The 51,711-nt window shown below is 42.9% G+C and overlaps 1 protein-coding gene and 1 long non-coding RNA gene across 6 annotated transcripts; one reads left to right on the forward strand and one right to left on the reverse strand.

Moving 5' to 3' along the window:
• Nucleotides 1-718: 718 nt before the first annotated feature.
• Nucleotides 719-8,674, reverse strand: LOC132711802 (uncharacterized). Its single transcript, XR_009622549.1, has 3 exons — nt 8,623-8,674; nt 2,659-2,838; nt 719-838 (listed from the first exon to the last, which is right to left on the reverse strand). It is a non-coding gene; the product is annotated as an uncharacterized LOC132711802 (long non-coding RNA).
• A 15,285-nt stretch (nt 8,675-23,959) lies between these two features.
• On the forward strand, nt 23,960-49,519 carry SMIM19 (small integral membrane protein 19). 5 transcript variants are annotated; one of them, XM_034416263.2, is made up of 4 exons: nt 23,960-24,071; nt 30,868-31,333; nt 33,104-33,228; nt 47,564-49,519. In XM_034416263.2, the coding sequence occupies exons 2-4, from the start codon at nt 31,188-31,190 to the stop codon at nt 47,629-47,631; spliced, it is 339 nt and encodes a 112-aa protein (XP_034272154.1). In that variant the 5' UTR covers nt 23,960-24,071; nt 30,868-31,187; the 3' UTR covers nt 47,632-49,519. The 5 variants fall into 5 exon arrangements, with proteins under 5 accessions (XP_034272154.1, XP_087748436.1, XP_034272153.1 ...); XM_087892310.1 differs by lacking the exon at nt 47,564-49,519 and adding an exon at nt 34,153-34,913 and having other exon boundaries at nt 23,972-24,071; XM_034416262.3 differs by having other exon boundaries at nt 23,984-24,274.
• Nucleotides 49,520-51,711: the final 2,192 nt, after the last annotated feature.

Consider the following 51,711-nt stretch of genomic DNA (forward strand, 5'->3'; position numbering starts at 1 on the left):
CCCACCCAATCACAAGACCACCAAGCCATGCCCATCAAGTAGTAAAAAAATTTGAATCCCACCACTGCCTATAACCCTGTGTCAGGCGAATTCCCTCCCTGGCCAAGTTGTTTATTCAGCAGAATGCTTTCAGGTGACTGCCTACTGTGGTACTATCTATGAGGCAGAAAACTCCCTATTCTGGTTCCTTTATCTATGGGGCCTGATATTCCTGAATAACAATTTCTTTTATATTTTCAAGGATGTGCCTAGCAAAGAACAGAAGCGAAACATAGAAGCAAGATAACAAGCTTTTCACTAATGCCAACCAGTATCAAGTATACAATTTACTAAGCTAGAATTAATTCCTAACAAGTGATTTCTGACAGTATTCTGACAATAATATAAGCAGTAGCCAATAACAAAGCTCAATTCCTAATCAATGATTTCTAGCAGTATAGCATATCATAACAGAAGCAAATAGCAAATATCAGTTTAATTACTATGCTGCTTCATTTGTCTTTAAAACAACAACATGGCATAGCTCCTGAGCATCTTCTCCCTTTCCTCAGGAAAGAAAAGGACTACAGGGCCCAGACCAGATAGAAGCAATGACTGAAGAGGGAGAAAAAAACGCACGCTTAGGCCAAATTCAATCAAAACTTACAAGGTTGAAGGCCAAATATGGCTCTTTCAGGCTCGTGATTCAGTGTGCATGTTTTTCAATGAGACAAACCGAGAAAGAAAGATCATTTTATTGCAATTTATCAGAATATTCAGACAAAAGGGCTTCTTCTCATTCAGAGGAACACCGATCTTTAGCTTACATCCTCTTTTATAGTTAACATAACAAAGAAATCTGAAAGAGAAAAGTTGATTGGACAGGATAATAGCATACATGTTTATTAAAATAAGGCCTGAAGGAGCATAAATTGTAAGGAGAAAGGTTGTTTAGAGTTCACAAAAGAGATAAGCCAGATCCCAATTTGTACTAACAAACTTTTCTTATCTGGAGCTAGTCTCCAGCTTGTTTATCAGTTTAGGAATGTTAAAAGCTAATAAACCTGAACATCATTTTAAAAGAGAGAAAATAAATCAAATTAAAATACGAAATAAATACTGTATTTTTCGGAGTATAAGACAAACCTTTCCCCCCACTAAAAGAGACTGAAAATTTGTGTGCGTCCTATACTCCAAATGTAGCTTTTTCGAAGCTTTTTTCATTCCTAATGAGGCACTAATGAGGCATTAGCGAGCGATCTTCCCAGCTTTGCCTGCCCCCTCGACTTTCCCCTGGGCTTTAATGAGGCGCGATCTCCATGCTTTGCTCCAACTCTCAGCTGTTCTTTAGAAGCTTTTTTTCAGCCCTAACTAGGCGCTAGCTGAGTGAAGCGATCTCCCCCCCTCCCGACCCCCGTACTTTGCCTGCTTTTCTCATTGCTGCTTCCTCTCAGCTGTGCCTTAGAAGCTGTTTTTTATCCTCAAGCAGGGGATAAAAAACCAGCAAACTAATGTGATGAACCTGACCAGACTAAGGACACTAGCTAGATGAGTACCCTGTAGGCAGATTTCTCTCCCCCCCCACATTTTCCTCCCCAAAAACTAAGCTATGTCTTATACTCCGGTGCGTCTTATATTCCGAAAAATACAGTATGTTAGTTAACAAATTACAAAACCCATGTCATTTGCCCCTCAGGGAGCATAATCCCTTTGGGGTCCCTGAGATTGGCTCGTGTTACATCACTGTTCTGTGAGCTGCATTGGCTGCTGACTTGCTTCCAGTCGCAATTCAAGGTGTTGGTAATTACCTTTAAAGCAGGGGTAAAATGTAAAATTTGTTACTATCGGTTCTGTGGGCGTGGCTTGGGGGGGTAATTTGACTGGGTGGGCGTGGCCAACTTAAAAAAAAAAACTTTTCAAAGCATTTTTTCTGCAAATGCAAAAAAATGCTTTGAAAAGGCTCTGCCAATCAGGCAACACCTGGGATCGTCAGAGGCTTTTCAAAGCATTTTTTTAACCACCTCTTCCGCTGAAGAGGTTGCAGAAAAAAAAAGTCTCTGTGATGATCCCAGCTGAGTTGCCTGATCGGCAGAGCCTTTCAAAGCATTTTTTAACCACCTCTTCCCCGGAAGAGGTTGCAGAAAAAAATGCTTTGAAAAGCCTCTGACGATCCCAGCTGAGCCGCGCGATCATCAGAGGCTTTTTTTTTACTTTTAAAAGCATTTTTTCGGCAGAAGAAGTTGTAGAAAAAATGCTTTTAAAAATAAAATTTAAAAAAAGCCTCTGATGATCGTGCGGCTCAGCTGGGCATGGTAGGCGGGGGGGGGGGGCAGGAATTTTTGCTACTGCTTCTCCAAACCCCACCACCACCATCGCTACCGGATCAGGTGATCCGGTCCGAACCGGAAGCATTTCACCCCTGCTTTAAAGACCTTAATAGCATGGCTCCAGGTTGCTTGAGGAGTGTCCATCATAATGGGATTGGTGTGCCCCACTCGTGCCTGCAGAGGAGGCATGCTGTGGACCCTGTCGGCCAGGGTATTCCTGCTGTAAGTGTCTAGGAAAAGAGTTCAATGATTGTTCATTGTGTAAAAGAGTTCATTGTGCAAAATACCAATAAGCAATCATTGTTTAAAATGAGGTGTAAACTCCACTTCCTTATATTATGCAGTGAGATACCTTCAGAGCAGTTTTCTGAAATGGTGCCCTCCCATTGCAAGGCTGTTGTGTCCTGCTGGCATGTCAGGCAGAGTAAAGCTTAACGAAGGCAAGATAGGCAGGCCCAACTACTGGAGCATTTCTGTGGAGTCTTTCAGAATGGAGCAGTCCAAAGGCAGAGAAGGTAAGATACAGAGCGTGCTGGAGGGAAGAAAGGCAAACACACAAAACAATCTATTAGAAAAGGTAATCTTTGTGGAAAAGCCAAAGGGTCTCAGATCGTGGGTTGTGAACAAATAAGAGTCACAATTTTCCTGGAAGTTGATTATGCTTGGACAGGAGGCAAACTGAAGATTGCTCATTCTTGCTTTGCTGGGCAAATCTATAGTAGTGATTCAGTTTCATGCTGGCTGATGAGTTCCAGTGTGCTTACATTTGGAGTGCAAGTAATCCTTGACTTAAGAATACAATTGAGTACAACATTTTTGTTCCAAAGAGAGACATTTGTTAAGCGAGTTTGCCCCATTTTACAACATTTCTTACCACAGCTGTTAAGTGAATCACTGCAGTTGTTAATAACACAGTTGTTAATAAATCTGGCTTGCCCACTAACTTTGCTTGTCAGGTCACAAAAGATGATCACATGATCCTGGGACACTGCAACCGCCATAAATGTGAGCTACTTGCCAGGCGTCTGAATTCTGATCACATAACCATTGGAATGCTGCTGAAGTGGTTCGGGAATAACGAGAGGCACAACCAAGCAAGTGACAACAGCTCTTTAATTTACAGTGAGACTTCAGCAAAAACTCAGAGGCTGCAGCCCTCCTTATATACAATCCTGGAGGGACTGTCAGCCAATCAGAAACGTAGGCAGGTTTGAAACTCCCGCTCAAAAGTATCAATACATAACACCCCTCCCTTCCCAGAAGGCACTGGGCACAAAAGGCACAAAATTTACATAAGTACACACAAAATCTCGCAGGTGCCCAGGGCGAGTTCTCGTCCTAGTTGACCTGCGCAGTTCAGTGTTTGGTGGGGCGTCGAGCTGGTCGGAGGGACTTTCTGTCTCTCCCGGCTCCGCCAATGGAACCTCCTGGATTTTGTCCGGGGCGTGGTTATCCCCGGTTGGGAGTGGCGACTCGCTGGGGCAGCGCTGGAACCAGGGCTTGTCAGCTAAGTATTCTCGCGAACCCGGGCTTGAGTTAGCTGTTTTGGGAAAGTTGTTATAGTTAGGCTCGGATATGTCTAAATTTATGTTTGCTTCGCCGACTACCCTTTTTCTCAGCTGGTCTATGTGGCGCTTCCAGAGTCTGTCTACCCCAACGTCTACCATATAAGATTTCGGGCCCGTTATGCCCACTATGGTTCCTGCAACCCATAGAGGTCCGCTGGCATAGTTGCGAGCGAACACCGGGGACCCAACCTGAAACTGTCTTAGTCCGGAGGTCTCTCCCTTGAAATTTTCGTGCGAATAGTTGGGGTGAAGCCTATCTAACACGCACCGGAGCTTCCTGCCCATGAGGAGCTCTGCTGGGCTTCTCCCTGTGGCTGTGCATGGTGTGGCATGCTGGACAGCTAAGAATTGATCTATCCTGGCCTGCCAGTCCCCGTTATCTAGTCTGGATAGGGCCTCTTTGGCCGTTCTTACAAAACGTTCGGACAATCCGTTAGAAGCCAGGTGGAACGGGGCCGATAGGGCATGGCGGATGCCCAGTCCGGCCAAGTATCCCTCGAACAGGGTTGCTGTGAACTGAGGGCCGTTGTCAGATACTAGGGTATCCGGTAGGCCATGTGTGGCAAACAGCTTGTGAAGGGCTTTAATAACAGCCTCGGCTGTGGTAGAGGGCATTAGAATGATTTCAAGCCATTTCGAAAAGGCATCTACTACAATTAAAAACGTTTGCCCATGGAAGGGGCCAGCAAAATCAATATGGATCCTCCCCCATGGCCCTTTTGGTTTCTCCCACTCTCGGATGGGCGCTACCGGGGGATCGGGGCGAGACTCCTGGCAGGGTCTGCACTTCCCCACCCACTCAGAGATAACTTGGTCCATGTTGGGCCACCATACGTAACTGCGGGCTAAACTTTTCATTCTGACAATGCCCGGATGCCCTTCGTGCAACAATTCTAAGACCCTCGTTCGTAGTTTTGTTGGCACTACCACCCGATCACCCCACAACAAACAACCACCTTGCGTAAACAGTCCGTTTCGTTTGTTTACAAAACCTTGATAGTCCCCCCCGTCCACTTTGACCGTCCACCCTTTTAGCACCCACCCCATCACAGTACGAATGATCGGGTCCCTGGCTGAGGCTTTAGCCACTTCGGCAGAGGAAATAGGTCCCAAAGTTAATGTGTCCAGTAGAAGGACGGAGGCCTCAGGTGTTGGATTGGTCAGTAAGTCAGGTAGGGGACAGCGGCTGAGGGCATCTGTGTGACCCAGGGTCCGTCCAGGTCGATGTACAAGCTGGTATGAATAGGCCGAAAGAAAAATAGCCCATCTAGTCAAGCGTGGGGACAGAGCAGCGGGGGTGGGCCTGTCGCCTGCCAAAAGTCCTAGCAAGGGCCGGTGATCAGTCACAAGTTCGAATTGCCGGCCAAAGAGATATTCGTGGAACTTTTTAACCCCCGCAATTGCAGCCAGAGCCTCTCTGTCCAATTGGCTATAGTTTCGCTCTGCGCTTGACAGGGTGCGAGAGTAAAACGCAATGGGCGCCTCTAGGCCGTTCGGAAGTCTATGGCCCAGGACGGCACCAACTCCTACGGGGGAGGCGTCACAAACCAATACAAGCGGTAGCGCTGCGTTGTATTGGATTAGGAAACTGTCTTCTGATAGAAGTCTCTTAATTGCCTCAAAAGCGGCTGCTTGTGGTTTCCCCCAGATCCATGGTACATTCTTCCCCAATAGTTTGTGTAGGGGATCTGCAACGGTAGCTTTGTCCTTCAGGAACATTGAGTAAAAATTGAGCAGTCCAAGGAAGGCTTGGAGCTCAGCTTTGGTCTTGGGGGCAGGTGCGCTCTTAATTGCTCTCACCTTGCTTTCGGTAGGGTGGATGCCTGTGCCGTCCACCCTGTACCCCAAAAATTCAACGGAGGGGACAGCGATCATACATTTATTTTTCTTTAACCTTAGTCCCGCTTCCCTAAATCTAGAAAGGACGTTCCTTACTCTGTCCCCTAACTGACGTTCGTCCTGAGCACTGACTAGAACGTCATCAAAATAGGGCACCACTCCGGGAAGCCCTTGCAGAAGGCGCTCCATGGTGCTTTGAAACAGGCCGGGTGCGACGCTCACCCCAAACTGGAGCCTGGTGCATTTGAATGCACCCCTGTGAGTAACAATCGTTTGTGCCTCTGCCGTGGCATCATCAACTGGTAATTGTTGATAGGCCTGAGCCAGGTCTAATTTGGCAAAAAATTTTCCGGGCCCCAGGGAGTGTAGTAGATGATGCACGATCGGCACCGGATAGGCGCTCGGCTGCAAAGCCTTGTTGATCGTGCACTTGTAGTCGGCGCAGATTCTAATTGAGCCGTCAGACTTTACTGGGGTCACTATAGGGGTTTCCCACTTTGCATGGTCAACGGGAACCAACACCCCTTGTTTAATCAGTTTGTCCAGTTCCGCATCGATCTTTGGTTTCAATGCGAAAGGCACCCGTCTGGCCTTGAGTCTTATTTGGGCTACGTTGGGGTCTAAATTAAGGGAGATAGGGGTTCCCACATACTTGCCCAACGTGTCCCCGAAAACGTCCTGGAACTCGGTCAGGAGACTGTCTTTTAACGATGACTTGAGCATCTGGTGGACGCCGGTAAAGCCCATGCCGAGGGCTCGGAACCACCCCATGCCGAGAAGGCTGGGAAGCTGCTTCGTGATGATGGTCAGTGGCAGGTCTCTTTCGTAGTCTCCGTAGGTGACTCGGAACGTGCCCACGCCTTCGAGGGGGACTCGGTTCCCCTGGTAGTCTAGGATGCGCAGTCTCTGTTTGGAGAGCTGGTCCTTCCGGAACGACGGCAGGAGGGTCTTTAGGGTCACCCAAGACATTATGGAGAGAGCCGATCCGGTGTCGATCTCCATTGAGCATGGCTTGCCGTTGATTTCGACCACCGTGCTGACTTTGTCCTCGATTTCCGCGCTGGCCTGGTCTATGTGAATGCTGCGGCCATCTCGAGGTTCAAATTCGCGCCGTTTTTTCGCGCCGCCTTCTCTCGTTGGTTGTTTCTGGCGCGTTGATTCTGGTTGGCTGCGGCGCTCACGTGGTTGGAGTTTTCTGGGCAGAATGGCTCTACAGACTCGCGCCAAGTGCCCTTTTTTCTCGCAACGCCTGCAAATAGCCTCCCTATATTTGCAGGACAGTCTGTCATGGTGCCCTCCACAGCTGGGACAGCTTCGCCGAGGGCTGCCAGTGTCCTTTCTCTGGTGCTCCGTTCGGAAGACGTCTTCATCCGACTCGGACTCCGAGCTGGATCCGGCGTCTTCTCTGTGCACCGGGGCAGACTTGGGGTTGTCTTTGCTGGTCAGCGGACGCTGCAGCGTTTCTGTGGCTTTTGTGGAGGCTTCATGAGCCCTGGCCTCGTCTAGGGCTCCAGCAAGCGTTAAATCAGGCTTGGCGAGCAGGCGCCGTTGCAGCCTAATGTCCCGGACACCACAGATGAGTTGCTCAAGCAACGCATCGTCCAAGTCTCTATAGTCGCAATGGGTTGCGGCTTTTCTCAGGCTGGCCATGTATGCGCTGACCGGTTCTCCCTCTCGCTGTACGCGCTGTCTGAGTTGGTATCGTTGCACGAACTTGGAGGGCACGGGAGCGTAGTGAGCCCGGAGTGTGGCCATCAGGATGTCCCAGGAAACGGTCTGGACCGGCATTGGCTCGCACAGTGACTCTGCCATCTCGAACACGTCCGGTCCGCAGTGGCTTAGGAAGAGGGCCCTCTTCCGATTAGCGGAGAGCCCTTGCATGTCGCTGGCTTCGAGCGAGCATTCGAACCTCGTCAGGTACGAGACCCATTTTTCGCGGGTCGGATCAAAAGGCTTGGGCAGAACGTAGGCAGACATGTTCGGTATGCCTCCTGTAGTTTGCCTCGTCGCCTAGCTGAAGCTCGTGGTCTCACTGGTTCGCTTTGTTGTGACCTCAATCCCACCTTCGTCGCCAATGAAGTGGTTCGGGAATAACGAGAGGCACAACCAAGCAAGTGACAACAGCTCTTTAATTTACAGTGAGACTTCAGCAAAAACTCAGAGGCTGCAGCCCTCCTTATATACAATCCTGGAGGGATTGTCAGCCAATCAGAAACGTAGGCAGATTTGAAATTCCCGCTCAAAAGTATCAATACATAACAGCTGCAGCAGTCTTAAGTGTGAAAATCAGTCATAAATCACTTTTTCTGGGGAATATTTTGCAGCGCGAGGGACATGTAACTTCAAACATCACTAAACAAATGGTTAGAAGGCAAATCATCAACTATGGATCACTAAGCCATCTGTTGGCTGAATCAAGTCATTGCGGTTATAAGTCAAAGATCTTTTACTCAAGCCAATTTCAATTTCTTCAGCAACACAATTTAGGGTGACTCGTGAACATAAATAAAAGATTAGAGGATTTTTATGTTACTTCTGAGTTTACACAGTATGCTGAACTATGGTTAGCTGCTTATGGAATAAGCCATGATTGACTGGGTTCATCTGTCCTATGGATTACAAATGACATGACTGTGTTCACACAACATACAGTCTTAAACTACTTACTTGTAATTTGTTCAAGAAATGAAATGTAAATTTGACAGAGTAGGTTCTCAAACTAAAGTGATTTTTCATATATAAATACCAAATTGCTTCATTGATGCAATTACATCTTAGGGACTTTTGTTTTAAATGTTTTAATTAAAAATTTAATTTTAAATATTTTAATTTAGTTTTGTTTTAAATGCTTTAATTTTGTCGAGTTGGTTTGGTCTAATGGTTCAGGCACCAGATTAGATTAGGCCTACCTGAGCCCCTCTTCACAGGAGCCCCAAGGATGCCCCTGGCCTCCTTCGGGCAGATCCGGCTCTGGGCACTAGATTAGTCCCTTGCGAAGCCCATTGTCTGCCAAGGAGCCCAGCCAAGGCCTCACTCGCCGCCCACTGAGGTGCCTGGACTCCTGGTGATGGATGGGGTCCTTCAGGCACTTAGCTTGGCTGTCTGTTTAGTAACTCCAGCCCTGCCCCATGAGTGCCTTGTCAGAGCTGCCTTGGGGTTTTGTTTTGTTTGCGCGGACGTCGCGGGGGGGGTGGGGGGCTGGTTAGAAGAGAACCGAGATGCCAAAATGGCCTCAGGAGAGGCCGGACAAGGCAAGGAGGGATGGAGGGGAGGGACAAGGGGCGGGACCAGCCAGTGGTGGGATCAGCTGGATCGCTGAACTGCACACAAAGTTAACAACCAGTTTGACCGAACCAGGCCGAAGTGGCTGAATCCCACCTCTGGTCTTCACCCAGACATTTGCTACACTCCTTTTTCTGCATTCCCATCCAGATTTTTTTCCCTGCCAAATTTTATCTTCTGTTTTTTCACCACATTTTACTCAATCCATGATATCTTCTGGCTCATATGCGGGCTAGGGAAGAACATCTGAAGGCATGTGTAATGTTCTAATGTACAGAAGTTATAATTAAATGTGTGGCAAAAGTGTTTTTCCAAATGCAGTAAGTTAGGTTGAATGTGTATAGTTTTAGAAGAGCTGTGTGTGTGTGTTTATACATACACATACAGTATATATAGAAGATAATGTATCTTTTTGTGTGCCTCTACACACTCTATATTATGTAATATGTATGTACACATATGGCATATATATATATAGGATGAAAGAGTATATTTTGGATGTTCAGTAGTAGTAAATAAATAGACAGGGAAATTGTATCTTGTTGAGGCTTTTGAGATGAGGAGAGGACAGGCACTCTAAACCTAACCCTAATCCTTGACGTGAATGATGTCAAGTTGACCATGCCCACCCAGTCACATGATCACCAGACCACATCACCCAGTCACATGACCACCAAGCCATGCCCACCAAGCAAGCCACACCCACAGAACCGGTAGTAAAAAAATTTGAATCTCAGCACTGAAACACACGGTCAGACAAAAAGGAATCAAGTGTCTATACACCAACACACAGAATGAGGAATAAACAGAGTAATTAGAAATTCAAGTAAACGAGGGCAGATATGATATTGTTGCTATTACAGAAGCTTGGTGGGATGAAACCCACAAATGTAACATACAGCTAGAGGGATTTAAATTATTTAAAAGAAACAAACCAAATAAAAGAGGAGGTGGAGTGACCCTTGGGGGGTGGGGTTGATCATGCAATATTGGAATTCAACATTATGCAAGCACAAGCAATAGAACAAAGTCAAACTAGAGTCTTGGAGTTTAAGAGAACTAATTTCAATAAACTTAGAGAGAGTTTGGGAAGGATTCCATGGATGAGAATCCTCAAGGGTAAAACAACCAAAGAAACCTGGGAAACTTTGAAAAGTGACATTATAAAAGCCCAATGTAGCATAATATCAATGAAGAAGAAGATTAACAATAGCATGGCTGCATAGAGAACTCTCTGATAAATCAAAAGACAAAAATGACAAGTATAAAAAGTGGAAAGAGGGGCACATAACTAATGCAGAATATCAGCAAACATCTCGAGCCTGCAAAGATGAAGTGAGAAAAGCTGAGGCTCATAATGAATAAAGGCTTGTGACAAAAGTCAAAAATAACAAAAAAAGCTTTTTCAATATGTAAAAAACAAGAAAAAATTCAGGGAAATGATTGGTCTATTAATGGGAAAAAGTGGCAAGAAGGTGACAAGAAACAGGGATAAAGCAGAACTATTTAACTCTTTCTTTTTGTATCTATCTTTACACAAAAGGACAAAACACTTGAACTTATCAAAAATAGCACTGTAAAAACAGATTAGGAACACAAGTTAAAATAGGCAAGAAAATGATAAGTGAGCACTTGTCCACCCTAGACCAGTTCAAATCACCAGGACCAGATGGATTGCATTCCCAAGGTTCTGAAAAAACTGGCAGACAAGATCTCAGAACCAATGAACTATATCTTTCAGAGATCCTGGAGCACCGGGGAGCTACCAGAGGACTGGAAAAGAGCTGATTAGTTCCCATCTTCAAAAAAGAAAAAAAAATGGATCCAGGAAACTACTGATCACCACCAGATGGATTTGTAACTGGCTGACCAACCGCACTCAACGTGTAGTCCTCAATGGAACTGCATCTACATAGAGGGAAGTATGCAGTGGAGTACCTCAAGGCTCTCTTTTAGGCCCAGTACCCTTCAACATTTTCATCAATGACTTGGACGAGGGGATAGATAGGGAACTCATCAAATTTGCAGATGACACCAAGTTGGCAGAAATAGCCAACACTCCAGAAGATAGGCTTAAGATATAGAAGAATCTTGACAGACTTGAACATTGAAATACTGCATTCAGTTTTAGTCGCCACTATGTAAAAAAGATGTTGAGACTCTAGAAAGAGTGCAGAGAAAAGCAACAGAGATGATTAGAGGACTGGAGGCTAAAACATATGAAGAATGGTGGCAGGAACTGGGTATGTCTAGTTTAATGAAAAGAAGGACTAGGGGGAGACATGATAGCAGTGTTCCAATATTGCAGGGGCTACCACAAAGAAGAGGGAGTCAAGCTATTCTCCAAAGCACCTGAGGGTAGGACAAGAAGCAATGGGTGAAACTAATCAAGGAGAGAAACAACTTAGAACTAAGGAGAAATTTCCTGACAGTTAGAACAATTAATCAGTAGAACAACTTGCCTCCAGAGGTTGTGAATGCTCCAACACTGGACGTTTTTAAGATGTTGGACAACCATTTGTCTGAAATGGTGTAGGATGTCCTGCCTAAGCAAGGGGTTGGAGTAGATGACCTCCAAGGTTCCTTCCAACTCTTGTTATTCTATTCTATTTATTGGAATTGTTTGAAATAAATATAATAGTCTTGGTAAAATATTCATTTTTATAGTAGCTATTCTTCCTGTCAGCGACAGTTGCCAAGTTTTTCCATTTCTCCAAATCTGATTTGATTTGTTGCATCAGCTTAATATAGTGGTCCTCTTTAATCGTTGCACATTTTGCTGTTAGAGAACCATAATAAAATATTTTTTAAAATGAAAAAACTGATTCTCAGAATGGTTAGGAGATATAATCATGTTGTAGCACTGTGCACAATTAAGACATGTCCAACTATCAGGATTTACTTTCCCAATTTCTCAGACACCAATCTAAAACCAAGTCACAATTGGTTTCATTTTATAAATTCCAAATGCAGAGAGCAACTAGTGCTCATGCTCTTTTCATCTGTTTAAAAAGTTGCCCTGTCAGTGCCAAGCTCCTCAGTTACCATGATTCCTGAAATTTAAATTTCCAGATACATCTTTATTATTTTCATAGTACATAAATCTGTAACAGAGATTTTGCGATTACTACATTTTTCCATTTGGATATACCACAAGTCATTTATCTGATTTCATTTACTGTTTTTATTTCCATATAGTTTATACAGTTATAGATAGTTCCCTTTGGGGAATTATCATTGCCTATTACCACATTACAATTGTTTATATGTCCATTTGTCTTATGCTTTTATTCTGTATCTATATTTTTATGCTGTAACCTGCTAGTATTTTTGTTGAATCCAACAGTAGTGATCATGGTAGTAGTAGAAGAGGAGGAGGGGAAAAATGAGGAATAATTTGTCTATAGGATGGTTTAATTATGAATTTTTCATGTGTAAGATAGTTACTAATATATCTGGAGACATACATTTGATATCTGCATAATTTTGTTATATATTACGACTGCTGCATCTGCCTTGCTTCTTCCTGTCTCATCAACATCAGCACAACTTTCTAATTTTATTTTTTAGTTATAGTGCTCAATTATGCCTGCTAGACTAAAGAAGTTTCAAGCAAGACAGGGGGTCTAGGATAGTATACCACAAACTGCTTAACTCATTTCAGTGTTTCCCATGAGAAGATCCATTTTCTCATTGCAAAATTTTTCATGGAATATGAAGGCTCATTGTACTGTAATTTTCTTAAAGTTGAAGTTTTAAATTAAACTTGAAAGTTTCAATTCACTGTTTTGAATAATGTGTTTAAAAGAAAACTTTGTATTCAGTGGTTCTCATAACAGCTTGGGTTTCTTTGTGTTCTTTAATTATTATGTCTAACTGTTATTTATCATTTCTCAATGTTATTTAACTTTTTCTCCATTGAAAGGAAAATGAAGGGCCTTTGTTCTTCCTTTTATTTGTGTTTTAGCCTTTGTTCTGAAGACAGAAAAAGCTCTTTAGCGTCTTAGTCACATCATATTCGTTTGACTTCTGAAAACATGGCCAGTATTTCTAATATTTAAATGTATTTGATTTTATACTGTAATTTATCTTCAGATATAGAGGTTTTCCTAAAAAAAATTAAGGAAAAAAAAATCAACATCCCTACCCCATCTTTGCTAACAATTTTCTCTCCTCAAATATCTACAATAGTGCCTATTTATCCACAACTAATGCTGATTTAATGAGGGATGGATTGGGAAATGGAACTGGTCTGAGAGGAGATTTAGCCCTCCGCATATCCTGGGGGGCATGAAAGTGGGGTATAATATAGTACTATTAAAAGTATCTTAAATCCCACTACCTTGCTTCATCTATTTTCTCTGACGAGGAGAATCTAGTATCTGCAGCTGTTTATCCTAAATTAAAACTGTGGGCCATAAGCGACAGCTGGATGGCTTACTTTGGGTGCCTGGATTTTTTGTCAAATCCTCAGCAATTGCTAAACAACTTACTGGTTGCTAAGGATGGCAATCAGGGCCGGGTTTTCCTATAGGCTAACTAGGCTTCAGCCTAGGGCCTCAAGATCAAGAGGGGCCTACATTCAAATTGTTAGCAAAATTAAAATTACACTTTCACTATAGGTGAAAGGGCCTCATAAGTGGAATAGCCTAGGGCCTCTTTTCATCTAAATCCGGCCCTGATGGCAATATTATTATTATTTACTTTATTCATTAAGCATGAAATTCAGTCAACCAAACATTCAAAAATGCATCACAAATACCATTGACTGGTGCTAATGGTTGATACGGGTTGCTGCCAGCGTCTAGATATCAACAAAGTACCTTCTTAAGATGTACGATGTTCCAAGTAGTGCAGTTTTTTGCAGTTCCACTGGTGTTATTGCAGGAAGCTGCAATTTGCTGATGTATCTTATAAAATTCTTGAACATGGTACCAAGTACCCAGATGACAATGGGTATCACTGTTACATGTTTCATCGATAGCCATGTAGTTTCGATGGCCAGGTTGCAATATTTCATGATTTTTTCCAGTTCTTTTTCTTCGACTCTGGCATCTCCTGGTACCACAATGTCAATATTTATTTATTTGTCAGATTTATATGCCGCCCTTCTCCCGTAGGACTCAGGGCGGCTCACAACAATAAAACAACCCAACAATAGATAAAGATTAAATAATATTAAAAACCAATTTAAAATCCCCAAATCCCCAAGTTAAAATCCATGGCAGATCAGGGAAGTTGCTGAAAGAGCCATGTCTTTAGGGCAGCATGGAAGGTGGGGAGGTCGGGGGCCGTCCGGTGGGCAACCCATTCCAGTGTCAGTGCGACCACAGAGAACGCCCTAATCCTGGGGACTGCCAGCCAACACTGTCTGGCCGAGGGGATCCGGGAGAGGGCAGCCCTATGTGAGTACACTGGGCGGTGGGAGACCGGTAGGAGGTGATCCTGCAAATACCCCGGGCCCATGCCATGAAGGGCTTTATAGGTGAGTACCAGCACCTTGAAGCGGATCCGGAGGACCACTGGCAACCAGTGCAGCTTGCACAATAGTGGTGTTATATGGGAGTAGCAGGCCGCACCCGTAACTACTCGTGCGGCCACATTCTGGACCAGTTGGAGCCTCCGGGTGCACCCCAAGGGCAGCCCCATGTAGAGGGCATTGCAGTAATCCAACCAAGAGATAATGAGAGCATGAGTGACCGTACGGAGGGCATCCTGTCTAGAAAAGGACGTAACTGGCGCACCAAGCGAACCTGTGCAAATGCCCCCCTTCTCACGGCCGTTAGATAGTCCACTAAAGACAGCCGTGAATCAAGGAGGATGCCAAGATTACGAACCCTTTCCGAGGGAGCAAGACACTCCCCTCCCATCAACAGTGATGAGGGAGCTAGATCATGGGACGCCGGCATCCACAGCCACTCTGTCTTGGAGCGGTTGAGCCTGAGCCTGTTCCTACCCATCCAGACCCGTACCACCTCCAGGCACTTAGACATCATGGAAAGGGCATCCCTGGGTTGGTCCAGGGTGGAGATATAAAGTTGGGTATCATCAGCGTACTGATGATACCGCAACCCGAAACCACAAATGTTCTCACCCAGCTGCTTCATATAGATGTTAAAGAGCAGGGGGGAGAGAACCGACCCCTGCGGCACCCCACAAGTGAGGGGCCTCGGGGAGGATCTCTGACCCCCTGCCCAAACAAACTGCGTACAGCCCAAGAGGTAGGAGGAGAACCACTGTAAAACAGTGCCCCCACCCCCCCAAGACGTCACAGTAAATTGTACGTTTTGGTTTTCGATAACTGATATCTGGCATGTTGTGTTCCAAGTGACGATCTGTCTGTATTCAAAAATCCCACAAGATCTTCACCTTCTCATTTTCTATAACTTTTTCCACTTTATGTTCCCATGACTTTTTGGATACAGGTAAGTCGTATTTTTTACATAATGACCAGTGGATTAATTTAGCAACTCTGTCGTGTCCAGCTTTGTAATCAGTTTGTGCGATTTGTTGATTTATCAAAAAGATCAAGTAAAATTGACAATGGAAATATAAAATATTCAGATGCTTAAATATTTGCAGCATATTTTATTTGGGCATGTCTGAAAATTTGACGGTTTTAATTGATTGTATTTTAATTTACATCTTAAACATGGACAATATTATTTTTCCAATAATAGACAATAATTTTAGCTATTAAATGGTCAATTCTAATACATTTGTTATAAGTTTATACATTTCTCTTCTATATATATATATATATATCCTAATGCTTTCGTAAGTTTAACTTCTGAATATGGCAAGAGTTGCTGAATTTTGCAAGTACTAATTCTAATTCTGAGATTCTTTGGGCGCAGCACCAAACATCTAAACAGCGGTGGATCAATTGGACTGCAAAAAGGTTAGAGCAATATACTCTTTCATCGGTACCATGTAATTATTTTTGTGAGGATTCCTTTCTGGAATCCTTTTGTAATACAGATAACTTAAATCTGAATATAAGCTTCATACTTATACTAGTGTAATCATAAAAGGTGCCTGTCACATTATTAAGTGATGCTCACATTTGAAGTTGCTAGAATTATCCCCCTCTTGCATTGGTTGCTGTAAGGTATTAATTTTATGAGCCATCTAAACAACATAGTAGAAGTAGAAGACAAGTGACATAAATACATTTCTGTTGGCTGACTGATCTGTATACCTTGCTAAATTATGGTGTTTGTTTTTTTAATCGTCTTTGAGGCATGTCAAAATACAGCCTGTATTTTACTAAGTACAGCCTTTTATTTTCTGTATGTGATATATTTGAAAGTAGCACTACTTTCCTTGTACTGTTAAATCTATTAAATATCACAATTAATGTTAGCTATAAATGTGCTCTTGTAAACGTCTTCATGGCCTCTGTGTATAAAATATTTATTTTTTACAAAAGTAAAAAGTACTTAAAATTTGATGTGTGTGAAATGTATTTTTTCAGTAGATAATATGGGAATTACTATGCATAATTTTATTTCATTACAATTTTTGGTTGAAAATCCTAAGCTGATATATTAATAATTATTAGCCAGACTTCTCTTTTAGTGAAATCTTTGCAAGTGTTCCGTACCCTAGTTTTTCCTTTACTGGACTTTCAAAGTCTTTGTATATACACTGTACATCTGAAAAATTCAAGACACATAACAAATGTACCATGCTTCCCCCAAAATAAGACCCTTTCTTATTTTTTGAACCCTGAAATAAGTGCTTGGCCTTATTGCCATGTGCTCAAAAACCTGATTGGGCTTATTATTAGGGGATGTCTTATTTTGGAGGAAACAGGGTATATGCTATCCCATAGAACAAATTGGAACAAATCGGAAAAACATTAGGGGACAATAGTTCATTTCCTCAGGTTTATTTATTTATTTATTTATTTTATTGAATTTCTATACTGCCCTGCTCCCGAAGGACTCAGGGCGGTGCACAGCCATGAGATAAAACACATAAATATACAAAATTTAAGATCAAGTAAAATGAATTAAATAAATTTGGCTGAAATTAATACTGATTAAAAACCCATAATTTTAAAATACATTTAAAAATTTAAAATTTACAGTTTAAAGGGAGAAGAATTAGGCGAGGCCGGCTTGATGAAATAAAAGCGTCTTCAACTCGCGGCGGAAGGTGCGCAGATCCGGAATCCTCCGTATCTCTGGGGGGAGCTCATTCCAGATCGTCGGGGCCCCCACAGAGAAGGCTCTCCCCCTGGGGGCCGACAGCCGACATTGTTTGGCCGACGGCACCTGGAGGAGCCCCTCTCTGTGGGAGCGTACTGGTCGGTGGGAGGCTGTTGATGGTAGTAGGCGGTCCCGTAAGTAACCAGGTCCTAAGCCATGGAGCGCTTTAAAGGTGGTAACCAACACCTTGAAGCGCACCCGGAAGACCACCGGGAGCCAGTGCAGCTCGCGCAGGAGAGGTGTTACATGGGAGCTCCATGTTGCTCCCATAACCACCCGCGCGGCCGCACTCTGCGCCAGTTGGAGCCTCCGGGTGCACCTCAAGGGGAGCCCCATGTAGAGAGCGTTACAATAGTCCAGACGAGAGGTGACGAGGGCATGAGTGACTGTGCGTAACGAGTCCCGATCTAGAAAGGGACGCAACTGGCGAATCAGGCGAACCTGATGAAAAATCCTCCCGGTCACGGCCGTCAGGTGTTCTTCTAAAGACAGCCGTGAATCCAGGAGGACGCCCAAGTTGCGAGCCCTTTCCGTGGGGGCCAGTGATTCGCCCCCAATAGCCAGCGATGGCGTCAGCTGACTATATCGGGACGTCGGAAACCACAGCCACTCGGTCTTGGATGGGTTGAGTCTGAGCCCGTTTCTCCCCATCCAGATCCGTACGGCCTCCAGGCACTGGGACATCACTTCAAGGGCATCGTTGGGGTGGTTCGGGGTGGAGGTGTACAGCTGGGTGTCGTCAGCGTACAGATGGTACTTCACCCCGAAACCACGGATGATCTCGCCCAGCGGCTTTACATAAATGTTGAACAGAAGGGGCGAGAGAACCGATCCCTGCGGGACCCCGCATATAAGGGGCCTCGGGGTCGATCTCTGCCCCCCTGTCAACACAGACTGCGACCGGTCAGAGAGAAAGGAGGAGAACCACCGTAAAACGGTGCCTCCCACCCCCAACCCCTCCAACCGGTGCAGCATGATAGCATGGTCGATGGTATCAAAAGCCGCTGAGAGGTCTAACAGGACCAGGACAGAGGAACAACCCCTGTCCCGAGCCCTCCAGAGATCATCAACCAACGCGACCAATGCCGTTTCCGTGCTGTACCCAGGCCTGAAGCCCGACTGGAACGGATCTAGATACGCCGCTTCATCCAGGTACTGGGGTAGCTGTCGCGCAACCACACTCTCAACAACCTTCGCAACAAAGCAAAGGTTGGAGACTGGACGATAATTAGCCAATATTGCCGGGTCCAGGGATGGCTTCTTGAGGAGAGGCCTTACCACCGCCTCTTTCAGGGCGGCGGGAAAGACACCCTCACCCAACGAAGCATTTATAATCCCCTGGAGCCAGCCTCGCGTCACCTCCCGGGAAGCCAGCACTAACCAGGAGGGACACGGGTCCAACAAACATGTGGTCGCGTTCAATCTACCCAGAATCCTGTCCACGTCATCTGGGGTCACAGGATCAAACTCATCCCAGATAACAGTCTCAAGACCTGTCTCCGTCACCCTCGCTGGATCTATCCCGTCAGAGTCCAGACTTGCCCGAATCTGAGTGATTTTGTCATACAGATACTGAACAAAATCCTCGGCTCTTCCCTCCAAGGGGTCCTCCCGCGCTTCCTGTTGGAGCAGGGAGCGGGTCACCCTAAACAGGGTGGCCGGGCGATTATCTGATGACGCAATAAGAGCAGCAAAATGGGTACATTTTGCTGCTTTTATCGCCACTAGGTAATTCCTAATATGGGATCTTACCAGTGTTCTGTCAGATTCAGAAAGACTGGCCTTCCAACAGCTCTCTAGGCGTCTTTTCCGGCGCTTCATCTCCCTCAGCTCCTCGGTGAACCAAGGAGCCAGGCGAGATCGGCGCCGGGTCAGAGGCCGCAAAGGCACGACTCGGTCCAGGGCTCCAGCAGCCGCCCTATCCCAGGCGGCCACTAGGTCCCCAGACGAGGCGTGAGCCAGAACCTCCGGGATTGGCCCAAGCTCCCTCTGGAACCTATCAGGTTCCATCAGGCGCCTGGGGCGGTACCATCTTACCGGTTCCGCCTCCCTGCAGCGGGGTGCCGCGGTTCGAAGGTCAAGGCGAAGGAGCGAGTGATCTGACCATGACAAGGGCTCGATGACTATATCCCCTATCTCAAGATCACTCAACCACTGTCCAGAGACAAAAACCAAGTCCAGTGTGTTTCCCCCAATGTGCGTAGGGCCATGAATTAGTTGGGTCAGGTCCATGGCCGTCATGGAAGCCATGAACTCTCGAGCCACCTCAGACGCCTCACCCACGGATGGCAGGTTGAAATCCCCCATGACCATAAGTCTGGGGGTATCAACCGCCACCGCGGCAATAACGTTGAGTAGCTCGGGCAGGGCTGCCGCCACGTGGCAGGGAGCCAGGTACGTGATCAGCAAACCCCTCTGAACCCCATGGCCCCACTTCACAAAGAGGGACTCACAACCAGCTGTCTGAGGTACAGTGGTCTCCCTCGGCCTAAGGCCTTCTCTAATAATAACCGCTACTCCCCCGCCCCTCCCCTGTGGCCTTGGCTGATGGAATGCGTGGAAACCTGGTGGGCACATTTCTACCAGAGGGACCCCTCCCTCTGGGCCCAACCAGGTCTCCGTAATACCCGCCAGGTCCGCTCCCCCCTCGTAAACAAGATCACAGATGAGGGGGGCTTTATTTACTACAGACCTGGCGTTGCACAACATCAGGCGAAGGCCCGGGCCCTGAAGGTCTGTACTACCTGGAGCACGGGTGGAGCTTTGGGGGCCGGAGCACTCTACCGCTTGAAGACAGCGGGCGCGTGCTCCCTTAACATGATATGGCCCCCTGCTCCCGCCATATCTACCTCTCCCACACACAGTACCGATGGTAGAAACACAATCTGGACCAGCTCGACCCCCTCCGGATTCCCCGCCACCCCCGCCGGACGTCCTGGCCAAGCCCGACTCTCCCCCTAGTGGGTTATCCCCCAAACCCACAACCCTAATTTCAATCCCACCCCCCTCCCCCCTCCCCAAACCCCTTAAAAGTTTAGACAAGGACAATTTTAAAAAACCCCGCAGCCCCCTCTTTGCGGCATGCCACCTCTCGGGACTCCAGAGCCCGTCATCGAGGTAGGCCCTCGATAGAATGGAGGGCCAAGCCTGCGAGAGGGGGGAGTCTCGCAGACCAAGAAGCTCCGCTGCTGAGTTGCATCATTCTTTCATGAAATAAATTTATATGACGAGTAAGAGGAGAAATCTGGACTATTGAAGGAGCTGATGCTGACATCTCAGTAAAATTACTGTCTTTTTATAGTTAAAGCAGGCTGCATTCCTATGAAATAAATGGCAGTAATTTTGGGCATGCCAAATAGCAACACCATGGACTTGATTCTTTGTTTTTAGTCTTTTTCTAAAAACTATTTTTACCAATTCTAGAAGACATTGTTAAACTTAATGGAACAGAACTGGAGAGCAGAAACTCAAACCCAATATTTTTCTCTAGGATTTGTTACAATATTAGCTTCTAAAAATGTCAAAAGAAAAATCCAATGGGATTCAGGTTTAGTAAACAATTAATATAACTTTTTTCAACAATTTGTATGCAGGTTTCGCTATTAACAGCTTTGCCTTTCCCAAATAACCTTGCTGAATTATTATAGAGCTTTTGTTAGTTCAATTTAGTGCCCATTTCCTCAGTGCTAGTGACAAATGATATCAGAAGATAAGTTTTGAACGAACCATTTGTGGAACTGGTGTGGTCGAGACGGTGAACCAATCTCCTTATATGATCCATTTTATAAAAATGTTGATTACATTTTAATGTATTTTCCAGGCAGGGAGTCTGATTTTCTTATCTCCTAACAGACCAAAAGTTGTCTATTTGCAATAGCACAGGAAACTTTTGTATTACTGGTTGCCTCACAAATCACTTGTTGATAAGTGCAGTTTAAGGTACAAAACTTTTGTTAAATATATATTTCCCATTATTAATTTTATTTTAAATGACAAATTACTGTATACGTAAATTGTTTTATTATATGTACTTGTCCTTTTTTCTGTTAATAATATATCAGAAAAAAGGGGAAGTACTACATAGTAGTTCAACACATTCCAGAATAACTCTTTAACTACTTTATACCAGTGGATAAAAGCTACTGATATTTATCTGAAATATTTAAAATGCTTAAAAACAGTACTTAAATTGGGATTATTGTTAGTTTCTAACAATAAAACATTCCTTCGAGATGGAAGGAATGTTTTTGAGCCTTGGATTTTGCTGTTTTCTTTGGGCAGATTCTGGTCTTACCTTGCAGATAAAAAAAGTATAGTCTATCTCAAGGGTCCTCAAACTACGGCCCACAGGCCACATATGGCCCACCAAAGCCATTAATCCAGCCCACGCAGGACCACGAGGCTGCCCTGCCCACATCAGCCCCCATCCTTCAGCTGAACGTAGGACTTACCTTTGCGAGCCCTGCGGGCTGGAACTGGAAGGTAAGGCCAACAATTTTGGCCTGCAGAATGTTCTGGAGGCGGGGAAGGTGAAAACAGGGCATGCAGTTGTCCCGGGAGGCAAAAAAATGGGCCATTTTAGCCTGTTTTTGGCCTGCAGAATGCTTCTGGAGGCGGTGAATTTCCCCCACCTCCAGAAGATAGAAAGAGAGAGAGAGACACACACAGAAAGAGTTAGAGGGAGGGACAGAGAGAGAGAGAGAGAGAGAGAGAGAGAGAGAGAGAGAGAGAGACTTGTTGATTGTAAGCTCCTTGGGGCGGAGAAGAATTGCTGCAAAACTGAGTTTCCTGAAGTGGACCACTAGACTCTTAAAACAACTGAAAAAATGATCTAGTAAAAAGAAAAGTCAACCAAAAAAGCAACATGCAAACAAAAGCAAATAAAACACCCCCAGGAGCAAAACAAATTAAAGTTTAATTTGTGTGCATTGTTTAATGGACTGTTAAATGGCCACATCCACCTAGTCATGACCTAGCCACGCCCACCCAGCTAGTCCACCCCATCCCCCGCAGTCTGAGGGATCGTGAATTGGCTCCATTTAAAAAGTTTGAGGACCCCTGGTCTATTTTAACAGTCTGGCCCATGTTTTTAAAACAAAAAAGATTGTGTATCTGCTCTCACACCTGCCTTTTTTAAAGCATATCTGTTCCTATTAGAAAGCAAGAGAAGGAATAGTATTTGGTGATGTTATCAAAACATTGAATTCAAAATGAGAATGAAAATTGAGTAATAACATCTGAGAAAAATGTTCACTGAAAAGATGTGTGCTACGGAAATTACCTGAAGATATATAGGAAAATTGGTGGATCACGACTATAATTAGCATACTTGGATTTCACCAGATAAATAGGCAAGAAATAAAATATTGACAATAAAATGGATATCAAACATTCCAGATGAATTTAATTTTCAGATTCTGGTAATATAAAAGAATTCTGATAGTTGCATTTTTTTACTTCAATATAATTTTCATGGTTTTTTTTTTAATATCACAGGATCTCAATGACTATAGAGTTTTAAAGCATTTCTACAGGAGCATTATAATTGGGGTTAAATGAATAATGACTAAATTCTTGGTTGATTTGGCTTTGACAGTCAAATTTGATTTGTGAAGCCAGTCACTGCAGCATGTGAACTCTGGTTTATTATTTAGTGTTAAGTAATCTTAGCAGTTTGGGGCTTTGCCAGCAGATTCATGATTAATTAAATGGTAATTAACTGAAAGGATCGGCATACTTCGGAATCAACTGTAAGCTTTTCTTTCTGGTTATTCACTCTAATAGTGAATTGGGCTGCTTACTCTTGGAGCAAAGTAGAAAGATGATCATTTTTTTTCCAGGCAGAAGTAGGAATTTGAAAATACCTTGGGGTTTTTCCATCCCAAATTATTTATCTGCTAAATGGGAAAGAAAACTGTATTATCTGTGCAGAAAAAATAGCTGCGTCTGCAACGTCCTATGGCGACAACTTAGCAGGTGCATTCATGCATGGAAGACATCTATTGCCATTCTCCCAGGTTCTCTAAGCAGGGGTGGGGGTGGAGATAAAAACGACTATTTCCTCAAATCCTCAGCGTTTTGAAAAGGCGACTCAAGAGACTGGATTAAAAAAAGAAAAGAAAAGAAAACGTGCGTCAATTCAACTTCACGTTTGCATTTCTTGACCCTTTGCACCAAGCCTCCAGCGTGAGATAGTCCCGCTTCTCCAGGTAGAAGATAGAGGGCACTGATGTCCAGGCTCGGGATTTCTTAGGCGCTCGATTAATGCGCTTTCCGGGACGTATAGAAATGCACATATGGCAACCCTTGGAATACTGCACTATGGTCAGTTAAAAGTTATGCTATTAGGAGATTTAGATTCTCTTCTCCCTCCCACTTCCGTCTCCCCAAACTCTTATTTAAAGCAAGTTAAAGGTATTGCAAGTCTCAACCGCCTCAGTGGCCCCTTTAACTCCCTCACTCATTCCGTCATTCAACTGCAGCCTTGCAGGTGTCGAAGTCGCATTTTATACGACTGGGGTGTGTCTGCGTGTGTGGAATCTAGGACGCCTGAGAACAGCGTCCAAAGTTTGCTTCGTGGGCATGTGCTGTGACGCGCCCATAAAACCCTCGATTTCTTAACCGACTTCTGGGGTCAGGCCTTCTTCCGCTTTGCGGTAGGAAAAGCCAAAAGCGGAAGTCCGGATTGTGCTCCTTCTCGATCCCCGTGTGTTCTCGCCTCCTTCCTTCAACTTCCGCTGGGCATTTTATTTATTTATTTCTTCGGTTTGATGTGCATCCGGGTCCCGCCGGCGTGCTTAGCGGCAGTTGTGGAGAGCGGGTAGGCGAGGCGCCGGGTGCAGCGAGCGCGTGGCTGGAGGGTGAGTAAATAGAACTGGCCGGCCAGGCGCGCGCCCGCCCGCCCGCCCGCCCGCCCGAACGAACGAACGAACGAACGAGCGGCTTTCCCATTTTGCACCTTTGGCGAACTGCGTCCGTAAGAAGCGGCGAATGGTTTGCGCTGGGAATTAGCGTCTCTCTTCGTCCTGGTTGCGATGACCTGAAGTCCCGTCGATAGTGACCGGTCTGTTGTCTACAGGCATTGCCCACATTCCTTTTTCTTTACGGGACACGCTTTCTTCTGTCCTCCTGCCGGACGCGGCTTCTTGTGCGAATGCTAGGTAGAAAGAGATGAAAACAAGCCCAGATTTCTCTTGAGGGAAAGTGATTTGCTTGTTGCATTTCGAAACCCTGACAAGCGTTTGGTAGTCGTGTATTTAGAGTGTCAGACAGTAGCCAGTTTTACTAGGTAATTGTTGGGTAGGGTGAGGATTATGCCAATAGAGAAAAGCGGGTGCTAAATCAACGTTTGACTTCTCTCACCCAGGTGACGACCAAAAAAAAAAAAAGTGGGGAAGTAGCATTTATTCCTGTGTTGAAGTAAATGCATTTTCCAGCCAGTTCTTGACCTTTCCGGGAGAGGGGAGGGGATCGAAACTTTCTGTTAACTGCTCTTTTGTTTGACTATGCATACCTAGTGCTTTTGTTATCTTCTTGGTTCACTTGATGCGCAGTTCATAGATCTCCCAATTTTATGGCTTTAGTGTAATCCGGGCCCTAAGCAATTAGCCCGCAAGATCTAATGTTGAGGAATCACATGATCAGTCTGTACTGCTGCTTTAAGTGAATCGCGGTGAAGAAAAAAGAACATTAGTAGTTAAAGAGACAAAAGATGTGTGCCCTTACAGCCGAAAATTAAAATTAATGTTGTAAAGTGGATGTAAATTGGGGGTCCAAGCCGACATTTCTCACATTATCAACTTGGTACTTATACAATTTATACAAGACATTCCCTCTTCAAGAATGGCACTTGAATTAGACTTCCTTTGGAATAAGCACACTTTAAATAATGGGATTTAAATTTCTGACGGTGAGCAAAACTGCTTTTTATTTTTCATTTCTCCACAAAGCAGGTCTGTTTGGCTGTTTTATAAATGGACATATAATTATTCCATTTTACATAATGAGAAAGAAAACATGCCTCAACTATTATCAGCTAAAGGAGAAATTTTGTATTACAGACCTTATAGTCACAAAATGCTACTTCTGTTGGTTGGACATGGGCATGTTAATCTCATGCACGAGGGTTTACTACATGACTTTAACAAAGCAAAAATAGCATTGGGAACTGAATCAAATGGAGGCTTTGGTATGAGGAGAGATAGGTTTTGTCTTGTTATAGCCTGTTCAGAAACGTTAAGATGATACTTTAAATCAAGCCTAAAGGAAAACATATAAGAAAATAGGTCTGAAAGCATTCAAAGGACTGCTATTCAGGAGCATGAACAAATCATCTCTCTTCAAATTGTTAGAGAATGCACATCTCTTGCAAGGTTTTTTTTTGAAGATGGCTTCTTAAGAACGTCTTTGGGCCATCTCCTTATCCATGGTTGATTTTTCATGCATTAGGAGATAATTGGGAACAAAGTTTTAAAGCAGATACAAAAGGCTTACAAAAAAAGCTATTTTAAAATTAATGGTAATTTCAAAAAAAGCGTTTTGTCCTTATATTTGAACATTTCCCAGCATCTCTTTGAAATGTTTTGCACAATGTTAATGCAGGTAACAGAGGAAGTCATCTACATCTGTTGTCAGTAATTAAATTACAACAACTGAATGCATAATTGAAACATGAAAATAACTGTACAGAGAATCATAGCTTTTACAGAGTTTTAGGAATTGTCTTTTCTAAAATAACTTCCTATCCCCTTGCCTGAAATGACAAGTATACTTGAGAAAATATATCAAATAATAAATATATAATTAGAAGTCTGCATTGCAATAGAAAATTCAGCAGAATAGAGAACACCGCTAAAGAGATGCGACTATTTCTTCAATTATGATTAGATTTCAGCTTTATAAGAAAGAGGAACAGAGAACAATAGAAAAATAAGATCTTTCCTAAGAATTTTGAATTGTAGACCAGGAAATTTACTGACAGGATCATGGGACCATAAGAAAACTGCATAGGTTTGATTGTGTGAGGAGAGCTTTCATTCCAAACCTGCACTTATTATAGGCAGCAACAGGGCTGGAAGTTAGCAGCAGAGAAACATTAATGGGAGGCACATAAAGTATTTTATTGCAATTTATTATTAAGCTTTCTTTCATCAATCATGTCATACTGGATCTTTGTGGCCTTTACTCAATTCCCTTCTGCCTTTGTTAATCCTGAACATTACTTCTTTCTTATCAGCAATGAAAGGATTGGAGCAGAGGGGCTTTGTTTACCGGTAGTAGTAGTTCCTTTGGATTTAACAGAATTATATAAAGTGGGAACTGAACCTGGTCACTGACAAGTTTGCAAGATCAGGGGAAAATGTCCTGGAATAAGCTCCTATCTCATTTTAGCTATAACATGCATTGATTAGAATACAGCATAGTCCCTAAATGCTGATGGAAATCTGGCTTAATAAGTATTCAGAGTCCGTATAAATGTTACAAATATATAAATAGCTGGATTTAAAAAATAACCCAAGATTCAAGACTTAATTAAGTTCCTAAACAAAAGTTATTACAGCTTAGTACAATCATTTTAAGGATAAAATAATATGAAAGAAGCTGAGAACAGGAGTTCAAAGTAGATAGGCTGATTTTAATAAAGATGCCCACAACCATATGCTAAAACGTAGATGGTAATATAAACATTGAACTATTAATAAGAAATCTATTTTTATGTTATCCTTGAACAATGAAATTCGATTTCATTTCACAAGGAAGACAGATCTAAGCACCTGATGGGCTGGATCCGGCCTCTGGGCCTTGAGTTTGACACCCCTAATATTGATGTAGTCCCATTGAGGACCATGTGCCATCTGTGTTGTACCGTCTATCCCACACTGTTCTACCTTATCAAGAAATAGGCTGTTGTTTACTGTATCAAATGCTTTATAGAAGTCTAAGTATACTATATAGCGGTGATGGCGAACCTATGGCCCTCTCTGTGGGCATACGCACTGCCAGCTGCTCTTATGGGTTCCATTGCGCATATACGCCCCGGCCAGCTAGTCCGGTGCAGCAAGCTGCTCTCTTCTGGGTTCCAGCGCAGGCCAGCACATGCTGGAAGAGAGAGAGAGAGAGAGAGTAGCTGGCCAGTACGCATGTGCGCCGGAACCCGGAAGAGCAGCTGGCCGCTGCATGCAGGCGCACCGGCCAACTGCTCTTTTCCAGGTTCCGGTGCTCCTGCACACTCACGTTTCAGCACTCGCTGAAAAGGTTAACCATCACTGCTATACAGTATGCAGTATAAATATATACTGTATTTCCGATCCACTAATTTATCAGAGAAGACAATACTTTTTGTCTGACATATCCTTTTTTAACATGCCCATGCTGGTTTCTGGTAATCACTAGATACTGAAAATTCTGTCAGTATCTAGTGATTAATCTGATAATTAACAAACCTATGCTGGCTTCTGGTAATTCTAGATACTGATAAATCTGCTGCTTGATTATCTATTCCAGGATTTTCTTGGGTATTGGTCTGTAGTTTCCTGGATTCAATTTTTTATAGATTAGAACTAAAACACGGTCTTCATGGGAGAAGGTGGCAGTGACAGATGCTAGCACTGAGGGAAGAGTGCCACACAGAAACAGCAGCACACAGGAATGCCACCCCCTCCTCTCTCTCTATTCCTGCTGTTGGGTGATCCTGTGTGAAGAAGGGGGCTAGCAGAGAGGGGAAAGTGTGAGGTTGCTGCTTCTGGGCTTTGGGCATTCGGGAAACATCTGGGTCTGGATCACTCAGCTTCTCTTCCTCTCACAGCCAGCTTTCCCAGTCTAGCTTGACGCAGGTTTCCTCCCCAGGCCCCCGTCTGTTTCCCACCCTAACAGCCGGACAAAGTTAGGCAAAAAGCCAGCCCTCACCAGCGGGCTTGCAAAGGGCAGTGTGAGCTGCATTGCCACCTGCGTCAAACTAGATTGGGGAGGGAGAACGTGAGTGAGCACTGAGGAGACTGTGGAGGAGGAAGCCAGGCAAAGGGGCGAGTGAAGGGTGTCTGCAGCCTGGCAGACTTTCTAAGCCTGCCTAAAGCAGGGAGAGAGGGAGGGAGGGAGAGAGAGAGAGAGATCCGATCTAACTTCTGTCTGTGTGTGTGTGTGTGTGTGTGTGTGTGAGAGAGAGAGAGAGAGAGAGAGAGAGAGAGAGAGAGAGAGGGAGGGATATCCAATCCAATTTTGGAAAGTTATATCAGGGCTGGCAGCGGTGTGCTCTCTCTCTCACACACACACGTACACACACACACACACAAACAGGTTGGATTTTTCTTTCCTCTCACCCAACCCACCAGAGACCCCTGGATTCCCTTCCCAACCCTGCCTATCTCATACAGGCACCACCCACATGAGTGACGTAGAATTGGCCATGCCCATTCAGTCACATGACCACCCCCAGCCATGCTGATCAGGTCATTAGGAAGAACCTGTTGTTAAATTATTTGAATCCCACCACTGTAAAACCTTATTATTCAGGTTAAATTGCTGTCTTGGCACTTTGCAATAAATAAGTGGGTTTTGGGTTGCAGTTTGGGCACTCGGTCCCTAAAAGGTTTGCCATCACTGATCTAGGCCCTCATTTTACTGACCTCAGAAGGATGAAAGGTGGAGTCAACTCTGAGCATCTCAGAATTGAACTCCAGGAGTGAGTAGTGAGTTAGCTTGCAATACTGCATAGGGACGCAGTGGCTCAGACGCTAAACTTGTCGATCGAAAGGTCGGCAGTTCAGTGGTTCAAATCCCTAATGCAGCGTAACAGGGTGAACTCCCGTTACTTGTCCCAGCTTCTGCCAACCTAGCAGTTTGAAAGCAGGTAAAAAATGCAAGTAGAAAACATAGGGACCACCTTTGGTGGGAAGGTAACAGTGTTCCGTGCACTTTTGGCATTTAATCATGCTGGCCACATGACCATGGAGACGTCTTCAGATAGTGCTGGCTCTTTGGCTTTAAAATAGAGATAAGCACCACCCCGTAGAGTCAGGAACGACTAGCACATGTGTGCGAGGGGAACCTTTACCTTACTGCATTTAACCACAGGAGCACAACAGCTCTTAAAACAAAAGTATTATCCATTTGATAATAATTCAAGGCAAATACATTTAAAATATCATTTGTAAAATTAATTATGAATAATCATATAACTGTCAATATAAATAAAAAGCTTGAATTTTTCAAATGGATTTCACATTTTTACACTCAGCAATAGGATAAAAGTAACAAACAGAACTATCTATAATAGATGCCCAATGTTTAGATTCCTTGTTCAGCAGTTCTTGAAATTTGTAAAAGGATATAAAATGGAAAATCCACAGACCCAGAGGATTTATGAATTGGCAAACAATTTCAAATCAGATGTGTTTTTATCAGTTTCTATACAAAAGTTGAATATGTGAGAAAAATTTTCTCACATATTCTGGAAGAAACTATCACCTTTCTGGAAGAAACTATCCAAAGAAGTATTTTAAACAAAGTAGAATATATCTCAGAATGCTATTATTATATATCTTCAAAGGAGAAAATATTAAATTACATAATAAAGATTTAATAACTAAAATAATTAGTTAACAATGGATATTGGTAGACAGTTTAGGAACCGAGAAATGGTGCAGGAAATATATGGTCAAATGTCCTTGCAAAAGTTATTGATAAAATTCAAATATCAAATTCACAGTACTTCTATTTTTATCAAGTCTGAGTGATTACATATACTATATTAATTTAAAAAATAGCTGTAGGTTTGGCAAATCTAGAGATTTATAGCATTTTGATTTATGTTGAAAATGGATTTATTTTTTAAACTAATTTATATGACCATCTAACTGACTGTGATCCTGATTCTGAGCTAATACAAATATTAGCTAAAATACTGGCTGAAACACATTTTTAAAAGAGAGTCACTTTTCCATACAAAAATAAAGGTCCTTTTGTCCTTTAAATTTTTTTGCTCATCATTTTACACCTACTTCTTTCAACTATTTGCTTTTCTTCTCCTGCTAGATTAATTTAGGTTAGGATTATTAACTAATGTTTGACAGTTCATTCTTCAAATTTAAATTACCATGTTGAAACCACAATGTCAGATCTCATCAATTGATTATGTCCACTGTGGGCAAAATCTTTGGGACTTGACATTTTGACATCAGTTGGGGCCAAAAAAAAAAAAAAAAACACCTCAAGAGCCAAAACCAAATTTCATCCTACTTTATTGGTTGTCGACCTCTGTTTATGATGGCCTGAAAAAAAGTTTGAAGTTAAAAAAAGATTTCAAGGTTGCAGCAGACCTACCATTTCACATCTCATGTACCCACCTTTCACTACTCTCAAATACAGAATCATAGAATTCTAGGGTTGGGAGGGATTTGAGAAGTCTACTTACAGGGTTAGGTGGTGGCTGAATGAAGGACAATAAAAAGGGGCAGGGATGGGGGGGGAGAGGCAGGTGGGGGCAATTGAAGCAGAGATGAATGAGGCACAGGAAAAATGTGAGGGATGGATGAAATTTTATCCCCAAATTTGCCACTGGTTTCCTTTCCAGTCGAAATCTGGCTTCCACGTGCAGAAATTATGCATTCTATTAAGACATTTTGCCCTTTCGAACACTCAAAGCCTCCCATTTTTCCGCAGGAAAGAGCTGACACGGGAAAAAACAACGCCTGCTGTTTAAAGAGACTTCTTTGGGATGCCTGGAGGTGGAGGGCGATCCGGGTGAATAAGGAGGAAAAAAATAATACCATGTCGCAATTGCGCAAAGCTGACGTTACACCCGCCTGACTACTCGGCTTTTGTTTTCATCGCAGTCTGCGGCGTTAAGTCAACCCGGAAGCTGAGAAGTGCGTAGGGATCCATCCTTCCCTCCAAGTCTTTGTTTTGGATCTGGAAGCATCTGAAGGATCTGAGGTCACGTCTTGTTTCCTGTTTGGGGGTCGGCAGTCGGCGAGTTCCCTATGGCCGGTGCCCGGGCGCTGGGCGAAAGTGGTGGGGGTGGTGTAGCCGCCATGGACTATTCAGTACACGAGGCTTGGAACGAAGCCACCAACATTTACTTACTGGCGGTGCTGGCCAGCTTGGCCCTGTTGGTGTACGCCCGCAGGTGGGAATCTCAACGGGGAAATAAGTGACTCCTGTAACTCCTGTTTGTATATTGATTAAGAATGCGTCGAAGTCTGGTAGATCATTAAACTTTTCTGTCCACTGTAGGTGTGGAGGCTGAGAGAAACCACTTTCTTGCTGAATTCTGATTGGGAGATTCGGTTTTCTAATCCACGGTTTATCGAGGATTGGGGTACTTTTCCTAGACGATTCCTGGTCTCTTAGTGGAAAGTTGCGATATTGCCAAAGCTTCTGGCAATAACGTTACAAACTTTCTGGCTATATGGCTAGGCTTGCAAATACTGACTATTGAATCAGCAATTGGTTATCTCGAGATTTGAGGTCCATGCTTCTGGACTCACAGTTGCAAACTGTCTTGTCAGATTTGGAAGTGGCAACAAAACAGGAACTTGTGTGAATAAAATAGGTTTTATTTATTTAGGGACTTGGAGGAAGGATGTGATAGAGAAATATGTTTTCTTTATAGAATATGCCTGCCTAATTTGGGAAAAATCCTGGTTCTTTCTCAGCATTTCACATCTCACCATGTAGTAATCAGTAACCCCTTTCCGTGCATTTTTATGAGGATGATGACTAAATTGTTATTGCTCATGACTAAGTCTGATTCAGTGTTATAAATATTATTTCAATAATAATAATATAAAGAAAATGAGGGCATTCCTCGGCACAATTTGTCATTCAAATAAATGTCCCAAAAGTCTTTTGCTTTTTCAAAAGACAACTGGACTTTCTTTGTTTTTGCTTGAAGATGTGTTGCTTCTCATCCAAGGTGCTGAAACACCTTTGGGACAATGACCTGGATGACAGAATCTCCATAGATACGTGCAAATAAATGTTTATTACGAGTATTGTGTGACTTTTTTCAACTAATTGTTGAATAATTTATGCTGTTTAAGGGTTCAGAGTTTTGCACTTTTATTTTTTTCAGCAGTTAATAATTGCCTTTTCAATAAGTTAGGCCAGGGTAAGTGTCGTTTAGCTAATATTAAAAATAAACTTCATAGAAAGAAAAACTCGTCATTATTGCTATTGTGTTAAAAATAAATTTTGAAAGAAACAGTATATACCTTTATGAATAATAGTAACATCTGCAAGCAGAATGGCAAGAAGATGAAATAATTAGCTGTTAAATATTGATTTCAGCCAGGTTTTCAAAATATTTCATACGTTTTATCTTGCTGCAATCTGCTAAAATCTAATTAATATTCATCCCTCACTTGGTATTAGAAGAAAGAATAAATTGTGCATGAATGAGATTTGAACTGGATAGTTCTTCCTTTACAGACTCCGTTTCTGAAACACTTCCTGCATATTACTCTTCCTTTTGAGAAGTCTCTGTACTCTGTACTTGAGTATCAGCCAAAGAAGCAGGCATAGCACCTTCATGAATTTCATAATTGAAAAACTTTGCAGGACTGAGGCTCCACTCAAAGGATCTGTACAAGCTAATTTACACTGACTTTCATGTCCATGCTGAGTACAGCATGTAAATACTATACTAATTTCACATTTAGGTGAACACACAGGCTCTTCATAGGACATAAATGTCTGTTAGTAGCTTTTGCAGGAAAGAATGTAGTGAGCAGGAAGCCTTTCTATCAAGTGACATTTAAACATTCATAGCCTAATTTCTGTAGTTACATATCAGGAAATTAAGACAAGTTGCTAATTTCATTTACCATTAAGGGAAAAATATCTGCTTTCGTATTACTTATGTTTTTCTATTCCCTTTTCCCTTCTATTCCTTCAGAAATAAGAGGAAGATTATGAGGATTTTTACATTACCTCCAACTGTAGAAATACCACCTGAACCAAATTTTTATGACAGCATGAAAAAAGTCCGTCTTCGGCAGCAGTTAGAGATGTATTCTATTGGTAAGTAAACTATATTTACTTTGAAACTATTAAGGTTTGGATAAGCTATAGATCCCATTAAAAAAAAAGAAATTTGATCCTAAATATATGTGATGAAACATAAATCTGACTCCTGACATTTGCACCACTTGAAGTTATTATTATTCTGAATGTAAAAACATTTAATGCTCTAGGGTTGTGATCCTTTTGCTCTTCTACTCATGGGACTGTAATGTGTATGGATCTTGAAGGTAATGAAATCTATTACAGATTGCAGGATTGCTAATGATCCTTGATGCATACCCTATATTTTATACTGATCAGAAATGTACAGTAGCACAGTTTATTATTCATGTGTTTCTCATGCTTTTCTTTCTATTCTGTTAATTTGCATAATTGGAATGGTATTCTTCCTTATAACATGGTTCTGAGAAATGGATCTTAAAATGACATCAGATAGAGAGATCTCTAGAAGTTCTAAAGTTCTTTAGAAAATACCTGAATTGGATATTTATAAATTGTTGAAATATCTAGAATATTTTTATTAGGACCCTACCCATGTTTTTTTTCTAGAATTCTCAATTTCTCCTATATCTCTACCCCCATGATTTAGCATTCTGTGTATGCTTAATGAATATTGGACTGTTTGGAAATAATTACTCCCTGACACTGATGAGTGATGGTGATAAAGTACACTCAAAGCTGTTTCTCTTTGTAACAGTTGTGCCATTTGGGCTGCAAAAGAAATAAGATTTGGGAATGAGATTGCTATTAGTTATTCCTATTACAATAGGAGTAAAATGTTCTGTTTTCCAAGGCATTCTGATCACCATGATGGAAACAAAGAAAAAACAAAGAACAATCAATCTAGGGAGATTAGCTGTCGCTCAGGAGCAATGATCAAAGATGTTACTGAGGGATTTATTAAAATAATTTAATCCACAGATTATTTTTCCTTTCCTATACCCCATTCATGTGGGGAGAAATGACACCACAAAGACCTTGAAAACAATATCAGGAGACTATGAAGAGGCATGAAAACTAAAGAAATGGGTGTCTTCTGTACTCCCAACAAATGGTAGGCACCCAATGAGAGAGAGAGGACTTTTGAAACAAACATTCAGGGGATGGTGCCGTCAAGAGAACTTTGGATTCTTACATCACAGACTACAATATCTACAGGAGGGGCTTCTGCAGGGATGGGCTACACTTCACAAGAACCTGGAACAATATCTTTGGAAACCAATTGGCTTGCCTTATCCATAGAACTTTAAACTAAAATTGGAAGCGGAGGAGACAAACTTGTAGAAGCTAATTCCAAGAACAAAACTCAAATCAACCCAATGTTAAAAAGGGGAAACTCAGGTCCAAAACAGGAGAAGTAGAAAATAAACACAGGGTTAGTCATAAAGGACTCAAGATGCCTATACACTAATACTCAAAGTATGAGGAACAAACAGGGTGAACTTGAAATCCTAGTATAAAAGGCAGACATAACATCACTACCATTATAAAATTTGGTGGGATGAAATCCATGACTGGAATGTACAGCTAGAAGGAATTTAAACTGTTCAAACGAAACAGATCTAATAAAAGAAGAGGTGGAGTTGCACTATATATATAAAATAACAACACTTCTATAGAAATGCAACATAACAATGATGAAAATCTTCTCGAATACATTTGGATTAATATAAAAGGAAAAAGGAATGACATTGCCATAATTTGTATAATATAGACCACCCAACCAAACAGAGGAAACATAAAATGTTTGCTAAATGGTTACCTACTAGAACTATATAAAAACTTACTTCATGAGCTACAACCACTACTAGCATGTGAGCCTAACTTCTCAGTTAAGAGGCCTTGCATTGCCTCCAAAGAGGCCTTGCATTGCCACCAAATTTTGACAAGGACTGTATAGAAGCCAAGAAAGCTCTTACCTTGGCATATAAAGTGCACAAAGATGAGGCTGGAAATGGCAATAAAACAAAGTTTAAACATCTCACACTCAAAAAACAATTTAAGCAATTAATTGCATTTAAGAAGACACATGACACAAGAGAACAGCTTATTGAGGCAGCAAAGCGAAATAACTCTTCTTATTCTGGCATCTAATAGCCTGCCATTCTTGAAAGAATTTATACCCATTTAGACTCCCATATACTTCCTACAACCTGGGAACTTTATCTTTGGAGAACATATGAAGATCCCTCCAGCTAGAGTATAAAATGGATTTATCTGAATGGTCCCCAGTTTCAGAGCCTATTAAAGCTCTTATTGGTCAACTCAGAACCGGGAAGGCCCCAGGAGCTGACTTCATTTCTGTTGAACTATTAAAGAATAATATGGAGTGATGGATTCCAGTCCTCCCAATACTATTCACTTATATTGACTCCACTGGTCATGTCCCAGAGGATTGGAGGCTGGCAATTGTTGTCCCAAATTTTAAAAAGAGAAAGAAAGACAACCCTGTTAATTACAGACTAGTAAACCTGCTAAATATAATCAGCAACCTCTATGCCATCTTGCTATCCAAGATAAATGAAAGGAGTGGCTGGATCCTGAGAACTTAATTGCTGGCAAGCTGGTTTAGAGAGGAGAGAGGCACCATAAATCAGTGCGTAGTCCTCCATTACTTGATTGAAAAATATGCATTAAATAGATCTGTATCATTATGCGCCACCTTTATAGATCTCAAGGCAGCTTTTGATATGGTTACCAGGACTAAGCTATGAAAGAAGCTGGAAGCTGGAGGCTTCTCCATTTGTTACGTGCCTTACATATTAAAACATTCTGTGCTGACCCGGACAAGGCACGGACGCAACAGAGTCACTGATAGTTCAGCAAAATGCTGTTAGCACAACCGCTTCCAGGTAAGAAATCAGCGAGGCAAGGAAACGAGGCAATGAGTTCCACAAAGCAAAGGAACAAGGCAATGAGTCCACAAAGCAAAGGACTTGGGCAATGAATTTCATGAAGCAAAGGACTTAGGCAATGAATCCACAAACTCCAGACATCAGCAATGACACACAAAACTCCACGATTTCAGTGTTTGTTCCCGACAAGCCATCCTCCCCACATCATCTCCTTAAATCTCAGTCCCCAGGTGTGTTTTGTGAAGAGGTGCAGGGTACTCTCCTCCCAAATCATCGGGTCAGCCTGTGCTGTTCCCGCCTCTCCACTCTCCTTTCTCGGGGATCAGGAGAAGGTGGTCCTTGCTTGTCGCCTGAGCTCCGTCGCTCCTCATCTCCACTGCCTGCGCTCTCTTCCCCCCCCTCTTGGTCGTCCTGTCCCTGATCTTCCCTGCTGGCAAGCCATCCCATGCCCGAGCGACCCAGGGCTAACTCGCTTCTCTCCGTGTTCCTCTGAAGCCAATGAAGCCACCCTCTCAATCTCTGTTGGCTCCAGCACTGGCACATCTTCTTCTGTGAACTCAAGCTCCAATGGGGGCATGACACATCCCTCAAAGTTAGGTGTAATATGCAAAGGTCCCCCTCAAGGTCAGTCCAAACTCAAAACAGAGTTAACGGGTGCATTTTGGCCCCCTTGCTTTTCAACTTCTATATTAATGACATGGTTAAATAAACCAAATTACCACCCCCCCAAAAATAGATGATTGAAGCATCACCCTGTTGCTCTATGCAGATGATGCTATGATCTCTCCAGGACACCAGTAAGTTTTAAAAGAGCCTTGCAAGCCCTTGTCCAGTATTATAATTACAATAAACTGGACATAATGAAGGTTATGGCCTTTGCAAAAAAGGCCAAAACTTTTTCATAATTTCTTAATGGTCATAACATAGAGCAAGTTAACCACCTTTAAGTATCTCGAGGTGATCATTCTTGCCACCAGCTCAAGAAAAGCACATGGTGAATATGCAGCTGCCTCTGGTCAAAGATCAGCAAACACTATTCTTAATTTTTTCCACTGTGCTGCTCCTCCAATCCATGGACGGGTAGCTTCTCCTTAGTTGCTGGGCAGAACTGAGTGCTGATCTCCTTCCTGCAAACTGGCCACGCCCACACTGTCCAATCAGCTCCAGTCTTTCTCACTCAGTTGCTGTGAGAACTAGCATTTCTGAGTGCTCCGTTTAATTTAACTCCTAATTCCTAGTTTATTATTTTTTTGTCTCCTTCCCTTCGTTCCTATTGTTGTTGGATTTCTAAACTGATCTTCTGAGGCTGCTGGGCGCGCGCGAGCTTGGGGCTCCAAGCCGCAGCCCACATCGGCTTCTTTCGGCCTGCAGCCTTCCAGATCCGACCCGGCTGGGCGGATCTGAGCGAAAGTGTTACTTGCTGTGGTGCGGAGCTGCCTTCTGTCGGCCTGAGGCAGTCTAGACGTGAGCGAGCTTCGGAATTCAAGCCGCAATTCCCGCCACCTCTCTTCGGCTTGCAGCCTTCCGGATCCGACCCGGCTGGGCGGATCCGCGTGGTTCTGCGATTTGACATCGCCAAGGTCTTCAGGGCGATAAGGCTGACGTCGCGGCAGTTTGAGTAACGTTCCGGACGTTGTTTCTGTAGCCGGTGCGAGGGCGACCTGCTGTGAGGCGCTAGACGCGCCGATCGCCTTAATTGACTGTCTTGCCAGAGCCGCGTTCACTGAGAAGCACTATACGCGCCGCTTGCCTAATTGATTTTCCCGCCAAAGCCGCGCTTGCTGGGATGGCCACCATTTTGGGACGCAGGAGGCGGCCATTTGAGGGACATTTCTGCTTCCTTTGGTAGCGCCCTTGTCATCAGCCCTGGGATCGCACTGAGCGGATCCCTTTGTGACTTTTTGACTTCGAGGTGGCCATTATCATAAGGGCTTGAGCTCAGCAACTTCTGAGCCTTTGACCCATGTTCCAGTGACGTTGCAGGGGGTGCATCCCTGTCTGCTACACTCCAAACTGAGGCCTACCTTGTGACTATTGGAGCTCAGCGTCTTCTGAGCCCATTGTTTAACACATAAGGGTCGCATCTCCCATTGAAGGACTCCTTCCCTGACACAGACCACCCACAACTAGTCACGGTCAGGGTGCACTATTGTCTAATTGGCGCACATCATCAAGATGGCGGATGTTCCTCTATCCTCAGACTCTGACTTAGATTGCTCTCCTCCGCAGCCTCAACAACAGGCTCGGACAAAGAAGGCCAAAGCCAAACAGCGAAAGCATCACTCTCAACCTGGGTCTAACAAGGCGGAACAGCGTAGACACCAGGCCTTAGAAAGACAGTTCGAGAGAGCCAGAGAACGGTCGTCTATCCAAGGACAGGCCTCAGTTGCAGACGAAGGTGCAGGCTGTTCCAGACCTCTTCATTCCGGGTCTTCTTCGAGCGATAAGGACTTACACACCTCTACCAATCTTCGCCATTCTAGGGGCGTTTCAATGTCGTTGCCAGATGTGTCAAGCCAGTCTATCCCTGGGTGTTCTCAAAGGCGCTTGCCCGAGGCAACTTTTACTCCGACGGCTGCTGGCCTTAGACCGGAACTGTCTGACAATCCTGTTAATTTCCAGGCAGCCTTATCGGATGCGCTAGCTAAGATCTTGGCGGCTGGCATACAGCAGGGTGCAGTGGGTACTAATCTTCCCTCCATTGATCCACCGGCTCCAGTTCGAGCTGACCCCAGACCTACACAGCTTGCGAACCGTCAAACCGATGAGGGTTCTTCTAATGAATTTGAATCGGGCGAGATTTGTCCTGAGGACGTGGAATTTTCAGAGGACGAAGGCCTCCCGCCGGATAAACCCGTTTTCACCAGCCTTTTCCGTCCCTCTGTCTTTAAATCACTACTACACAAAGCCAAGATTACCACAAAGTTTGGCGTTTCAGAGGTTCAATCGGACAATACTTCTCAACCATCAACTGCATCTCATGATGCTCTCTTTCATGTTTCAAAGCCGGATCAGGAGGTCATTCCTTGCCCTCCATTATTCTCTAATGTCATCAATTCGGCTTTCGGACAACCAGGCTCCTTGTCTTCGCCTAGTGGTTTAGACAAACGACTTTACGCCTCAGCGAAGGAACTGGAGGAGGCGCTGGCCTTGCCTTCCATTGATCCTCTGGTGGCAAGTTTATCCACTTCTTCTTTGCTGACATCAGACGTTGTGGATGGCCTAAAAGCTGAAGACCGAAAGATGGAGCTTGGGTTTCGAAAGGCTCACCAAGCGGCAGCTTGGGCAATAAAGGCGGCCACAGCGACCTCATTTTTCAACCGAGCTGCTCTAATCTGGCTCAGACAATTACAAGAGAGATTACCACCTGATGACACCTGGCTACATCAGGACATTAATAAGTTAGTGGCTGCAACTGAATATTCGGCTGACGCATCTCTCACAGCGGCCAAATTTGCTTCCAGATCCATAGCAGCATCGGTGACGAATCGCCGATTGTTTTGGCTCTGTAACTGGAAGGTGGATGCCAGGGCCAAGTGGAAGTTGGCGTCTGCTCCATACTCCGCTTCCTCTCTCTTTGGTGCCGCCCTTGAGCCAATTTTAATTGAAGACAAGGACAAACGTAAAGTCCTCCCGTCCTCCTTTCGTCGACCTGAGAGGAGATACAACCCATACTCTCAACGTCCGCCCTTTCAGGCCTACTCGGGGTCAGGCGGACCCTACTTCTCTCGGTCATATTCCCAGCCTTCGGACAGGTACTCGGACAGACAACCATTCTGTGACCGATCCAGGGGCCAGTCCCAGTCAAAACGCCCCTTCCGAGGCTCCGGTTATCGTCCAGCCCGCAGGGGCAAGTGACGCCGCCGGGTCGGGTCCTATTGGGGGGCGACTCCAGCACTTCCACCTCCAATGGGACCTCTCGACAACGGATGCTTGGATTCGCCATACGATCCGGCAAGGACTCCACATCGAACTCCACTCCATGCCACCCAACAGATTTCGCTGCTGTCCGGTTCCACTCTGTCCCCGGAGGAGGACGCTCATGGACACAGAAATATCACACCTCCTTTCAATCAAGGCAATAGAACTGGTGCCCCAGGGACAGGAAGGCACTGGATTTTACACTACCTTGTTTCTGGTGCCCAAATCATCGGGGGGTCACAGGGCCATCTTGAACCTAAAAAGTCTCAACCGATACGTTCGGTATCGCAGGTTCAAGATGCAGTCCCTTTGGTCAATTTTGGCGGCTGTCAGACCCAACGACCTTCTACAATCTGTGGACCTGCGCGAAGCCTACTTACATGTCCCAATTCACCCTGCCCACCGCCGTTACCTAAGGTTCGCCTACAACAACATCCACTATCAATATCGGGCAATGCCCTTCGGGTTGTCGTCGGCACCCAGAACGTTTACCAAATTGGTCGAGGTGGTGGCAGCGGCTGTCAGGATTCACACAATCCGAATAATGTGTTATCTGGACAATATTATCGTCATGTCAAATTCACCCGTTCAGGCAGGGAGGGACATGGAGTTGGTGTTACGAATTTTCCAGGCCCACGGTTTTTCCATCAACGGTCAAAAGAGTCACCTGTATCCGACTACCCGTCTACAACATTTGGGGGCGGTGATAGATTCGCAATTGGGCCAGGTGTTCTTATCCCCGTCTCGCATTCAGGACCTCAGGGCAATGGTGAGACAGGTACAGGATCAGAGGAAGGTGCCACTTTTCCTGCTATCTCAACTGTTAGGGAAGATGGTGTCCTGCATATCCATCGTCCCGTGGGCTCGCAGGCATGGCCGCCCTCTACAGTGGCTGCTACTTCCCTTCCAGAAACAGGGCCGCGGCACTTCCAGCTATCCAATTGTCTTGCCTCCTCAGGTTCGATTGTCTCTTCGGTGGTGGAGATCATCGGCAGTCCAGAAGGGGTGTCTGTTCCTCGAGCCCAGTCGTCTAGTCCTGACCTCCGACGCAAGTCTACAAGGTTGGGGTGCCCATCTGCAGGAAGAGGTGGTTCAAGGTCAGTGGTCCCAGGCGGAGCGGGCGAACAGAATCAATTGGCTGGAATTGAGGGCTGTTCGCCTGGCTCTTTGCCACTTCCGGCACGTCCTCGAAGGTCAACGTGCTGGTCCGAACGGACAACATCACCACGAAGGCACACATAAATCGGGAGGGGAGCACACATTCCAAGACCTTGATGATGGAGTCCGAGAGACTGTTAGCCTGGGCAGAACTCCACACGGCGTCTCTGGTAGCAGATCACATCTCCGGTCAGTCCAACGTAATGGCAGATTGGCTCAGCCGAGAGATCATTGATCCGGCGGAGTGGAGCCTGAACCACACCGTCTTCGAACAGCTGACACACAAGTTCGGTCAGCCTCAGGTGGACTTGTTTGCCACTGCCCTAAACGCCCAGCTGCCCCGCTTCTACTCACGCTACCCAAGCGCAAGAGCAGAGGACAGCGATGCGCTACGTTGCCCGTGGCCCACCGGGCTGCTTTACGCCTTTCCCCTGATTCCCCTGATCCCTCGCTTGATTCGGAAACTGATCCGAGAAGGTGCAGAGCTGTTGCTGATAGCCCCGCGGTGGCCTCGGAGACCCTGGTATGCGGATCTACTGGAACTCTCCATCGTCCCGCCTTGGACATTACCGGTCCGGACAGACTTGCTAAGCCAGGGGGTTGTCGTCCACCCAGATCCGCAGTGGCTCCGATTCACCGCCTGGCGTTTGAGCGGCTCCAGTTACAGAAGGACAGACTGTCCGTTGGGGTCATCTCTGTAATTCAATCAGCCAGGCGTCCCTCCACGACACGAATTTACGAGGCTTCGTGGCGTGCCTTTACGACTTGGTGCCTAATCCACCATGTGGACCCGACATCTCCGGATATCCCAGATGTGTTGGACTTTTTACATGATGGCCTCTCCAAAGGCCTCGCCCCAGCGACGTTGAGACGCCAGGTGGCTGCTCTTTCCACTGTTATCATCTGCGAGCGCCACCGCACTCTCTCTTTGAATTCCAGAATTCGGGCGTTTTTGCACGGTGCCACTAACATCTCACCACCAGTGGTGCATAGGTACCCGTCATGGGATCTCCCATTAGTGCTTAAAGCTCTAATTTCAACACCATTTGAGCCTTTAGCATCTACATCTCTGAAATTTCTTACCTTCAAAGTCGCTTTTCTTCTGGCGATTACATCTGCGCGGCGGGTGTCGGAACTCACAGCTCTATCCATACGCAAAGAGCTCTGTATATTTCACAGCAACAGGGTCGTCCTGAGGTTAGACCCAGCGTTTTTACCAAAGGTTAATTCGCTGTTTCACAGAACCCAGGAGGTGATAATACCTGATTTTTGTCCGAATCCTCACCATCCGTCAGAGACTCTATGGCACACTCTGGATGTGCATCGCGCTCTTCGTCGCTATATCAGGCGTACAGAATCCTTCAGACAAACCGAAGCATTGTTCGTTTCCTTTCATCCTTCTTCAATGGGGCGGAAAGTATCGACAGCTACCGTGGCTCGCTGGATCAGGGCCTGCATAGCGACTGCCTACGACGTTCAAGACCGTCCTCGTCCTTCACATATTTCTGCTCACTCTACTAGGAGTGCGGCCGCCACGGCAGCTTGGACTACACAGGCTTCGGTTCTGGAGATTTGTCGGGCGGCTTCATGGTCCTCCGCTTCGTCGTTTATTCGACATTATAAAATTGATTCGTATGCTTCGGCTGAAGCTTCCTTTGGTCGCAGGGTTTTGCAACAAGTGGCCACAGCCCAGAACTCTGAGAACAGACAGCCCCCTCCCTGAGCAGTGAACTTGGGTACATCCTGTCCATGGATTGGAGGAGCAGCACAGTGGAAAAAGGACGTTGTCTCACCTGAACATCCATTTTCGATGTGCTGCGACTCCAATCCATACCCACCCTTGGGCTTTCTGCTCTGTTTGGACTTGTTACAGTTGTGTTTGTTATTCCAGTTTGAGTTCTTCCAGTTTGACTTCTTGCGCCTTCGTGAGGAAAGACTGGAGCTGATTGGACAGCGTGGGCGTGGCCAGTTTGCAGGAAGGAGATCAGCACTCAGTTCTGCCCAGCAACTAAGGAGAAGCTACCCGTCTATGGATTGGAGTCGCAGCACATCGAAAATGGACGTTCAGGTGAGACAACGTCCTTTTTCCACACAAAAGGAGGATACTATGTTCCTGCCGCAATTAAGGTCTTTCAAGCCAGTTGCTAGCATAGCTTGTTTATGGGACCTTGCTCAGACCTTCAGCTTCATGTTTTACACCATTGCAAAGAGTTCAATCCAAATTTATTAGAGCAATTCTCTAGATACTGCATTGTCTCTCAACGCACTTCTGTGCCTGGAGACAGGATTAATAAAAGTTGAAGTAAGAATCTGTATAGCTTCAATCTTTGGCTAAAGGTTAATTTTTTTTCACAAGGCCTTGCTCCATTAATTCTCCAAGACAAATTCTCCTTTTTATGGATCAAGGCCGTCAAGTCCAATCTTGCCAAACTAGGCTTTTCTCCAGCCTCAATACTCAAGTTGGCCTATGACCAAGCAAAACAAAACTTGTGACAAAGGATAGGGGACATCGAGAGGCAAGCGGCCTTAGGGAAAGCACCACTGTTTCTGGCTCCAGACTATTAGATATGTTGTTACTCATGCCAGCTATTTTAGTCACTTGGAGACAGCAAACCATCAGAAAGCATTTTCGCTTTCAAGGTGTCATGCACTTCCATCGACCGTCCTGCATGGTAAATATAAAAAGATACCATTGATTAAAAGACTCTGTCTCTGTGGCTCAGGAGAGGTGGAGACTCTTGGACACATACTTTTTCAATGCTCATTTTATAGAGATATTAATGAAAACATATTCTCCCAATAATCCTGGCCAATCCAACACTACTAATCTCCAATGGCTGCTTAAGGACGACTAGACTGTGATTACAGTGCAAGTGGCTAGATTCTGCGCAGCAGCATTGGGGATTCATTGAAAACACATGATTAATCCATCATAGCTATTTTACACAATTAATGCAGCAAACCCTTTTGCATTATAGCCTTTTGTATATTAGTATTTAATGACTCCAGATCTCACAGTTTAAGGATTGGTATTATGGTATAGTTAGGACAAGCTGTGATTTGTTCATGTGTAACTGACAGATTGGATGCCAAATTGTAATTTTAATATGGATTTTATCTGTTATCTGCATATTCCTTGAGTGTTTTTGATTCTAATAAACATTTGCTCTGGTGTCTAGTCTGTGGCTGTAATAAACATTGAGTTGTAGTTAGCTACAGTGTTCAGGATGCACACCACAACAGTAATGGGAACTTTGACTATCCTTACATTAACTGGGAGACAAACAATGCATCTAGTGGAAGATCAAGGAAGATTCTTGATGAACCTAGCAGACAATTTTGTCTCTCAAAAGGTATAGAAGGAAACTAGAGTTAGCCATACTGGACTTAGTTCTTACTAACAGAGATGAAATGACAGAAGGGGTTGAAGTTACAGGAATTGGGAGGTGGGGGAGTACAACCAGACAATATTGGACTTCAATGGAAGCTCAATTGGAATTCAATGCAAAAGTGAAGTTATAAAAACCTAATAAAACACAATATTACTGAAGAAGAAAAATAAGGGATTCCTGAAGAAACCATCATGGTTGCACAGAAACCTCTCTGATAAAAGGAGAAATATAAAAAGGAGAAAGGGAGGCATATAACTGAGGTAGAATAAATCCAAACTGCAAAGATAAAAAATAAATCTTAGGATGAACTAAGATTTGCAATGAGTTTTAACAATTAAAAAAGTTTCTTTCAAGATATAAAAAAACATGAAAAAAGTAAAGGAAACGTTCAGCCCACTAATAGGAGAAGATGGCAAGGAGGTGACTGACCAACAGGGAGAAAGCCGAGCTGCTTAACTGATTCTTTGTATCTATCTTTACACAAAAAGGAAAAACAATCCAACCTCTCAAAAACAGTACAGTAAAGGACAAATTAGGAATACAAATTAAAATAGGCAAGAAAACAGTAAGAAGACACCTATCCACTCTAGACGAGTTCATATCACCAGGTGCAGACAGATTATATCCCAGATTCTGGTAGAGCTGGCAGACAAGATCTCAGAACCACTGAACAAAGCATTTTTAAGATGTTGGAGCACCGGGGAACTACCAGAAGATTCAAAAAGCTGACATGGTTCCCATCTTCAAAAAAAAAAAAAAAAAGGGGGGGGGGAGGGAATGGATCTAGGAAACTACAGAGCTACAGATGTCAATACCTGGGAGAATTCTTTAAAAAAATAAGCAATGAATCTGCAAACACCTAGAGACAAGCAAAGTTATAACCAGAAGTCTATTTTTTTTGTCAAAAATAGATCATGCCAGACAAAAGTTGTTATACTTTTTGACAAAGTGTCTAAATTTGTAGACCAGTGAAATGCTATGGACATAATATACTTAGATTTTGGTAAGTCATTTGATAAAGTAGACCACAACCTTCTCTTTAGTAATATAGAAAAAAGTTGGATTAGACTGCATCATCAGATGTTCTGTTTTAGGTCCAGTAATCTTCAGTGACCTCATAAACAATCTAGACGAGGGAATAGAAGGAGAATTCATCAAATTTGAAAATGACGCTAAGCAGGCAGGAATAACTAACACTCCAAAAGATAGGCGCAGGTTCTAGAAGGAACTTAAAATTTGAAACCTGGGCCTTATCCAACAAAATTAAATTCAGTGGTGAGAAAAGTAAGGTTTTACATTTAGGGGGGAAAAACCCCCAAAACATGTAGAATAGGTAGTACCTGGCTCAATAGTAGTAACTAAAAGGGGGCTAGGGCTCCTAATGGACAGCCACTTAAATATGAGGCAGCAGTGTATTGCAGTTACCAAAAATACCAAAGCAGTTCTGCGCTGCATTAACAGAGGGATAGAATCAAGATCACATGATTAATACCACTTTATAAAGCCTTAGTAAGAACACACTTAGAATACTGTATCCAGTTTTGATCATCACAATATAAAAAATATGTCAATTCTTTTTTGAGAGTGCAGAGAAGAGCAACAAATATTATTAGGGGACTGGAGGCTAAAGCATATGAAGAACAGTTGCCGGAATTGGGCATGTCTAGTCTAATGAAAAGAAAAGGCTATTATATATATTGTCATATGATGGAAGTTATTGTAATTTCTATGTACAAGTAAATATTAGAAGTGAAGATTATTATTATGTATGTTTAAAAAGTAAAAAGTAAGAGATGATGGACCGAAGGCTTACTAAGATAGATAAGCAAATACTACTGTTATGTGATCACCATCAATGTTATGAATATTATCATTATTACTATTATTTCTTAAAATGAACTGTACACAGACAATATATTGTTCATGTAGATACTGATGTTAAATAAAAAATAAAAAAACTTGAAAAAAAGAAGACTAGGGGGTAACATGATACCAGTGTTCCAATATCTAAAGGCTGCCACAAAGAAAAAAAAAGTCAACCTATTCTCCAAAGCACCTGAATGCAGGACAAGAAGCAATGGATGGAAACTAATCAAGGAGAGAAACAACTTAGAAATAAGGATAATTTTTCTGATAGTGAGAATAATTAATCAGTAAAACTGTTAGCCTTCAAAAGTTGCGGGTGCTCCATCACTGGAGGTTTTTAAAAAAGAGATTGGACAGCCATTTGTCTGAAATGGTACAGGGTCTATTGCTTGAGCAGGGAGTTGGACTAAAGGACCTGAAAGGTCCTTCCCGATTCTGTTATTTGGTTAAGTGAGGTTTGTATAAAGCCAAGCCCTAAACAATAAATTGGAAGTTTTAACTGTGCCTCCGTATAAGGAAAATCTAGAAATATTTTTTCTAATATAAACAGGGCAATTTAAGGATATGACCCTAATTAATATAAGATACTTTTGCCTATTTTCTACCTATATTTATGTGAAAGCCGATTTTCAAACTCGTTTACAAAATTAAAGCCGTGCGATTTTTAAAACGTAAGTAGCTTTCCTTATTGGTTCTTAGAATAGGTATGCTGCTATCCCTTTCCCAAAAATATAAAAAAAATTGCAAGTATATTGTTAAAATCAAACCTACTGGTAGAAGTAGATTGATGCTCCAACTAACTAACTAACTAAATATATATATAGTTTATAACTGCTGAAGATCATCTTAGGCTTACTGCTGTGACTTGTTATAATTCTGTATCAAGCAACAGAATTGTCTCTGTGATTTAAAATGTACATTTGGTAGTTGTGAGAAATGATTGATTTTGGTCCAAAATGTTGTATAAACTTACACTGCATTTTGTTATTTCCGCCACCACAAGATTTTATCTCTCAATAAAGATTTAGAAAGCAATCCTGTGTATATTTATTTGGTAATAAACCCTATTCATTTTGTGTGGATCACTTTTGGCAATTCATTTGGATTGCATCCTAATATCTAAATGTATTTGTTTTCTAGCAAGGAAATATGACCACCAGCAGCAGCCACAGAAACAGACTGATAGCGTACAGCTTTTGGTGGAATGAAGTTTTAAATTTCTGAAGTGCTGAGGATGTCAGAGTATTGACGATAATCACTTGCAGTGCAACTTTAATTGTATTTAATATTTTTAAAATGTGCACTAATTGCATAATCTATGTTTTGACTATAGGCTCTGAATTTATGTATTATTGTAGAATGATTCTGTAATATCTGAAAGATACAGAAATTTATACTGCTCTTATTTCTTAATTCATTTCCAGTAAAAATATGAGCTCACAAGAGCACTGAGATGATCATTGCTGTTCCTGCAGTTGTTTCAAATCTTCATTTAAAGAGAGACAGAGGCACATACTATTTTATGTGCCATAATGCTGCAAGAAATTCAGCTACTTCTATAAATGAACAGTTTCCCACAGTGGGACTTTAACAAACACTGCACTCAATGAGGCAGATATATTGAATTGTAATGTGCAACTGAATATACATAAAATATGAAAAGTTTAGGAAATGTATTCCTGTATGCAACAATTAGAACAGAAGTTAGAGTAAGGAACAAACTCCATTTTGTGAATATGATGATACAAGAATATTTTTGCATTTGTCTTTTTAATTGTTTTATTATATTGAATTCTGAAATTATTTAAGAAATCTCCTCAATAGCAATAGCACTTAGACTTATATACTGCTTCACAGTGCTTTAAACCCTCTCTAAGAGGTTTAGAGTCAGCATATTGCCCCCAACAATCTGGGTCCTCATTTTACTGACCTTGGAAGGATGGAAGGCTGATAAATGACAATGTAGTAGTTTGCAATATTTTACGAGTGGGACAAACATAATATTTTAGACTTACAGGTGGAATGCTAAAACAGCATGCTAACAGAATGCTAAAACAGTAGCTTGAAATTCAGATAACAGCACTGTTTGTGTGAGACTTACAATGGATAAATATCAATTATTTGTTAGACTTATAATGGATAAATATCAATTATTTGTTGATTTATCAAAAAGATCAAGTAAAATTGACAATGGAAATATAAAATATTCAGATGCTTAAATATTTACAGCATATTTTATTTGGGCATGTCTGAAAATTTGACGGTTTTAATTGATTGTATTTTAATTTACATCTTAAACATGGACAATATTATTTTTCCAATAATAGACAATAATTTTAGCTATTAAATGGTCAATTCTAATACATTTGTTATAAGTTTATACATTTCTCTTCTATATATATATATATATCCTAATGCTTTCGTAAGTTTAACTTCTGAATATGGCAAGAGTTGCTGAATTTTGCAAGTACTAATTCTAATTCTGAGATTCTTTGGGCGCAGCACCAAACATCTAAACAGCGGTGGATCAATTGGACTGCAAAAAGGTTAGAGCAATATACTCTTTCATCGGTACCATGTAATTATTTTTGTGAGGATTCCTTTCTGGAATCCTTTTGTAATACAGATAACTTAAATCTGAATATAAGCTTCATACTTATACTAGTGTAATCATAAAAGGTGCCTGTCACATTATTAAGTGATGCTCACATTTGAAGTTGCTAGAATTATCCCCCTCTTGCATTGGTTGCTGTAAGGTATTAATTTTATGAGCCATCTAAACAACATAGTAGAAGTAGAAGACAAGTGACATAAATACATTTCTGTTGGCTGACTGATCTGTATACCTTGCTAAATTATGGTGTTTGTTTTTTTAATCGTCTTTGAGGCATGTCAAAATACAGCCTGTATTTTACTAAGTACAGCCTTTTATTTTCTGTATGTGATATATTTGAAAGTAGCACTACTTTCCTTGTACTGTTAAATCTATTAAATATCACAATTAATGTTAGCTATAAATGTGCTCTTGTAAACGTCTTCATGGCCTCTGTGTATAAAATATTTATTTTTTACAAAAGTAAAAAGTACTTAAAATTTGATGTGTGTGAAATGTATTTTTTCAGTAGATAATATGGGAATTACTATGCATAATTTTATTTCATTACAATTTTTGGTTGAAAATCCTAAGCTGATATATTAATAATTATTAGCCAGACTTCTCTTTTAGTGAAATCTTTGCAAGTGTTCCGTACCCTAGTTTTTCCTTTACTGGACTTTCAAAGTCTTTGTATATACACTGTACATCTGAAAAATTCAAGACACATAACAAATGTACCATGCTTCCCCCAAAATAAGACCCTTTCTTATTTTTTGAACCCTGAAATAAGTGCTTGGCCTTATTGCCATGTGCTCAAAAACCTGATTGGGCTTATTATTAGGGGATGTCTTATTTTGGAGGAAACAGGGTATATGCTATCCCATAGAACAAATTGGAACAAATCGGAAAAACATTAGGGGACAATAGTTCATTTCCTCAGGTTGCATCATTCTTTCATGAAATAAATTTATATGACGAGTAAGAGGAGAAATCTGGACTATTGAAGGAGCTGATGCTGACATCTCAGTAAAATTACTGTCTTTTTATAGTTAAAGCAGGCTGCATTCCTATGAAATAAATGGCAGTAATTTTGGGCATGCCAAATAGCAACACCATGGACTTGATTCTTTGTTTTTAGTCTTTTTCTAAAAACTATTTTTACCAATTCTAGAAGACATTGTTAAACTTAATGGAACAGAACTGGAGAGCAGAAACTCAAACCCAATATTTTTCTCTAGGATTTGTTACAATATTAGCTTCTAAAAATGTCAAAAGAAAAATCCAATGGGATTCAGGTTTAGTAAACAATTAATATAACTTTTTTCAACAATTTGTATGCAGGTTTCGCTATTAACAGCTTTGCCTTTCCCAAATAACCTTGCTGAATTATTATAGAGCTTTTGTTAGTTCAATTTAGTGCCCATTTCCTCAGTGCTAGTGACAAATGATATCAGAAGATAAGTTTTGAACGAACCATTTGTGGAACTGGTGTGGTCGAGACGGTGAACCAATCTCCTTATATGATCCATTTTATAAAAATGTTGATTACATTTTAATGTATTTTCCAGGCAGGGAGTCTGATTTTCTTATCTCCTAACAGACCAAAAGTTGTCTATTTGCAATAGCACAGGAAACTTTTGTATTACTGGTTGCCTCACAAATCACTTGTTGTTAAGTGCAGTTTAAGGTACAAAACTTTTGTTAAATATATATTTCCCATTATTAATTTTATTTTAAATGACAAATTACTGTATACGTAAATTGTTTTATTATATGTACTTGTCCTTTTTTCTGTTAACAATATATCAGAAAAAAGGGGAAGTACTACATAGTAGTTCAACACATTCCAGAATAACTCTTTAACTACTTTATACCAGTGGATAAAAGCTACTGATATTTATCTGAAATATTTAAAATGCTTAAAAACAGTACTTAAATTGGGATTATTGTTAGTTTCTAACAATAAAACATTCCTTCGAGGTGGAAGGAATGTTTTTGAGCCTTGGATTTTGCTGTTTTCTTTGGGCAGATTCTGGTCTTACCTTGCAGATAAAAAAAGTATAGTCTATCTCAAGGGTCCTCAAACTACGGCCCACAGGCCACATATGGCCCACCAAAGCCATTAATCCAGCCCACGCAGGACCACGAGGCTGCCCTGCCCACATCAGCCCCCATCCTTCAGCTGAACGTAGGACTTACCTTTGCGAGCCCTGCGGGCTGGAACTGGAAGGTAAGGCCAACAATTTTGGCCTGCAGAATGTTCTGGAGGCGGGGAAGGTGAAAACAGGGCATGCAGTTGTCCCGGGAGGCAAAAAAATGGGCCATTTTAGCCTGTTTTTGGCCTGCAGAATGCTTCTGGAGGCGGTGAATTTCCCCCACCTCCAGAAGATAGAAAGAGAGAGAGAGACACACACAGAAAGAGTTAGAGGGAGGGACAGAGAGAGAGAGAGAGAGAGAGAGAGAGAGAGAGAGAGAGAGAGACTTGTTGATTGTAAGCTCCTTGGGGCGGAGAAGAATTGCTGCAAAACTGAGTTTCCTGAAGTGGACCACTAGACTCTTAAAACAACTGAAAAAATGATCTAGTAAAAAGAAAAGTCAACCAAAAAAGCAACATGCAAACAAAAGCAAATAAAACACCCCCAGGAGCAAAACAAATTAAAGTTTAATTTGTGTGCATTGTTTAATGGACTGT

The sequence above is a fragment of the Pantherophis guttatus genome, chromosome 4, assembly GCF_059756535.1.
Source record: "Pantherophis guttatus breed Tessera chromosome 4, ASM5975653v1, whole genome shotgun sequence".
Taxonomy (NCBI): Eukaryota; Metazoa; Chordata; class Lepidosauria; order Squamata; family Colubridae; genus Pantherophis; species Pantherophis guttatus.

What these genes read in the sequence shown, in the direction of transcription:
- SMIM19 (XM_034416263.2), top strand. Translation starts at nt 31,188, where the DNA reads ATGGCCGGTGCCCGGGCGCTGGGCGAAAGTGGTGGGGGTGGTGTAGCC. An exon ending in CTGTTGGTGTACGCCCGCAG is followed by an intron (nt 31,334 to 33,103) that starts GTGGGAATCTCA and finishes CTATTCCTTCAG; the next exon opens with AAATAAGAGGAAGATTATGA. An exon ending in GTTAGAGATGTATTCTATTG is followed by an intron (nt 33,229 to 47,563) that starts GTAAGTAAACTA and finishes TTTGTTTTCTAG; the next exon opens with CAAGGAAATATGACCACCAG.